Below are 59643 nucleotides of genomic sequence, written 5' to 3'. Positions count from 1 at the left end.
GGGAAAAAAAACAAAAAAAATAGTTTTTTTTAAATTGTAATGCAAAAAAAACCCCCAGAAAACACAATACATAACCAAATTTTTTGGAAAAATATAAATATAGAACATGGCATGCTTTAAAATTGCGCACGCCTATGCAGAGGTGACAAATGACATTAATTTTACTATCCATAGGCGATGCTTTAAAAGCCTTTACAGGTTACCACTTGGGATTTATAGAGGAGGTCTGGTGCTGGAATTACTGCTCATGATCTCACATGCATACGAACAATCAGTGTCTGCATGCCTGCAGGACCGACCCATGCGTTCAACTTGGTGTCTGCCTGAACTGTCAGAAGCAATTCATCCAGACAGCAGAGGAAGGAGATCGACGGGACTCCCAATAAGTGCTGATGTCACAGTCAGGCCCAGGTGACCAGTAACCATAGCAACAGAGAGGCTTCCACTGACCAGCAGGATAAGTATACAAGCAGGTCACCCAGGCGGATGACACGGGTTCACCCGAGGCAAGGGGTCAAAGCACCAACCGGTAGTCACCAGAGCTCCTAATGGTGGAGATGGGCTTTGCTGGTTGTTAGTACCAGGTTGCGGTCCTCAGGATCGCCCCACCAGGAGGGGTCCAGTAGCAGATAGGGATCAAGCAGTTACAACAAAAATTATAATTTTGTTTCTTTGCTTTTGAAACCGAAAGCAAAAAAAAAATAAAAAAATAAAAAAAAGGGGGGCTCCTAGACCACCAGAGCCCCCACTTGTCCAGCAACTCCGGGACGGAATACCTTGGATACGCACGCTGTATTTCCTGCATCTCGAGGCTTATTTTTTCATTTTGGCAATAATACGCTTTTAAAATACATCTAAACCCAAAAACTTGATGACATTTACTTTACTAAACCATTTCATATCAACTAATTCCTGTTTATTTTTCCTAAAACACCATTTTAATTCTTTTTTTTTTTGCATCTCGGAGCTGCTGATCCTATCAAGCCTCTGGAGTTCAGTCTGAAGATTTTTCATGTGATATAGAGAACATTTAGATAATATGTTAATTGTGCCCAAGCAAAAGTCTGAAAAGGTAAAAAAAATAAAAATAAAATTATATTAATAATATATTATATATATATATATATATATATATATATATATATATATATATATATATATATATATATATATATACACACATATACACACACACACATCCTGGTAAGCGAGTTTGCCTGGGCACTCCCATACTGCAGCCTCTTCTACTTTAAATCTCACACTGCAGATATACAGCTAACTTAATGCAAAACTTTGTTCAGCCACTCTTTGACTTGCTCATCAGGATCATCAAAAGGTAAAAGAAAATTGGGTTGCCACCAGAACAGGAATAGAAGGGAAATCTTCCAGTGGGGACACCCTCACATTGGAGGGATTTCCTCTCACTACATGTTTCGGCTATGGGACACGGAGTAGAGAAAAAATTCTCCCCTATGGGACACAGATGGCAAAATAAAACACCTGATGGGGAGTTAGAACTAGTGATGCACCAATATATCGGCCGCCAAAAATAGGGTTATCAGCGTTTTTGCTGATCGAGGAAAAAAAAAAAAAAAAAAAAAAAAAAGTGCAGATAATAGCCTAAAATTCATATTCATTTAAATGCATATTAAAATTAAAAACTCCTTCTCTGGACGTGCCCAGAACTGGACGGCATAGTCCAGGTGCGGCCGGACCAGAGTCTTGTAGAGCGGGAGAATTATCGTTCTATCTCTGGAGTTGATCCCCTTTTTAATGCCAATATTCTGTTTGCTTTGTTAGCAGCAGCTTGGCATTGCTGAGCCTATCATCTACTAGGACCCCCAGGTCCTTTTCCATCCTAGATTCCCCCAGAGGTTCTCCCCCCAGTGTATAGATTGCATTCATATTTTTGCCACCCAAATGCATTATTTTACATTTTTCTACATTAAACCTCATTTGCCATGTAGTTGCCCACCCCATTCATTTGTTCAGATCTTTTTGCAAGATTTCCACATCCTGCGGAGAAGTTATTGCCCTGCTTAGCTTAGTATCGTCTGCAAATACAGAGATTGAACTGTTTATCCCATCCTCCAGGTCGTTTATGAACAAATTAAATAGGATTGGTCCCAGCACAGAACCCTGGGGGACCCCACTACCCACCCCTGACCATTCTGAGTACTCCCCTTTTATCACCACCCTCTGAACTCGCCTTTGTAGCCAGTTTTCAATCCATGTACTCACCCTATGGTCCATGCCAACGGACTTTATTTTGTACAGTAAACGTTTATGGGGAACTGTGTCAAATGCTTTTGCAAAATCCAGATACACCACGTCTACGGGCCTTCCTTTATCTAGATGGCAACTCACCTCCTCATAGAAGGTTAGTAGATTGGTTTGGCAAGAAAATGCTGCTGTCAATCAAATGCAGTGAAGACGAAGGGGGCGGGCCCAAGCCCTGCTGTGTAAGTCTATGGAGTGCACGGACAGCGTTTGTCCCCATAGCAAGCGGCTGGCTATGGTGGACATAAAAAAAAAAAAAAAAAAAAAAAAAAAAAAGGAGGAGGAGCCAGAGCAGGTAAGTTTTTACTTTGTTATTTTAATGATAATAAAAAAAAAAAAACAGGAGTTTAGTAACACTTTAACAGGGACCTGCCGTCTCTCATGTCACGAGGGCTGAGTTGGCGTGAAATGCATCGACTTCTCCTTCAGCCCACAAAGTGTCACCTTTACTACTATGGAGGTCATTACAACAATAAAAACGTATGATTAATTTTCAGAGTGCAGCCGCCCAAGTCTCCTGCATTTATCTAAGGGAGGCAGTGCTATATATCAGCACTGCCCACATCAAAGATGGCCGCACAGGTCAACCAGGGTGGCAGTGTCCAATCAGACAGCTATTCTCCTGATGCACCTACAGGGGTCCCAGAGGAACATAGGTTCCCCTTGCTCCCCGCTCTCTCCCTCTCTGTATGGCATTCTGCTGCTAAACAGCGCCACCTAGGCAGGGAGGGCAAAACTACATCTTCCTACACACAGCGGGAGATTTGTCCATCCGTGCTGTACAGTGCGGATACATTACAGGGGTCTCATACTGGCGGGCCCTCCAGCTGTTGCGGGACTACAAGTCCCATCATGCCTCTGCCTGTGGGAGGAGTCATGCTTGCAACGGTCAGCCTTGCAATGCCTCATGGGACTTGCAGGTTTGCAACAGTAGGAGGGCCGCCAGTTTGAGACCCCTGGGATAGAAGAATCGGTTAGAATATTGCAGCAAAAATACCCCAGGCTTGGGGATTTCTCCCCCCAGTCCCTACATCACTGCAGGACACAGGAGCTGGCAGGAGGAACCACAGTGCTCAGTGGGGGGGGGGGTGATATAAATATTTTAGGGGTGAGTTTGATTCAGAGGCGGCCATTTTTTGGCGACAATCAGGGATGTGGGAGAGACTCGTATTAAAGGATCTCTTGCAGGAGGGCACATTATTTTGCCATTTTTTATTTTAGCGAACGTTGCTTTAAAGCGATGCAATGCTGTAAAATAGAGAAAAAATAAAAATCCGAGCCGACATCCTTCTACTGCACTGGACTGAAAGCGGCACAGAAAGAGTGAAAGTCGAATCTTTCCTCCCGGAAAGGCTGCAATGTGATTAGAGGACCGGGGGGCCACGCTTCTCTGCCTCCTACCTCCAGCGGAGGTTAAGCATTCATTCAGTCTGGACATTGAAGTGCATCTGAAGGACACGCTAGTTGTGTGTTGAACAGATGCCAGGCAGTAAGCCTATCCCCCCACCCTCCACCCCCACCCCCACCACCACCACCCTGCCACTGCAGAGCCATGCCGCACTGGACCATTTAGACAGGAAAAAGGAGAACACCTTTACTATCATACCTCGCACAATCTCCCCTGATAACTGCACAACCAGATAAGGAATATGTAAGTCAAATCTCATTTGTGCAATGAGCAGAGATAGGGAATATCATTTTATTTTATTTTTTTTTTAAGCAGCCAGAGCTCCCCCTGCTGGCCAGAAAACAGAAGGACAGTTCTCAGATGTATTTACACAATTCAGTGCTGAGGAATGCATTTTCATGCTGCAGTTGATTGGCAATAGATGAAAATGACAATCTAACATGACTATTCTGCTTTATAATACACATCTGTTAATAAACAGTTGCTGCCACGGTGCAGTGCAGTAGCTCACTGTATAGTATATATGGTTGCATAAGTAGCTCATGGGGGAAGTGCACAGCAGATGGCGCCACCAACACAGAGACGAGGAGATCGCATACAGATTACAAAGTACTAAAGGAATTCTTAAATCACATTACAGCCTACAGAGGTGAAAGTGATCAACTTAGAGCTGAACTGCAGATGTTGGAGGTGCACCGAAATGGAAAATTCAGGATGCACTTGGCAGAAAAAAAAAAAAAAAAAATGGACCATTGTAAAAAAAATAAATAAATAAATTCCCTTTAACTTTAATTAATGTGGTTGGCGTTTCTGCATTGCAGTCAATAGGGGGCGTTTTTGAATTGCAGTCAATGAGATGTGATTTTTGCACCGAGGTCAAATGGGACGCGATTTTACATTGAGGTCAATAGGGGGCATTTTAGCAATACAGTCAAATGGGACGCAATTTTACATTGAGGTCAAATGGGACGCGATTAAGGATGCACCAATACCATTTTTTTTTTTTTTTTTTTTACAATGAGTACCGATACTTTTTTTTAGTACTCGCCGATACCAATTACCGATACCTACCGTTTTGTTTTAACTGCAGCTGTCAGCAATGGTACAAAGCATTGAAAAAAGTTATTTACAAATGAAATAAATAAATTTTTTTTTTTTAATTTAGACGAAAAAAAAAAAAAAAAAAAGCAGGAAATAATTAAAAAGTGAAGTGCCGCTTAAAAAAAAAAAAAAAAAAAATTAAAAAAGTCAGCAGCTACAAATACTGCAGCTGCTGACTTTTAATAAATCGGACTCTTACCTGTCCCAGGGTCCAGCGATGTGGGGGATCGAAGCCCCGCTCGTCTCCCCCCCTCTGCTCGGCGGCACTAGCATTGTAACTGTGGGCGCCCGGCTGTAGCTTCACAGCCGGGCACCCACTGCGCATGCGCGAGCCGGGCAATCATCTGGGACCTGTGACATGTCCCAGATCATTGGCGAGAGGGAAGGGGGGAGAGACGATCTTCCTTCCGGCACGGCGAGCAAGCGCCAGAAGGAAGTGGGAGCTGGGACCTTCTGGAAAAAAAAAAAAAAAAAAAAAAAAAAAAAAAAGAGGGTATCCGCTCCCCCCCCCCCCCCCCAAAAAAAAAAAAATGACATGCCAAATGTGGCATGTCAGGGGGTCAACTTCTCTTAAAGCGGAAGTTCCATTTTTGGGTGGAAACCTGCTTTAAATGGAGGAGAATAGGGAGTTAATTAAGGCTGATTGGAGTAAATTAAGGGTTATTCAGGGGTTAAACAGAGGAATATTTGTTCATCCCTTTGATCTGCAGATGAAGAAACAGAAATATACAAAAAGAAACAATGTTTCTTTTTATTTTAGTGTTTCAGGGCTGAGCAATGTTGTTAATAAACATTGCCGGCTGCTTTTTTTTTTTTTTTTTTTTTGACAGCTCCAATTACCGGACCTCTTTAACACCGGGGAGGCCCACCGACAGCTCAAAGAGCCGAACCTGAAAGTATTGGTTTCCGGTATCGGTGCATTTGCACGAGCACCGATACTTGTGGAAATACTCGGTATCGGCACCGATACTTGTATTGGTGCAACTGTGGACGCCATTTCACATGGAGGTCCAATGGGACGCCATTTCACATGGAGGTCCAATGGGACGCCATTTCACATGGAGGTCCAATGGGACGCCATTTCACATGGAGGTCCAATGGGACGCCATTTCACATGGAGGTCCAATGGGACGCCATTTCACATGGAGGTCCAATGGGACGCCATTTCACATGGAGGTCCAATGGGACGCCATTTCACATTGGAGGTCAATAGGGGGAGTTTCTGCATTGAAGTCAACGGGATGCGATTTTGCATTGAAGTCAATGGGACACAGCATTTTTTTTTTTTTAATTGGCAAAAGGCACATAGCCCTATTTTCGGCAGCCGTTATATAGGTGCATCTCTAGTTAGACCATCATTTTCATCTACTGCCAACCGACTGCAGCAGGAAAATGCATTCCTCAACACTGCATTGTGTTTACATCCCTTGACCTTCCATTTTTTGGCCAGCAGGGGAAGCTCCAGTTGCTTGAAAAAAAATAAATAATAATAATAATAATAATAATAATAATAATAATAATAATAATAATAAGATACTCCCTATCTTTCCTCAGACACAAATTAAACGCAGCTCTGTATCCATCCATTACTAAATTATTTCTTTTTAATTAATGCAAACAGAGCAAGTACTTGAATCTTACTTGCTACCAGCCTCCTGCAGTTCCTGCACAGCAGAGCTCAGACTGGGGGAGGAAGGAGCAGCTAAAGGAGTCAGTTTTGCTGTGGTGCAAGAAGTATGCAGATAGGAGGACAGAGCAGAGCGACTGAGTGTAGAGTTACTCATTAGTCTGCTGCTTTTCTTTTCAGTGCACAATCACAGTCTGGGGGAGGGGCTCTTTTACATGTGTGGCAGCCTCTGATGCCCATCTGAAAAGCAATCTGTGGTGGATCAATTTTCACAAACGTTTGATTGGGAGTGAGGAGGCAATATGTCGCCTCCTCTCCACCTGATACAACCCTGTTAAATGCTGCCCCATGCAGTTGCATGGCGTCTCTACAGACTTGCACAAGTCGCATTTGGTGGCAGTAACGCCGAATGCAACATGCAGTTTAATTTTTGCCGCTGGCACAATGCAAAGTGGTCACAGCAAGTGTACAGCCCTGAGTGGGTGCATGACGGTTGGCGATTGCCTGGTGTTATACCACCCCCCCCCCCTCCAGTCGTTCATTGGAATGAGCCCCAAGTGTTACTATACTGCAGCACAAGTCTCCTGCCAGACAGGGCTGTGACTTGTAGTAGAGCTGTGTAAATCTGACCAATCAGAATCGCTTTGATCCGTCTCAGAAGCATTGTGGAGAGAAGAGCGGGGGATTTCAAATCCCTGGACCGCTCCACGGGCTGCGTGGGCACCGACAGCTCAGCATCCACAGGAGGGAAGTACAGCGAAGGCCAGGTGGGGGTACGGTGATGGTTCCCCTTTTCATTTATACTGTAAGGGCCAGTCCACACCACGTGCGTTCCAGTGCTTTTTTTCTTCTGCATACAAAATGCATAGAAAGTAGGTTACATGGTTTTCAGAGGCATCGTTCACACCGGTGCTTGCAATTTTACTGTGCTCCGGTTCCAAAAAACAAAATACAAAAACAAAAAACACCTATAAGCATCAAAAACGTGCCAGACCCCAGTTCATTGAAAAAAATAAATAAATAAATGAAAAATAAAAAAAATTGACAAAAAAGCATCTGGAATGCACCTGGAAACGCATGAAAGAAAAGCAACAAAAAACGCACAGAAACAAACAAAAAAAAAAAAAAAAATGCGTCAAAAGCACGCATGCAGAAACGCATCCAGAATGGTATTGGAGGATGTGTTTTGGGTGTGAACTAGTCCTAAGCACCCCTTCACATCGGCGCAATTTGACAGATCAAAATCGGAGCCCATTACCGGTGTTCTGCCGATTTGTGCCCTTCGGCAAATGCCCACGCATACGCAGTACGGAAGGGCACTTCAGCCGATTTCCCGATCAGCTGGTGTGATGTCACCATAGCGCATATCGTAGGAGGTTTTTTCTTTTATGGGATATACCATTTGACGGGCACAATTGAATGTTATGCAAACAGCGGCGGGAGACCCTATTTGTCATATTGTGCCTCGCTGTGGCGGCGCGGGGTTTACAATGTGCTCAAGGTCCGGTTTCATCTGCGTTGCAGGGCGGGTTTTGGTGTGTTGAACGGCGGATTTTGCCTGTGTCTAGGGAGCGGGTTGCAACACACCCACAACCCGCCCTTCAACAGCGAGGTTCAATCTGACATCTACGGTCTCCATCCGCTCTTTGCATCGCTTTCAATTGTGACGTGAAATGGTATTTCCCGTCGAAAAAAGCCTCCTACGACGTGCGCATGACGCTATGGTGACGTCACGCCAGCTGATCGTGAAATCAGCTGGAGCGCCCTTCCATTCTGCGCAGGCACATTGACGGAGGGCACAAATCGATAGAATACCGGCAATAGGAGCATCCCAAAACCGTGCGACTTTGCGGCACCGCACCAATTTCCAACAGTAGTTCCTGCACTACTTTTGGCAACTTTGCAGACAATTTCAATAGACATCTGTGCATGAACCCGCAGAGATGTCTTTCAAGTCGCCCACCCCCCCCGAAGTCGCAGCCCTGTTCAGTGTGAACGAGGGCTTATAGGTGAACACTTTAGGAATAGTTAAGCATAAATTCCACTTCAAAAAAAAAAAAAAAAAAAAGGGAAAGTTCCACTTGTCTGTCCGCCTTTGGCGCAGGTGAGCGGATACCTGGTTTTGGACAGGTACCAGCTCCCACTTCTGGTCAGATCACCGCAGCGATTTGAGTGCAATTTCTGCCCCACCCCCCCACCCTCCTTCCAGGACAAATTACAGGTCCCCAGAAAGCTGCTGGACCATTCACAAAGTGCAGCGCGGCTTGCATATGCGCAGTGGGAAGCTGCAAGCAGCCACAGCCAGCTTCCCAAAATAAAAATGGCGACGCCTGGACCCTGAAGATGGCTGAAAATCCGGCTCAGGTGAGGAGAGCGCTGGATCTTTGGACAGGTAAGTGTCCCATCAAAAAAGTCAGCAGATACAGGATTTGTAGCTGTTGACTACATTTTTTTTTTTAAAGAACTGCTTTGGAGATCTGAATCGCTGAAGAAGATTTTCTCTTAGTCACCCATCCCTATTCAGGATTCCCAATATGCACAGATCAGCATTGGGAGCTCCTATATTCCTAATACCATATAAGAGGCTCTCTTACACCCCTACCCGCCATCTTGGCAGCCAAGTGCGTTCCCGTCTGGGTTGCCAGCTGCGTCTTTGATCCAAATTTAAAACGGCTTCTTACTTGAAAAGGGAATAAAAGAACCCCACCAAGCCCCGAAACGCAGCTGTGTTCAGGCCGCATCAAGGAGGGAATATGTTTGGAAATTAAAGCTCAATAAAGGAAGAAATTCACGTTCAAGTGCCGCACTTAAAACTTCCTATAGCCGTCCAGAAGGTAGAGCTTTTCTCATTCAAAACCGAAGAAATCTGTCGATTTTGTTCCCTCCAGAAACAGGTCTGGAAATTGAGGGACTGGGAAAAAAAAAAATGATGAAATCTGTCTTAGCCGGGTGATTTACATACAAATCATCCTCTGATATTGAGAGCTGACGCTTATTCCTCATCACAAACAGACACTTCATCCGTGAAGCCATCAAAGAAGGAGAAACAGATAAGCCGGAGTGACGAGTGATTTACAGCACAAGTCACATCATTAGATCCTGGGAGTCGCAACAGCTTACAGATTTGCTGCATAAATGCGTCCAAATTGGCGTCTTTCCTCTGTCCTGATGGGAGGAGCTCATCTCAACCTTTATACTGTATAAATGTAATCTGAGCCAAAATGCTTAAAGATACTGTGGCCGCCCCTTGCACCCTGGCCCCGCTCTCTCTCGGGCCGCCCCTTGCACCCTGGCCACGCTCTCTCTCGGGCCGCCCCTTGCACCCTGGCTCTCTCTCGGGCCGCCCCTTGCACCCTGGCTCCTGGCTCTCACTCGGACCGCCCCTTGCACCCTGGCTCTCTCTCGGGCCGCCTCTTGCACCCTGGCCCCCGCTCTCTCTCGGGCCGCCTCTTGCACCCTGGCCCCCGCTCTCTCTCGGGCCGCCTCTTGCACCCTGGACCCCGCTCGCACCCTGGCCCCCGCTCTCTCTCGGGCCGCCTCTTGCACCCTGGCCCCTGGCTCTCTCTCGGGCCGCCTCTTGCACCCTGGCCCTCTCTCGGGCCGCCTCTTGCACCCTGGCCCCTGGCTCTCTCTCGGGCCGCCTCTTGCACCCTGGCCCCTGGCTCTCTCTCGGGCCGCCTCTTGCACCCTGGCCCCTGGCTCTCTCTCGGGCCGCCTCTTGCACCCTGGCCCCTGGCTCTCTCTCGGGCCGCCTCTTGCACCCTGGCCCCTGGCTCTCTCTCGGGCCGCGCCTTGCACCCTGGCCCCTGGCTCTCTCTCGGGCCGCGCCTTGCACCCTGGCCCCTGGCTCTCTCTCGGGCCGCGCCTTGCACCCTGGCCCCGCTCTCTCCCGGCCACGCCTTGCACCCTGGCCCCCGCTCTCTCTCGGGCCGCCTCTTGTACCCTGGCCCCGCTCTCGCTCTGCCTCTTGTATCACGCCCATAGTTTTTGACTATATCTGGTTGTGTGTCTGCTGTCTGACACTTAACATTCACTGAATTTTTTGTCCTTTGGTGATGTCAAGGACCACACTTGAGGCCCCCCCATATAAAAAAAAAAAAAAAAAAAAAGCCAAACGACGACCACTACTGGGCTAGAGGACGTTGGACATCCATTATGTAAGTGCGCACGAACAGACGGCTACACAGGACGCTGCTAGTGGGAGGAGCCACGTGAACACAGGAACGTGGGGGGCCTTCGTCCCAAGAGAGAATCAGCATCTAATAAGTGTGGAGATTAGCTGCTGCGATAAAAATTTGATCTGATTTTTTTCCTCCCCCATTAATAAGTAAAAACTATTTTTAAAAAAACTCTCCTTCCCAAAGCAAGGGCCCTATAAAAACATGCTGACGCCTGACATATAGTGAATGCATTTCATTTTCTTTATCATTAAAACAAGAAAGGCTCCGAGCAGTGGAGACAAAACGTAATTCCTATTCCGTATAATATAAATATTAATAGCAGGACTGCTAAAGAAGGTCCCTTAATATGTAAAAGTGCTTGGCAGCTTCTGGGATGACAAATAAGAACCGGCAGTCAACCGCAGGGCTAATCCAATGTATGAAATTATAGGAGAGGCGAGATGAAGATGACGAGAGCACACTGACCCTGAGCGGCAAACTGTTTCAACCACAAAGTCACGGCATACAGACATGTCTCACCGTACCGTGCAGGTCCATGGATAGTATACTGGAGGCAGGAGTGTGCTCCCCAATGGCACAGAGTCTGAGGCTTTGGTGCCCAACCTGTGAGCACCTGCAACCCTCCACCGCCACAGCTCCAAAGTCTGCGGCCCTCCACCGCCGCAGCTCCAAAGTCTGCGGCCCTCCACCGCCGCAGCTCCAAAGTCTGCCGCCACAGGTCTGTAGGCTTTGACAGGTTTCTGTAATGTTACATTCACAGAATAGTATGTGTGGTCCTTTTGTGAGATCAGGAGTAGCACTTGAGACTCAAGAAACTTGATCACCGCTGGTCTAGGGCATACCGGTCAGTTCTGGATTTTAACAAGAGACACTCACATGTCAGACCTCTCAAGTCTTCCCCTATTGAAACAGACAACCATTGTGAACAGACAGGGAAAAGCCTGTCGGAGAGCCTGACATAATGGGGAAGTGAGTTCCAGAGGATGAGAGAGGCTCTAGGAGGACAGCATAGGAGGAGGTGACAAGTGGGCCAGAGCACAGAAAGTCTTGGGAGAAGCTAAGAGGAGAGCAGAAAGTCACCCAGACCATCCTGACAGGACTGAAAAGTGATGCATTCCAAAAGGAGAGCCCAGTGACCAGTAATGCTTTTGTGATGGGTGACCTTCAAGGAGCCAATCTATTTCAGGTCAGAAGAAGAGACCTGAACACAGAAGGCGAACCCCCCCCTCCCCAAAAAAAAAGGAACAAAGAAGAAGAGGTGGGAATTGAACCCTGTAGGGCAGTAGTGCTTACTAAAAAAAATAAAAATTCAAAGCACACAGTATACATCTCAGGCAGAAAATGCTGGAGTGGAATAAGAGCTTTAAAGAGAACCAGTCACCCAGTAGAGTAACAAAAAAAAATTAAAAATAAATAATAATATCACATTGATCCCAAGAACACAAATATTGCTTCCAATACAACGATCACCCCTTACCCTATACTGCAGTCCTGCTTCACTTCGCAGCACAATCCTGCAAAACTCTTGTCCCAAGAGTCACTGTCCTGCTTCCTTCATCTGACCCAGATCCCAAGCCTGGTGCGGTGCTGCTACTCTGCCAGGTGCCAGATGCACAATTCCATCATTTAGAGCTGAAGAGCCACTCCGTAATATTCTGGGCTAAACACAAGCTTATTCCAAGAATATATTGTTGCCAATTCAATGCGTTTTGGGGGATGAATTTCCAACCCGGCTAGCAAGCAGGAAGTCGCTCATACTGTTGCTGGAACACAGCGCCACCTACTGTATGTGCTATGCCAATGCTGCTAAAGTGCATTACTGCACACACAGCCACCGCACTGCTTAGCAATGGAAACAGGTGAGTGATAAATAATGTAGCGCTGGGTAGTGAACTCATATCAATATAAATTAGTACAGAACAACAAATTATACAAAAATAACACAAATGGAAATGTGAAGAAGTCCAATGAGTGTGAAGGTCTTGAGAAAGGCCATATGAGTCAACCAAAAGATGACTAATCAAAGATGGAATATGCTGGAAATGTCCTGTATGAGAAGCATCAGGGGTGGTAAATCTTCAACCAAAAATGGGGAAGTATATCTACTCTTACCAGAACAGGTGGACCCGAATGTCAGCGACAACGAGTCAAAGGCATAGATGCCGGGATCGGCAGATGGACAGAACTCCAAGGAACCCAGGGCCTCCAGACACAAGGGAGGATCAGGTCACATGGGGTCAAATCAACGGCTCTGCGGTGACCCGAAAATGTTAAACTTGACCCGGAATTAGCATGGCTGACACGAACATCTCATTGAAAAGCCCGCAAAAATCAGATATAATTGGCCACATGACGAGTAGAAATCAATCATGGCCCCAGAACCCTAAAGTCACATGACCCAAATATATTGAAGGGGGGAGTGATTCCCATGAGGGTCTGGCCATATCGGTCCCACGATCAACGGCAACCAATGGTCACACTGCCCGGTCTTCCATCGCCAGGAAACCAATGAGAAAAACCAGGTCCGGACCGGTGATCGTAACCGGATGCCGCTGACCACGTGGCCAGAAGTGGTCATGGCCACCGGAAACAGTCAAGTCACATGTCCAAATAGGTCACATGACGCAAGGGGAGTCAGCTGACAGAGACTGACTATGGGGAATCTTTAACTGGCGCAACCAGTGACATGGGGCTGAGACGGTCACGTGGCACCAACTTTAGCGTCACCGTGGCCGATGCACCCTCATGGTAATGACTTGGCTAGCCCAAATAGACATATCACCAAAATGCCATAAAAAGAATAGGGGGACATGGGTTATTTGGCAGGATGTCGTCAGTCACAATCCCCCTTTGAATCAGAGGGGTGTGCTGGTGACTCCCAGCCAAAAGGCAAAAAACGAGGCCGTCACAACATATCCAGGCGTACCGTGCAGACCCAAGATTAACAATCTGGGTGGGCACCTCCGCATATGGAATCACGTGGTGACCAACAACGTGAATCCATGTGCGGAGATGCCCACCCAGATTGTTAATCTTGGGTCTGCACAGGACACCTGGATATGTTGTGACGGCCTTGTTTTTTGCCTTTTGGCTGGGCGTCGCCGGCACACCCCTCTGATTCAAAGGAGGATTGTGATGACGACATCCTGCCAAGTAACCCATGTCCATCTATTCTTTTTATGGTATTTTGGTGATATGTCTATTTGGGCTAGCCAAGTCATTACCATGATGGTTCAGTGGGGGTGCATCGGCCACGGTGACGCTATGGTTGGCACCATGTGACCGACTCAGCCCCACGTCACTGGTTGTGCCAGTTAAAGATTCCCCATGGCCGGTCACCAGCAGGTCTGTCAGCTTACTCACCTTGCATCATGTGACCTATTTGGACACGTGACTTGACTGTTTCCTGTGGCCAAGACCACTTCCGGCCACGACCACCGGTCCGGACCTGGTCCTTCTCACTGGTTTCCTGGCGATGGAAGACCGGGCAGTGTGGCCATTGGTTGTCGCTGATTACGAGACCGATATGACCAGACCTTCATGGGAATCACTTCCCCCCTTGAATATATTTGAGTCATATGACTTGAGGGTTCCGGGGCCATGACTGGTTTCTACTCATCATGCGGTCGAATATATCCGATTTTCGCGGGCTTTTCAATGAGATGTTCGCCTCGTGTCAGCCACGCTAATTCCAAGTCAAGTTTAACATACATTTCTGGGTAACCGCAGAGCCGGTGACTTGACCCCATGTGACCTGATCCTCCCTTTAATATTGGTTCCCATATTGAGGCTTGGAGCCCATATGGTCAGGTGACGGTTTTTCTCCAATCACTGGCCTCGGAACCATTGGAGGTCCAACTGGTTCTCAATTATTGGTCTTTTTTACTCTTATGTAGTTTATAAATATGAGCAATGTGGGGGGAGCTGTTGTATGCCCCAGTTGAAGTCCTTTGGGACGAAACGCGTCAGTCTTGGCTTTCTGCTTCTCACATTGCCCCTCATTTTTATTCTGTGATCAGTTTTTTATTCTTATTGATGTAAGCTGGTTTTTAGCAAAAAAAAAAAAAATTTTTTGACCCACACCATATGGAGGCATTTTTCCTTTGCATAACTTTCCGGACGAGAGTCCCTTTGTGGTCCAGTCGGTCCTTCCACGCCTGAGGTCCACCCCTGGTGTTCTCTTCATCTGAGGTCCGGTTTGCTGGTGGTCCCTTACACCTTTTGGAGTCGTGTCTGGAGGTCATGGGTTCCTTGGAGTTCTGTCCATCTGCCGATCCCAGCATCTATGCCTTTATGACTCGTCGTCGCTGACATTCGGGTCCACCTGTTCCGGTAAGAGTAGATATACTACCCCATTTTTGGTTGAAGATGTACCACCCCTGATAGTTCTTATACCGGACATTGCCAGAGTAGTACATCTTTGATTAGTCATCTTTTGGTGGTTGACGCATATGGCCTTTCTCAGGACCTTCACACTCATTGGACTTTTTCACATTTCCATTTGTTTTATTTTTGTATAATTGTTTTTCTGTACTACTCACTTATATATTGATATAAAAGAGTTCACTCCCCATCGCTACATTTATTTATCACTCACCTTTTAACATCTTTGTCACATTGTTTATGTAGCCGCTTTTCACTTTTCATTTGAGCTAGCACAATATTTTCCCATTTACACTTAGCAATGGAAACAGTTTGGGCCAGCTTGGCTCAAACAAACTATTTAACCCCTATTTAACTATTCGTTCTCGGCTTGAATGGGTTACTACCGGTTGGCTTTCTAGTGATAACAACCGATGCTGCTAGAAGCCCCTCCTGTGAGGCCCGAGCAGCCAGTCGGCACGTTCGCTGGGATACTTTTAAGTGCAAAAGAGGGACCTGGGGTCTTATAGACCCCTGATCCCTCCATAAAGAGTACCTGTCACTTCCTATTACTGTCACAAGGGAGGTTTACATTCCTTGTGACAGCAATAAAAATGATCAGAATTTTTTTTATTTTTTTAAAAGAGACCGTGTAAAAATAAATTAAGAAAAAATAAATAAATACATTTAAAAAAAAAATTTCCATGCCCGCGCGTACAAGCAAACACATACGTAAGTCGCGCCCACAAACGTAAACGGTGTTCAAACCACACATGTGAGGTATCGCCACGATCGTTAGAGCGAGAGCAATATTTGTAGCACAGGACCTCCTCTGTAACTCTAAACTAGTAACCTGTAGACTAGGGCTGGAACGATTAATAGATATTATCGATAATAATCGATAATGAAAATAGTTGGCAAAGATTTTCATTATCGATTAGTTGGTCCGCACCTTCCTCCCTGCCAGTCAGTTAAAAGTCTCCTGTGTACAAGGCAGCGGTGTATGTGACCAGGCACGTCCGCGCCTCTCCTCCTCGCCGACGTCAGCTCCCCCCTGCTATTCTCAGCCCCGTCCGCTGCTGCCTTGAGGGAAAGAGGCGAGAAGCAGCCGTGAGAGCCGAGCTGCACACTGTGCAGATAAAGTAGCGGCTTATGGCTATACAGAATACTCATCAGTAGTAGTCATCTGTAGTAGTAAAGTACATTAATAATTTCTTTGACAAGTGCCCCAGTATTCCTGGGGTGGGGGAGTGCCCCATCATTGGTGTTTTCCAGGGGGTGGGTGGAATAGTGCCCCATCATTGGTGTTTTCCAGGGGGTGGGTGGAATAGTGCCCCATCATTGGTTTTCACGGGGGGTGGGTGGAATAGTGCGCCATCATTGGTTTTCATGGGGGGGGGGGGGGTGTGGAATAGTGCCCCATCATTGGTTTTCATGGGGGGTGGGTGGAATAGTGCGCCATCATTGGTTTTCACGGGGGGTGGGTGGAATAGTGCCCCATCACTGGTTTTCATGGGGGGGTGGGTGGAATAGTGCCCCATCACTGGTTTTCATGGGGGGTGGGTGGAATAGTGCGCCATCATTGGTTTTCACGGGGGGGGTGTGGAATAGTGCCCCATCATTGGTTTTCATGGGGGGTGGGTGGAATAGTGCGCCATCATTGGTTTTCACGGGGGGTGGGTGGAATAGTGCCCCATCATTGGTTTTCATGGGGGGTGGGTGGAATAGTGCGCCATCACTGGTTTTCATGGGGGGGGGGTGGAATAGTGCCCCATCATTGGTTTTCATGGGGGGTGGGTGGAATAGTGCGCCATCACTGGTTTTCATGGGGGGGGGGGTGGAATAGTGCCCCATCATTGGTTTTCATGGGGGGGTGGAATAGTGCCCCATCATTGGTTTTCATGGGGGGGGGTGGAATAGTGCCCCATCACTGGTTTTCATGGGGGGGGGTGGAATAGTGCCCCATCACTGGTTTTCATGGGGGGGGGGTGGGTGGAATAGTGCCCCATCACTGGTTTTCATGGGGGGTGGGTGGAATAGTGCCCCATCATTGGTTTTCATGGGGGGTGGGTGGAATAGTGCCCCATCACTGGTTTTCATGGGGGGGGGGGTGGAATAGTGCCCCATCATTGGTTTTCATGGGGGGGGTGGAATAGTGCCCCATCATTGGTTTTCATGGGGGGGGGTGGAATAGTGCCCCATCATTGGTTTTCATGGGGGGTGGGTGGAATAGTGCGCCATCACTGGTTTTCATGGGGGGGGGGGTGGAATAGTGCCCCATCATTGGTTTTCATGGGGGGGTGGAATAGTGCCCCATCATTGGTTTTCATGGGGGGGGTGGAATAGTGCCCCATCACTGGTTTTCATGGGGGGTGGGTGGAATAGTGCCCCATCACTGGTTTTCATGGGGGGGGGGGGGTGGAATAGTGCCCCATCATTGGTTTTCATGGGGGGGGGTGGAATAGTGCGCCATCACTGGTTTTCATGGGGGGGTGGAATAGTGCGCCATCACTGGTTTTCATGGGGGGGTGGAATAGTGCCCCATCACTGGTTTTCATGGGGGGGGGTGGAATAGTGCCCCATCACTGGTTTTCATGGGGGGGTGGAATAGTGCGCCATCACTGGTTTTCATGGGGGGGTGGAATAGTGCGCCATCACTGGTTTTCATGGGGGGGGTGGAATAGTGCCCCATCACTGGTTTTCATGGGGGGGGGTGGAATAGTGCTCCATCACTGGTTTTCATGGGGGGGTGGAATAGTGCCCCATCATTGGTTTTCATGGGGGGGGGGGGCTATCAGTTTAGAACCAGCCATAAATGATGCCTCTAGAATTATTGCTCTCACGCCGACGTTCACAAGGATACCTCACATGTGTTAAGCAATTGAAGTTTACATTCTCGCCCCCTATGTTGTGCTGTTTATATGGGGTGTGTACGAGGGTGACGATGTGCTAGTTGCAAACACAAATGTTTTTTTTACCTTATGCATTCTCCAGTGCGGTTTGGGGGGGCGGAGCTGCAGAGTGTGTGTGTGTAACGCGCCCACACATGTGCCCTCTCAGCTCATGGCTTCATAAGGGGCATTGATAAGGAGCAGATGGCACCGATGGTAGACAAGTTGTTAAAGGGGATTGTAAAGGTTCAGATTTTATTTTTGTTTTTTTAAATAACAAACATGTCACACTTATCTCCTGTGTGCAAGGGATTTGCACAGAGCGGCCCCGATCCTCCTCTTCTGAGGTCCCTCAGTGGCGCTCCTGGCCCCTCCTCTTCTCAAGTGCCCCCCACAGAGAGCCGCTTTCAATTTGGGGGCACTCGTGCGGGCGCACTCCCGAGTCCTGCTGCGTCCATTGACACAGAAAGCAGGACTTGGCCCCGCCCCCCGTCACTGGATTTGATTGACAGCAGCGGGAGCCAATGGCTAGGCTGCTCACTCTATCCAATGAGGACCTGAGACAGTGGCTGGAGCTGCTGGGCTTGTGCGCGTCACTGGAACGATCGGGTTCAGGTAAGTAAAAGGGGGGCTCTGGGGGGGAGGGGGGGGGGGGGCTGCTGCACTACAGAAGAGTGTTCACCTTAATTCAAAGAATACATTAAGGTGGAAATCCTCGAGGACTTACAACCCCTTTTAAGCTCAACTCTAGGAACTGCAGGTATTATCTGCTTATTTAGTCTAGGGGAGAGCAAAAGCACTTTAACTTACCTGATCCTATGTGCGCGCCCGCTGCTCGCCCACGGAGCCGATGCGAGTGCCCGGTGGTCACGATCACCGCAGGGCTCCCACGATCGCTGCCGAAACACGGAAAACCGTACTCTGTGTGTGTAGACACAAAGTTTCCGGTTCTCCGAAGGGAGAAAAGACAGATCGTCTGTTCATACAATGTAAAAACAGCGATCTGTCATCTCCCCTAGACAGACCCCTCCCCCCTTCAGTTAGAACACAGACTAGGGAACACACTTAACCCCTTGATTGCCCCCCTAGTGTGAACCCTTTTCAAGCCAGTGACATTTATACAGTAATCAATGCATTTTTATAACACTGATCGCTGTATAAATGACAATGGTCTCAAAAAAAAGTGTCAAAAGAGTCCGATGTGTCCGCCATAATGTCGCAGTCCCGATAAAAATCGCAGATCGCCGCCATTACTAGTAAAAAAAAAAAAAAAAAATCAGTATAAATTAATTAAATATAAAATACATTAATAAAGTAATAATAAAAATGACATAAATCTATCCCCTATTTTGTAGACACTATAATTTTTGCGCAAACCAATCAATATACACTTATTGCGTTTTTTTTACCAAAAATATGTAGAAGAATACATATCGGCCTTAACTGAGAAAATTTTTTTTTTAATATATTTTTGGGGGATATTTATTATAGCAAAAAGTAAAAATTAATGCGTTTTTTTTTTTTCAAAATTGTTGCTCTTTTTTTTTTTTGTTTATAGTGCAAAAAATAAAAACCGCAGAGGTGATCAAATACCACCAAAAAAAAGCTCTATTTGTGGGGAAAAAAAAAAAGGACGTCAACTTTGTTTGGGTGCAGCGTCTCACGACCGCGCAATTGTCAGTTAAAGCGACGCAGTGCCGAATCGCAAAAAAATGTTCTGGTCAGGAAGGGGGTAAAATCTTCCGGGGGGGAAGCGGTTAAAGCCATCACGTCCAATGCTGGGCTATGAACCCTTGCTTGATGACGTCAGGGCCTTATGGCCCGTACACACGATCCGACAGATAGTCTGACCTTTTTTTTTTTTTTCGCTTAATATAGTCGCAAGTAGGAATTGAATAGGTTACTAAAGTCACGAAAATTCTCAGACAGTAAAAAAAACAAAAAAAAATCGGAAGTGATGTCATGTATTGTAATGTTTTTTTCTCGTTTGGCTCAACATCAAGCTGCAGGTAAAAACATCCTTGTCGGGTGGCTGATTAGCATTGGGGGCAAGGAAGTCAGCAGCATATTTATTGTGTTTATTTGTATTATAATCCTTGTACTGATTTTTTGAACTGTACTTTGTTCTATGCAGTATCATATCTACTTCTCAATAAACATCCCCTGAGGAAGCCTCAAAAGACGAAACATGTCGGGATATGTCACTCCATGTTACTGTTGAGTGAAGAATTGTTCCACCAGTTGGTTGGATGTGTTTCTATATCCGTGTAGTATATGTATAGCCAAATACTTTTTAACCACTTGCTGCCCGCCCACCGTCATATGACGGCAGGACGGTGCAGCTGTTATCCTGGGCCGCCTTTATATGACGGCGCTGCCTTCCAGGATCCCTAGGGGGTGCCCGCTGCGTCACTCGGGTCCCGGTGCGCATGCGCGGCAACCGCGATGTCCACCGGGCACCCGCGATTGCCCGGTAACCGAGCAGGACCGTGGATCTGTGTATGTAAACACACAGATACACATCCTGTCAGATGGGAGGAGATCTTGTACAGAGGAACACCAATCGGTCTCCTCCCCTTGTGAATCCCCCCCCCCCCCCCCACAGTTAGAATCACTCCTTAGGAACACATTTAACCCCTACAGCGCCCCATCCTGGTTAACCCCTTCATTGCCAGTCACATTTATACAGTAATCAATGCATTTTTATAGCACTGATCACTGTATAAATGACAATGGTCCCAAAAATGTGTCAAAATTGTCCGATGTGTCTGCCGCAATATCGCAGTCACGATAAAAAAAAAAAAAAAAAAAAATCATCACAGATTGCCGCCATTACTAGTAAAAAAAAAAAAATAATAATAATATTAAAAATGCTATAAATCTATTCCCTTATTTTGTAGATGTTATAACTTTTGCGCAAACCAATATACGCTTATTGCGATATTTTTTACCAAAAATATGTAGAAGAATACATATCGGCCTAAAATGAGGAAAAAATTTGTTGAAAAAAAGAAAAAAATTTGGATATTTATTATAGCAAAAAGTAAAAAAAGTGTTTTTTTTTTTAAACTTGTCACTCGTTTTGTTTATAGTGCAAGAAGTAAAAATCCCAGAGGTGATCAAATACCACCAAAATAAAGCTCTATTTGTGGGAAAAAAATGATAAAAATTTCATCTGGGTACAGTGTAGTATGACCGCTCAATTGTTATTCAAAGTGCGACAGCGCTGAAAGCTGAAAATTGGCCTGGGCAGGAAGGGGGTGAAGGTGCCCGATATTGAAGGGGTTAAACTGTGTTCTGTGTAATAAACTTTGTTACATATTTTTTTTTTTTTTTACATTTTGGTTTATTACTAGTAACTTTTTTTTGCTCGGCGCCTTTAAAATCCCAGCAGAACCCCTCCCCCTCTCCACATAGGTGTTGTAATGGGGTTTGTATTGTATTTTTTCGGAGGACATCTGTACTGACTACACAAACATCGTATGATCCGGTATGGTACGAGGAGAATTTTCATGCTTGTCCGATCGAATAATAAATCGGATGAACTGTCCTGATCGGCTCTTGGAAGCTCTGTACTAACCATCCAATTATCATACGATCGCGAGGAAAGCGGAATTTTTCGTCCGATTTTCGGATCGTGTGTGCGGGGGCCGCAAGACTGGAGTGTGGGGCAGAAGATTTGTCCTAGGGCTGGGGAAAAAAAAAAAAAAAAAAAAATCGATTTGAATCTTGAATCGAGTTGAGAGGTCAAATCGATTCAAATTTTCAGCAAATCGATTTTTTTTTTTTTCTTCGGATCGGCCCTCTACTTTTCTGGGAAAGGCCAATTACTGCCTGTGCTGGCCCAGCTCCTCTTATTGAAAGTCATAACCCCCTCCCCTTCTGATGGTGCCCTATTACTGTCCGTGCTGGCCCAGCTCCTCCCTCCTTACATCTCATAGCCCTCACCTCTACTGGAATGGTCCAATTACTGCCTGTGCTGGCCCAGCTCCTCCCTCCTTGCATCTCATAGCCCTCTACTCTTGCAGGAGTGCCCAAATACTGTCTGTGCTGGCCCAGCTGCTTCTTCTTTACATGCCATAGCCCTCTCCTTTTCTGCAAAGGTCCAATAACTGCCTGTGCTGGCCCAGCTCCTCCCTCTTTACAAAGCATAGCCCTCTCCTCTTCTGGAAGGGTCCAGACAGTGCTGGCCCAGCTTCCCAGTCTTTACATCTTATAGCCCTCTCCTCTTCTGGAAGTGCCCTATTACTGTCCGTGCTGACCCAGCTCCTCCCTCCTTACACATCATAGCCCTCCCCTTTTCTGGAAAGGTCCAATTACTATCTGTGCTGGCCCAGCTCCCCCGTCTTTACATTGTATAGCCCTCCCCTCTTCTTTAAGTGCCTTATTACTATCAGTGCTGGCCCAGCTCCTCCCTCTTTGCATGTCATAGCCCTCTCCTATACTGGAATGGTCCAATTACTGCCTGTGCTGGCCCAGCTCCTCTTAATGCAAGTCAGAGCCCTCTCCTCTTCTGGAAGTGCCCTATTACTGCCTGTGCTGGCCCAGCTCCTCCCTCCTTGCATGTCATAGCCCTCTACTCTTCCAGGAGTGCCCTAATACTGTCTATGCTGGCCCAGCTGCTTCCTCTTTACCTGCTATAGCCCTCTCGTCATCTGCAAGGGTCCAGTAACTGCCTGTGCTGGCCCAGCTCCTCTTATAGCAAGTCACAGCCCTCTCCTCTACTAATGGTGCCCCATTACTGTCTGTGCTGGCCCAGCTCCTCTTATAGCAAGTCACAGCACTCTCCTCTTCTAATGGTGCCCCATTACTGTCTGTGCTGGCCCAGCTCCTCTGCCAGCCTGAGGTAATGTGGATAAGATGGGGGGAGGTCACTGAGTCCAGCTGAGTTGTCAGAGTTCTGCACTGACAGAAGCAGTTACCATGGTGACAGAGTTCTGGAAGTGTAAGAAGAATTCTTTCCTCAGCACCGACCACCCCCCTCCTCCCTCACCGGCCCCGGCCGAAGCCGGCTCTCACCTTCACGGCATAGTCTATGACCCGCTTGACACCGACCAGAGCCCTCAGCGCCATCTTTCCTGCACCTGGGAGAGACCGACTGGAGCCGGCGACCAATCGGCGTCTTCGACGAGGCTTCCGGCCAATCAGCTTCTCTGCAATCCTCCCAGCCAATCAGCCGCTGTCCAATCACGATCCTGAGCTCCAGTAGCCAGCCGCGTGCCAGTCTACGTAATAGCCAATCGCTGTCTCGATGATACGCTTGGTTCAACGTGAGGGGCGGAGCGATAGGGGACCCGGGCAGCCATGATGGAAATGGGCAAGACAATGGCAAGGTCCTTTGAGGTCAGGGGTAGTCTAGTGTAAAGAATGACAGGTTGCTTCATTCTTTCTGTACAAAGGTGCTGCTGGGAATTCTTAGCACAAATATATATATATATTTTTTTTTTTATGAAGGCATTGATGGGTTCTTATCATTATGTTTAAAGAGGAGCTCCAGAATAAGCAAATATTATCTTAATACTGGAGTCATGTATACACAGCTCCCAAATGTCCCTGATTTCGAGGGACTGTCCCTCTTTCCTCCTCCTTTGTCCCTCATTTTGGTCTGATCTATATAGTTGTATATCAAATGCCCTTTTTATCTTTCAAAAAGTGTTTCCCAGAGCTAAACTTTTCATCCAATTTCTAAATCACTGCATTTGTACATTTTAAAAGCCAATATGAAGGAATAGTAGTGGTAAAAAAGCCCTTAGATTTAATTAACGTTTTTTGGGTTAATTCTCCTTTAAGGGGGTGTGGCAGGGGGCGTGTCCAATGCCTACATACATTTGCTAGTAGGTGTCCCTCATTCCCATCTCAAAATGTTGGGAGATAGGGAGGTATATGTATATTCTTCATATAATCCTGACGAGCTTTGTGCATTCTTTCCAGATCTGTGCAGTCACCCAGTGTGAGACTTTTCCATACCTCCCAACTTTTTTGAGTTGGGAATGAGGGATACCTATTAGCAAAAGTATGAAGGCATAGGACACACCCCCTTAAAGGAGAATTAAACGAAAAAAAATCTTAGTTAAAGTGGAGTTCCAGGCAAAAATGGAAGTTCTTAGAAAATGTAAGCACACCCCACCTCGTTTTTGGATTTTTTTTTTTCCATACCTAATTCTTATATTTTCTTTGGGAATTCCATCCCACGGCGCCGCAGCGAGGTACGTCACTTCCGGTGTTTTTTTTTGCCCTCCCCCCCCCCCCCCCTCGCCTTCACTTGTTTGTGTCCCAGAGGACGACGGAACCATTCAGAAAGAGTCGCGCATGCGCAGTAGGAAACAGGCTGTGAAGCTGCAATGACTTCACTTCCTGTTTCCCTTAGTAAGGATTCCGACGCCTGCACCCGGAGCCGATGGTCGGGTCGCCTTCAAGTGCCGACATTACGGGCTCCCTGGACAAGTACGTGTCCTTATATTAAAAGTCATCAGCTCAACAACCCTAAACATACAGCCAGAGCTACAATGGAATGGTTTAGATCAAAGCATATTCATGTGTTGGAATGGCCCAGTCACAGTCCAGACCTAAATCCAATCGAGAATCTGTGGCAACACTTGAAGAACTTGGTGGAGATTTTTTTTAATGTAGGTAGGGCCAAGGGGTGGGCAGAAGTGTCAGCTGCCTTGGCGCCTTATTGAACGGGGGACAGGATCTGCAACCTGTGCTACTGAAATAGTTCACAGATCAGAGCGGGGTGAGGAGGGAACATTTGGGTCTTTTCCATACCTACCAGCTTTCTGGGAGGTGAATTAGGGACACCTTTTAGCAAAAGTATGCAGGCATAGGACACACCCCCTGCCACGCCCCCTTGAAGAAGAATTGTACAAAAAAAAAAAAAAAGATTGGTTAAACCCACAAGTGCTTTTTTTACCACTACTTTTCTATTGTATTGGCTTTTGAAATTTACAAAAGCAGTCATTTAGAAATTGGATGAAAGGTTTAGCACTGGGAAACATTTTTTGAAAGATAAAAAGTGCATTTTATATACAACTATAGAGATCAGACCAAAATGAGGACATATGAGGAGGAAAGAGGGACAGAAGGACTTTGTTCCAAATCAGGGACAGTCCCTCGAAATCAGGGAAAGTTTGGAGCTATGGGGAGTTGCCCTTGTCCCGGCACTCAATGTGTGGAATGTTGGCATTATAGGGGCAGGGAATTTGCTAGAAATTGTGGAAGTTTGAGATTAAATGGCGGGGCTGGTGGTGTTGGGTGGTGGAGCTTTAAGGAAAAGTGGGGTGAGAGATGGTGCTGTAGGGAAGGAAGGTGTTGGAATGTGGATTGTATAAAGAGGGAGCACATTGGATGGGGGAGATTGGGCAGGAGTGGGTAGGGGGTTGGGGGGATAGATGAGAAGTGGCATATGTTGGTTGGGGAAATGTAGCTGGTGGCTGGATATTGGTATAGGTGATGGAACTTTGGTGGGATAAATGGGAGGGGAGAGAAAAAGAGCTTTATACGTGGCATGTAATGAATGGTGGGGGGGGGGGGGTTGGAGCTGATGGGTGGAAGGGGGGAGGGAGATTTGGTATAGGGAATTGTGCTCTAAATAGATGGGGGGGGGGGGGTGAGAAGTGGCATGTATTAAATGGGGGATGGAGCTTATTTGTGGAGAGGGTGGGGGGCAGTGAATGGACCTCCAATTGGATGGATGGGAAGGCTGAGAAGTGGCATGTATGGGATGGACGGATTGAGCTGCTGGCTTTTGGGGGAGGGTTATTGAAGTAGGGGATGAAGTTTTGGTAAGATGGATGGGGTAATGGAATAAGGGATAAAGCTTTAGTAGAATGGAAAGAGGGAATGGGTGGGTTATTGGGATAGTGGAAAAAAGCTGTAGTTGCATGAATGGGAAGGGGTTGGGGGGTATTGAGATAGAAGATGGAGCTCCAATAGGATGAATAGAGCACAGGGGTATTGGTATTAGGATAAAACATCCATCCCATAATACACTCCTCATAAGGCACAGACAGACACAACAATGGGACACAGCCACACCCCAAACAATCCTAGCAAAGAGTCCAACAGCATGAGACAACACACAATATATACATATATACAACATTCCAGTGTGGCTGTATAGCGAGTCCGACTAGCACAGATCAGACTGGGGTTCTCGGTCACCTTGTGCCCCTAATGGACACAGGGTGATTTACACATAGGAGGGGCCGGGGGAGCTGGACACTGAGTTTCCAGAGCTCTCCAAGGTAAGCTGGGTTCCACAAGCCCAAAGTGACTCCCATCACAGATAGGGATAAAGCTCTAGTGAATGGATAAGAAGCGGTATTGGGAGAGAGGATGAAGCTCTAGTTGGATGCATAGGGGCCGGATGTGGCCCTTAGCTTGCTTTTATTATAGCCCTTGTGGCACTATTTCACCAACTGATACCAATGATGGGGCACCATTCCCCCTGCTGACACCATCAAAGGGGCACTATTCTTCCATTGATACCAACATTCGGGGCACTATTTCCCCCATTAAAACAAATAATGGGGCAATGATGTTCGGACATTTTCTACTCCCATTGGCCAAAGTCTGCCCCCCCCCAAAGCCTTAAGGAGAGTAAACTAGCCCTTTTCTTAGAAACTTTGGAGACCCCTGGTCTAGTGGATGGATAAGTGGGGTATTCAGATAGGAGATGAAACTCTAGTGGGATGGATTGGGAGAAGGAGAAAAGGGATAAAGCTTTAGCGGATGGATGAGGAGGGTATCGCGACAGGAGATGGAGCTCTAGTGGGATGAATTGGGAGAAGGGGTATCGGAATAAAGCCTTAGCGGATAATTGAGGAAGGTATCGGGACAGGAGATGGAGCTCTAGTGGGATGAATTGGGAGAAGGGGTATAGGAATAAAGCCTAAGCGGATAATTGAGGAAGGTATCGGGACAGGAGATGGAGCTCTAGTGGGATGAATTGGGAGAAGGGGTATAGTGAAAGGAATAAAGTTCCAGTGGAATAAATGAGTGAGGGAGCTGTAGAAGAAGTGGGAAGGTCAGAAAAGAAGGAAAAGTAGACAAGAGTCTGGTCATGGTGGAACATCCAAAGTGTCGTTTTGTGCAATAATGCCGAAATCCTGAACAATCCCCTGATGTGATCATTCAACTCCTCCAGATCCTTTATATGGAGAAAAACATCACCATGGTAAGAAGATTGTGGTCCAGCCAGGGGCCCCAGTTGACACATTGGAGTACGGCCAGATGTGTAATCACCCACTGCTTCCAATGAGACATCTATTGGCTACATCCAGCCAAAAGGTAAAACTGGAAGCAAATTTTCGACACAAGTTGTAAAAATTACAATGAAAAGTTTCAGGAAAGCCTTTGAAAGATTTGTTCCTTATGTATGTGACCAAACAATAATTTTTAAATGCTGATTGATATTTAAAGAGGACCCGACCTGTGGAATCTGGCAAGCAGAGGGGAAAGGACTAGTCACCAATATTGCCTGTAGGTTCTCTGCAGCCAAACTTTTCCCCATTACTGGCTTACCTTTGCACCTGTGTGGAGGTAGACATCTTGGTAGAAGCAGGGCTTTTCTTCCTCATAGTAGAGGGGATTGGGGATCCAATGACTGGTGGGGTCATTGGACAGATCCAGAGAATAAATGAAGCAGAAGCAGGGAGATCCTTGCACTGCAGATCCTCAGGTACAGCTTCCTCTCCAGCAAGGAGAACAGTGAGCAGTAAAGAGGGGTCTTCACCTAATGGGATACTTTGTTTGTCATTAAAAGTTGGTGGGCCCACGGCTTCTTACATATTCTTGGTAAGGAGACCAACTGGGAGTTTCGGGCATTAAACCTACCTTTGTGCTCCCTAGCGCTTCCAGTTTTGTTCCTCTATAAGAAAATGAATGAAAAACTCAAACAGGGATGATGGGAAGCCCTCATAATGGACACAGCAAGTGTACACACTTAGGAATTCAGAGAAAAGAGGTAGCGGGGGCTTACCGTGTAGCATTGGCTTTAAAGGAACAGATGACACAATTTCTTGCTTTTAGCATTTTATTTTATATAAAGCAGTTACAACAAACAATCAACTTACATATAGAATTTGGGGAGCCATGCTTCCCTAAATAGGCGTGCTGCATTTTTCCAACAGGGAACGGCTTTGGCAAGGAAGTCCCAGTAGAGGGCGCTGTCCTAACCTTGCCGCTATGCAGAGTGTCTTCGAGTGTACAAAGGGCCTTGATTAGTCTACGTGGTGGCTGCATTAGTTTTCTTTTTAAGGCCTTTTTCTTCTTTTTTTTTACCAGACACTTCCTAGGCAAGGGTGACAACCCTAAGCTGTTGGACTACAAACAACCCCCCTCCCCTCCCCCACCTCATCATCGTCTCCATTATATGATGCGGAGGGGTCATGTAGTTTACATAGGATCACGAGAAAAGCTGAAACATTTTCATCATTGGTAATAACAGGAAGGTAGAAGGACACTAGATTTCTATCAGGTATTTGCCTGTACCTGATAGATATAAAGTTAAATGTGGAGCGCTAGAAATGAGGCTCCCTAAATCTAAAAATATTTACTTTTTTCTAAATTTCAATTTTATTTATTTATTATAATTTTAGGTTCAGGAACTCCCTAAACCTAAAAAAATATTAATTTTCTTCTTTTTTTTAATTATTTTTTAAATATTACTAATTTTAGGTTTTGCATGTCTCACTTCTAGCCCAGCCCACTTATCTTTATATTTATTTGGTGTTAGGATTTTTTTGTGGACTCATCCTTGTCTGTTCAGCTGCTTAGTATTTATAATTTTGCAATTTAATTTTAAGTTTTTTGGCTGCGCCATGACACATTATCATTTTGACATTTTCCTCTACCCGCAGAAAAAAGAAAACCAATGCAGCCACCTCATCTAAGGACTGATAAGCTGCAATGCATTAACCACTTATCGCAAACCGCCATAGCTGTACGTCGACACACTGACGTAGAATACCGGGGTTATGGCAGCAGATAGCCCCCCATCCCACCGCGCTCGGGTCGTCTCCGCCGCTTACCAGCAAAGAAGATCCGATGCTGTCCCCTCAGTAGCATGGAGCCGAGTGAGGGAATGCTGGCCCCCACTCGGCTTCATAACATTGGATGACGGAAGCAACGTCAAACGTCACTTCCGCCCCCAATGGTCTTGAAGGGGAATTTTATTATTTTTTTTTTTTTTTAAAGACATTTATTCATTTATTAATTTTTTTTATTATTGCATTTAAGTGTAAATGTGAGATCTGAGGTCTTTTTGATGCCGGATCTCACGTTAAAGAGGTCCTGTCATGCTTTTTTTTCTATTACAAGGGATATTTACATTGCTTGCAATAGGAATAAAAGTGACCCAAACCATTTTTTTTTTAAAAGGACGGTGTAAAAATAAAAAATAAAAAAGTAAAATAAATGAAAAAAAAATGTTTTAAAGCGCCCCGTCCCGCCGAGCTTGTGTGCAAAAGCGAACGCATACACAAGTCGCGCCTGCATATGAAAACGGTGTTCAAACAACACATGTGCGGTTAAAACAGCACCAATGGAGATTTTTAAGTGCAAAAGTTTGTCGCCATTCCACGCAGTTTTGAAGCATGACATGTTGGGTATCAATTTACTCGGCATAACATTATCTTTCACAATATAGAAAAAACATTGGGCTGACTTTACCGTTGTTTATTTTTTTTTAATTCAAAAAATGTATTTTTTTTTTAAAAATAGCTCTTGTAATGCCCCGTACACACGGTCGGATTTTCCGACGGAAAATGTGTGATAGGACCTTGTTATCGGAAATTCCGACCGTGTGTGGGCTCCATCACACATTTTCCATCAGGATTTCCGACACACAAAGTTTGAGAGCTTGCTATAAAATTTTCCGACAACAAAATCCGTTGTCGGAATTTCCGATCGTGTGTACACAAATCCGACGCACAAAGTGCCACGCATGCTCAGAATAAATTAAGAGACGAAAGCTATTGGCTCCTGCCCCGTTTATAGTCCCGGCGTACGTGTTTTACGTCACCGCGTTTAGAACAATCGGATTTTCCGACAACTTTGTGTGACCGTGTGTATGCAAGACAAGTTTGAGCCAACATCCGTCAGAAAAAATCCTAGGATTTTGTTATCGGAATGTCCGATTAATGTCCGACCGTGTGTACAGGGCATAAGACCGATGCGCAAATACGGTGTGACAAAGTATTGCAACGACCACCATTTTATTCTCTAGTGTGTCTGAAGAAAAAATATATATAATGTTTGGGGGTTCTAAGTAAATTTTCTAGCAAAATAAACTGATTTTAACTTGTAAACAACAAATCTCAAAAAGAATCTCGGTACGTAAGTGGTTAAATATTTTTTCTTAGGTTTAGATTCACTAATAACTTATACTAGATACGAGATGGTAACATTTTTTTTTTCCCATTTTTGTTATACAATTTATATAAGTGGGCAGTAGGAGGCGACAAAAACCCTTCTCCCTCCCAATACTGTAGATGTTGAAAGGCAAAGTTCCCAAAGTCAGCTCCGGCCGTTGACAACGTTTCCTTCTCACAGAGATTCATACCCGGTCTGCGGTGTAGATTTGTGCGCCAGGATGTGCGAAGTTGCTGTAAAGAGAAAAGATTGCATTAGACGTGCAAACTGAATGTCTTATGATTTAAAAAAAAAAAAAAACTTTCAGGGATTTTTTTGGATTTCCAAATCTATTTTTGGTGTCCCCAACGTATAAAATTCACTGGTATTGATTGGTTTGTGGTCTGCGGGGGATCACATACCGGTAACTAGCAGCAACAATGAAGATCATGTTTTCTGCTATTAGTTGGCAACTAAATATCACGTGCTTACCCCTTGACCAGCTTGACACAATGGTGTTGATTTACTAAAACTGGAGAGTGCAAAATCTGGTGCAGTTCTACGTAGTAACCAAGCAGCTTCCAGTTTTTACAGTATTGTCAAAGCTTAATTGAACAAGTAGTCAGTGCTACTACAGTGATAACCACAATCCTCTGGGGTCCTGCTTGGGTTCTGTGTAAGTGGCTTCACCTCTCACCACAAGGGGCCACTCACTTGTCAGCGCCACCATTCACAGAACACCCTGTATTTTTTTTTTTTCTTCCAGTGAATACAAGGCATTCCCTGAATGGACAAGGTAGAAAGGAAGCAGTGGTGATATGATCTCCACCATGTCCAGTCAAAAAAAATGCCTTATATTCATTGAAAAAGAAAAATACAAGGCATTCTATGAATGGCGGTGGTGCTATGCGCACGACCCCCTGTGGTCAATGTGCAGAGGAAAAGTAGACCTGCACAGAACCAAAATTGCAGCTATAACTGTAGTAGAGCCAACTACTACCATGATTTTCAGCTTCCCCAGCAGCTCATCAGGTATGAGATATGCATATTTACATTGTGCCAAGCTGGACCAAGGCATGTAGATAATACAAATAATTCATGGAGTTCGGCTTTAAAATGTTTTGACACCCAGGACTGTTTAGTATATAACAAAATTATTTACAGTGATAATAATGGTCAGTGAAGTGCCCTCTCTACTAGTGGTCAGTGAAGTGCTACCTTAGATTTGTGGTCAGTGGAGAAGGGATCCCTTAGGTTGATGGCCAGTGGAGAAGGGCTCCCTTAAGTTGAAGGCCAGTGGAGAAGAGCTCCCTTAGGTTGGTGGCCAGTGTAGAAGGGCTCCCTTAGGTTGGTGGCCAGTGTAGAAGAGCTCCCTTAGGTTGGTGGCCAGTGGAGAAGGGCTCCCTTAGGTTGGTGGCCAGTGGAGAAGGGCTCCCTTAGTTTGATGGCCAGTGGAGAAGGGCTCCCTTAGTTTGATGGCCAGTGGAGAAGGGCTCCCTTAGGTTGATGGCCAGTGGAGAAGGGCTCCCTTAGGTTGATGGCCAGTGGAGAAGGGCTCCCTTAGGTTGGTGGCCAGTGGAGAAGGGCTCCCTTAGGTTGGTGGCCAGTGGAGAAGGGCTCCCTTAGTTTGATGGCCAGTGGAGAAGGGCTCCCTTAGGTTGATGGCCAGTGGAGAAGGGCTCCCTTAGGTTGATGGCCAGTGGAGAAGGGCTCCCTTAGGTTGGTGGCCAGTGGAGAAGGGCTCCCTTAGTTTGATGGCCAGTGGAGAAGGGCTCCCTTAGGTTGGTGGTCGGTGGAAGAAGGGCCACCTTCCATTGGTGGTCATAGGAAAATGGGCCCTCTTACAGTGGTAGTGAATGGAAGAAGGACCCTATAACACTGGTAATCAGTGGGAATAATGCTCTTTACATCGGAGTTCATTGTCATTGAACAGCTCCATTGGAGCCTTTGGAATGGCGGTCAGTGGAGAAGAGTCCCTTTAGATTGATGGCCAGGTCAGTGGAAAAAGAGCCCCCCTTAGATTAGTGGTTAGTGGAAAAGGCCCCACTTAGATTGATGATTAATGGGAGAGTGACTATCTAGCACTATTCAATGTGAGAGGAGAAGGGTCCTATTACACTGGTGATTATTGGGAAGAATGTTCTTTGCATTGATGATTATTGAAGAGCTCCCTGGTCAGTGGAGAAGGGTTCTCTTAGATTGATGGTTAGTTGGAGAAGACCCTCCCCTTAGATTGGTGGTCAGTGGAAAAGGGCCCCTTTAGATTAGTGATCAGTGGAAAAGAGCCCCTTTAGATTGGCGATAAGTGGAAAAGGGCCCCTTTAGATTGGGGGTCAGTGGGAGAATGACCATCGAACACTCTTGAATAGAAGGGAAGAGCTGGTTACACTAGTTATCAGTGGGATGAAGGCTCCTTACATTGGTGGTGATTGGGAAGAATTCCCTCTTACAGATAGCTCAAAAGATCATTGGTGTAAGTGATTACTTCAGATGATCTCAGAGATGTTGAAATTGCTCCTCCCCCAAGGAACCCTAGTATAACCCCTAGTATACATTTGTCTAAAGCTATCACTCCACTTTGGTAACACACAGTAACTTCTCACTGCTGTCTGATTCCCTGTTCACTGAAATCTGATTTAACAAGCCTCGTTCATTGTAAATAGTTTTGTTTATATTCAGCTTATCTGCAGTCTGTACTAATTAACAATGCAATCAGCAGACTGCAGATGAGTTCAATCCAATTACCTTAACCAATGTCAAACCGTGTGTTAACGCCCATTTTTTTCCCAGTAGGGTAAATCTGAGACATTGCTGACAACCAACCTGCAACAACCAAGAAAACGCCCGAGGTCCAGCAGAGGAAGAATGACCACTCAAAGTTGTAGGAACTGGTGAGGACGTTATGAGCCGTTTCAGATGTGTATACCGTCAATCCGATGAGAAGAAGCATCGCTGTAATAAATAAGTGACAAAGTTGCACTGCTGTTACATGGGGGCAGAAAACACATTAAGAAATGATTTTATGAAAAATAGATTACAGGATCATTACGTAGTGGATGTATATGGATTATTTTTGGAGAATATGGATAATGTTTCGTGTCATGTTAACCACTTAAAGACCAGGCCTTTTTCTGACAAGTAAAAATCAGTATATATATATATATATATATATATATATATATATATATATATATATATATATATATATTTTATTTTTTTATTTTATTTTATTTTTTTTTTTAGCAGAGACCCTAGGGAATAAAATGGCAGTCATTGCAATATTTTATGTCACATTATATTTGCGCAGCAGCCTTTTAAAAACATTTAAAAAAAAAAAAATACATTTTAATGAATGAAAAAAAACACAATAGTTACCCATTTTTTATATATATATTGAGAAAGATGATGTTATACCGAATAGATAGATACCTAACATGTCACGCTTTAAAATTGCGCATGCTTGTGGAATGGAGACAAACAACGTTACTTAAAAATCTCCAAAGTCAACGCTTTAAAAATGTTTACAGGTTACCCGTTTAGAGTTACAGAGAAGGTCATGTGCTAGAATTGTTGCTCTCACTGTAACGATTGTATAATACCTCACATGTGTGGTCTGAACACCGTTTACATGTGTGGGCGTGACTTACGTATGAGTTTGCTTCTGCGTGGGGGATGGGGTGCTTTAAAAAAAAAAAAAGTCTTATTTATTTATTTTTTTACACTGTCCCTTTATTTTAATTTTTTTTTATCACTTTTATTCCTTATTACAATTAATGTAAACATCACTTGTAATAGAGATAAGCATGAAAGGTCCGCTTTATTGAGAGCTCTGGGGTCAAAAAAAATCTCAGAGCTTTAATTCTTTAATTTACCCTTAAAAGCAAAAGAAAAAAAATGTTTTTGACACTTTGACGTTAAAAAAAAAAAAAAAAATGTCCTTAAGCCCGAGAATCGAAAGTGACTTTGGAGGTCGCTCCGGTCCTCCAAGGGCAAAGAGCCGAGTGGAGGCTATCTTGCCCTCACTCGACTTCCTGCCTAGCCATCTACCACATCGGATCGAATCTGGACTTACCGACGGCTCCGGTAAGCTCGGAAACAACTGGGAACACCTCTCCTATCCCTATAAAAGTGATCTCGCCGCTGGGATCACTTTTATCTAAAAAGCCGGGAGGAAGAGGAGGACTTCCTTACCTCTCAAGGTCCCCTTTATCCAGATAGCATTCCTGCGGGCCCGCCAAACACACAGGAAGAAGAGGAGGAGGATTGTGTCAGCATGGACGTGGAGGATAACACTCAGCAGCAGTCTTCAAGGGATGGTTTTCAGTCCCCAGAAACCCAAGGAGTTGTACGTGGCTGTAAGGGGGTTGTTACGGATCATGTGATCCTTAGTGACCCAGAATCGAATGCCTCTGCAAACTTACGCTGCATGGCCTCCCTGGTTCTGCAAAGCCTGTGAAAGGACCCTAGGATTTGTGGTATCAAGAAGAGGGATCATTACTGGCTGACAACCCTTCTTGATCCACGTTACAAGGGTAAGGTTGCAGAACTCATTCTGCCTTCGCAGAGGGAGCAGAGGATGAAACATCTTTAGTAGGCCTTGAAGAAAGGTTGGTGCAATGCATTTCCAGATCCTGGGAGGTTACAATTTCCTGGTGCTGGACAACGTGTTGCTGAGGCTTCGTTCAGTCAGAGAAAGAGCGGTGGAGAAGGTGGCCGGCTGACCGATGCTTTTAAGCAATTTTTCAGTTCTCAGTGCCAAGGTCTGATCGGTTTAAGCATTGCCAGCGTCTGCATTACATGGTGCAGGAATATATAGGGGCAAGAGCAGACTTGGAGACCTTTCCAACAGAGCATCCACTGGGTTACTGGGTCTTGAGGATGGACCACTGTCCAGAACTTGCTCAATATGCAATTGAGATACTGGCCTGTCCTGCATCCAGCGTTCTTTCTGAACACACATTCAGTGCTGCTGGAGAGTTTGTAACGGATCATAGAGTGCGCCTGTCCACAGACTCCGTTGATAGGCTCACATTAATAAAAATGAATCAGTCTTGGATCAGCAGCTATCAAGCACCTGATGCTGATTTAACTGATTGAATTTTCTATGGATGTGGGGATCCCTTGAAGACTGCCTAAGCTGACTATCCTATTCCTCCTCAATCTTGATGATGCTAGCTTCCAACAATATTTTTGGTTTAGGGCACCACCACCACCATCCAAGGCCCAGTTTATCTGCCCCTGTTTAACAGGGGCATGTAATTACAATTTTTGAAATAATATTTCAACGTAGGGCCCGTTCCTGCGCCCAACAAGAGTATCTGTGAGGTCTTACAGTGTTCTGGTACCACCACCACCACCGGCCCAATTTTTCTGCTCCTGCTTAACAGGGGCATGTAATTACAATTTGTGATATAATATTTCACAGCAGGGCCCGTTCCTGCGCTCACCAAGAGTAACTGTGAGGGTTTACAGTGTTGTGGTACCACCAACACCTAAGGCTCAATTTTCTGCAGAGTATATAGGGCAGGTCGTATAGTATATATACTGCTGTTCAGAGTATATAGTGCCTGGGGGACCCCCATGACATTTTTTTTTTAATTTGGGTGCGGGGTTCCCCTTAATATCCATACCAGACCCAAAAGGCCCAGTAATGGACTGGGGGGGGGGAACCCATGCCGTTTTTTTTCAATGATTTTCATCTATATTGCCGGGACCCGACAATACATTACATCCGCGAGTAGTTTTAAGTGACATTTTTTCCTTTAGAAATGTCATTTTGCTGTGGTATTGTTCTAAACATGGAAAAAATGTGCTACTTTACAAGCATCACTTTAAGCATTATTAAAATCACTGCTCCCAAAAAAACGTCAGTTTTTAAAACTTTTTTTTGCATTGATCCATCTCCCCTGGGGCAGGACCCGGGTCCCCAAACACTTTTTATGGCAATAACTTGCATATAATCCTTTAAAATTAGCACTTTTGATTTTTCACGTTCGTTCCCCATAGACTTTAACAGTGTTCGCACAAATTTTTTGCCTGTTCGCATGTTCTACTGTGAACCGAACCAGGGGGTGTTCGGCTAATCCCTACCCTTCAGTTGTTGCTTGGGGGCAGGCCCTTACCTGATAAGACTTCCAGAGCACCAGCTGCAAGGGAGGCTGTGAACCGGCCTATGTGATAATTGAAAAATGTAAGGCAGGAAAACACCATCCCAAACAGGAGCAGAGCGGTGGAAAAGATGAGAAGGGTGCGGGTGGCATCGATGTACCCTGTAAGGGAAACACAAATATCAGTGATGGGGAATTGAGTAAATATGGCACAAAAGAAAATACTGAAAGTAAGCTTTTAAAATGCATGATTTTTAGTACAATTTTTTTTTAAGATGGCTGTATGGAAAGCTGAAAGACCTAAATACACATCTTACCTATCCCACTGATTTTAATGCATGCGTTATTGGTACATCGTTGCCAGATGCCTTCATGGAAAAGATCTGATCCAAAATTCACCAGCCAATAGTCACTGAGGATGCCAGTGAGCCCCAGAATGAAGCTCAGAGAGGCGCAAGTGAGCCCAAGAAGGTTGCCACACAACATCTTCCTTGGGTTGGTCCAGAAGGCCAGCTATGAACCGCTGTGGGAAGAGATGTAGATGTTAGTGGTGTGACTTCTCAAAAAAGAGGATATCACGGGTTACAGCACAAAAAGTATAATACATAGGTCAGTAAGGATCTTATGCATAAGGGACAGACAGACACCCACTGGTGGTTGAGAAGATTCTGTCTTGTCAATGTGCAAGAGTTGGGTAGGTCAACTTGACCAATACTTGGGTCCAAGACTTCTGAGCTGTTTCGCCCTTATATCTGCTTCTGCTGTTGGCCAAGCATCCTTAGCTTGACTGCCAGTCCCACAAGGTTCCACCCTTCTATCTTAGTATCCCTGGTAGAACATTTAACGGTAGTGGCTCAGGCTGTTCTTTGGTCCCATTATCTCATACGGCTGCCACCAGCTTTCCAAATTCTTTTGCACAAATTGACATAATTTGCTGCTCCCTTCTTCGGAGCCCAGTTCAGATTTTCACTGGCTTCAATGTGATGTCTAGGTTTGAATTTTGGAGGTTTGCTAACTTTCAAAGCATTCAACTGAACCACGACTGATTGAGCTTTTCAGAAGTTTACTTTTCTGTGATCCTTACCCGCTTCATCTGTAAATAGGTGGAGATTTCTTCCTATTATTATCTAGTAATAGTTGGTCGTTTTCAGTGGGACTTGTTCTGTGATGGTGAAGACATTTCCAAGCATATCCAAAACAGATTCTTCAGTTCTAGTGGCTCAAATAAACAATGAAATGCCTTAAATAATATAAAACAATTGGCTCAGATTGTACTTTGACTCCATTATCTCATCAGATCAGACTTCCAGGAGCTTCTCAAACCATTCTGCACAATTTGGCATCATTTGCTGCTCTATAATATTAACTTTTTTGGAGCCTGACTTCAATGGGACTTTTTGTTCAGAAATTAGAATTTTGGAGGTTTGCAAACTTTTAAAAAGTTCAACTGAACTACATGTCACGGTCAGGGGTCAGGCTTGGAGACCAGTAGCTATAGGAGCAGTGAGGCTCCCACCGACCCATGGGATAGGTATAGAGCAGCTCACCCTTGCAGATGAAGTAAGCTCACCTTCAAATACAGGGTCTAAGCACTAACCAGTATTCAGCAGAGCTCCTGATGGTGGAGAGGAGTTTTGTTGTTTGTTAGTATCAGGTTGCGGTCTTCAGGATCACCTCACCAGGAAGTGAGCAAGCCAGATTCCAGTAGCAGATATAGCAAGTAAGGATTAAGCAGAAGCATAATCAGTAAACAAACCAAAGGTCAGTAACAAGTGGTTGTAGGTTGGGATCAAGCAGAAGCATAGTCAAAGAACAAACCGAAGGTCAGTAACAAGTGGTAATGAAGATAAGAACAGCTGTAGGTACGCAAGCGATCAAGATATTGGCTGGAGAGAGCACAATAATCTGGCAAACAGGAAGTGCAGAGACATGGCCTAAATCAGGAAGTTCATGGGAAGAGCAAAGAGCTCAAGGTTCACAAGAAACAAAAGACAAGGCAAGATTGTCCTAAGAGATCAGACAGATAGGCCGCTGTCCAGCATCTCAAGTTGCACCACGAGTAGAGTTACAGTCAGACTCCACAGAGGTCACAGGTTCAGATTTGGACACTGACTCTATGACTGATCAATATTTTCAGAAGTTTGCTTTTCTCTGATGCTTGGGTGGAAATGTTTTACAATTATTATCTATTAGTAGTTAGCCACATCAAGCTGGATTTATTCTTACTGTTGGAAGACACTTTGTAGCTTCTCCAAGCCACTTCTTCAGTTCTAGCTCCTTGGATATCTGCAAAATTTTTCAACATTACAGAACAAGTCCAGTTGAAATTGGCCAACTACTATTAGACATACCATGACCTGGATCAATTAGACTCTTTACAGACTTGACTTTATGCATCTTTAGATACATTGAGAGCTGGGCTTCTTCTTGATATTCTTTGGAAGTAAAAGTGTTGCTTGGAGAAGATACAAAATGCCTTCAACGTTACAGAACAAGTCCAGTTGGATGTGGCTAGCCATTAATAGATATACCATGAACTGGATAATTAGGAACCTTCATAGACACTTGAGTTTATGCCTCTTCAGGTCCATTGAGAGCTATGATATCTTCTTGACATTCATTGGAACTGAAGGGGTTGCTTGGAGAAGATGCGAAACGCCATCAGCATTACAGAACAAGTCCAGTTGGATGTAGCCAACCACTAATAGACATACCACGACCTGGATAAATGGGAACCCTAACAGACATTTTAGTTTATGTCTCTTCAGGTCCATTGAGAGCTGAGATATCTTCTTGACATTCATTCAAACTAAAGATGTTGCTTGGAGAAGATAACAAGTCCAGTTGGAGGTAGCCAACTACTACTAGATATAGTAGTGGTTGGCTACATCCAGCTGCACTTGGATAAATGCGAACCTTAACAGACACCCTTGATTTGTTATTATTCCCCCTGATATGGTGGAGCTGGCAGTGGTTGCCCTCATTGCCCTTCTAATCCTCTGTTCTTCATCTTCTTTTTTTTTATTTTTTTTTTAAGAGGAATGCTGTCATATCTAGGAAAAAAGAAGTTCCCACAGATGACCTAAATGGCAGATGGTGTATCTGTGTATGGAGGAAGGTTGCCCCATCAGGATAACCTGGCAATAGAGTGGTGAAGTACTGAACAAGTTTAATAGGAGTTCTAGTTGAATAAAGGGGTTGCTGTAGTGTGGTTGCTCTCTAGGACACACAATGAGTGAGTCTATGAAGAATTGATAGTCCACTCATTTCAGTGGTTTGTACATAAGTTCCTCTTCATCACCATTCTTTGCAAAAAGCTGTTAGAACCTTGTTCAGCTAAATTGTCTAGCAGCTGCTTTCTAACCACTATAGCAAGCTCCTAACCACTTTTTACTAAGAATTAGAGCTGACCTTCAGCATTCCCTTCAGTCTTGTATAGTTGTACAGACTCTTCTCTACTGAAATTTCTTATGCCGCGTACACATGAGCGGAATTTCTGACAGAAAGAGTCCGATGGGAGCTTTTCATCATATATTCCGACCGTGTGAATGCCCCATCGGACTTTTTCTGTTGAAAATTCAGACGGACTTAGATAAAGAACATGTTCTATATTTTTCCGATGGAGCATATTACTATCGAAAAAAACACTCGTCTGTATGCTGTTCCGACGCACCAAAAATGACGCATGCTCTGAAGCAAGTACGAGACGGAAGCTATTGGCCGCTGGCTATTGAACTTCCTTTTTCTAGTCCTGTCGTACGTGTTGTACGCCACCGCGTTCTGGACGGAATTTGGTGTGACCGTGTGTATGCAAGACAGCTTGAGCGGAATTCCGTCGGAACTCCGTCGTAAAAACCTTCCGAGTTTATTCTGACGGCAAAACCGGTCGTGTGTACAGGGCATTAGTCTGATTTGACTGCACGCTGTGCATTAGAAACTTGGAAACAGGGATTTTTATTGTGTTGGTTGTGTTTATTATTTCCTTGGCTAAAGTGATACTAAAAAGTCAAATTTTTTTTTGTTTAAAAAAAAACAACAAACATGTTATACTTACCTGCTCTATGTAGTGGTTTTGCACTGAGCAGCCCCAATCCTCCTGTTCTCGGGTCCCTCTACGGCTCTCCTGGCCCCTCCCTCCTGCTGAGTGCCCCCACAGCAAGCAGCTTGCTAGGGGGGCACCCAAGCTGAGCCGCTGCTCTGTGGTGTCCATTCAGACACGGAGCCGTGGCCCAGCCCTGCCCCCTTTCCCTCCTCATTGGCTCAGTCAATTTGATTGACAGCAGCAGGAGCCAATGGCACACCGCTGCTGTCTCAGCCAATGAGGAGAGGGAGTCCCAGAAAGCCAAGCCTCTTGTGCAACATCGCTGGATCGAGATGGGCTCAGGTAAGGATTAGGGGGCTGAGGAGGGCTGCTGCACACAGAAGGTTTTTTTTATCTTCATGCATAGAATGCATCCATCGTAGCTATACTTCGATCCCTTTAAGCGGGATAGCAGGTGCACACACGCCCGCTGCATGGTCGCGATGACCGCCGGCCACGAGCGATCACGGGCACAAGAGGCAGAACAGGGATGTGTGTGTGTGTGTGTGTGTGTATGTAAACACGCTCATCCCAGTTCTGTGAGGAGAGGAGAGACAGATCGTGAGTTCCTACGAGCTGGGAACCACGATCTGTCATCTCCTATAGTCAGTCCCCTCCCCCCACAGTTAGAACACACACATAGGGAACACAGTTAACCCCTTGATCGCCCCCTAGTGTTAAACCCTTCCCTGCCAGTGTCATTTATACCGTAATCAGTGCATTTTTATAGCACTGATCGCTGTATAATCGTCAATCGACCCAAAAATGTGTCAAAAGTGTCCGATGTGTCCACCATAATGTCGTAGTCTCGATAAAAATCGCAGGTCGCCGCCATTACTAGTAAAATTTTGTAGACTTTTGCGCAAACCAATCAATATACGCTTTTTTCCAATTTTTATTACCAAAAATATGTAAAAGAATACATATCGGCCTAAACTGAGGAAAAAAAATAGCTTTTAAAAAAAAAAAAAAATGTGAATATTTATTATAGCAAAAAGTACAAAATATTGTGTTTTTTTTTTAAATTGTCGCTCTTTTTTTGTTTATAGCGCAAAAAATAAAAACCGCAGAGGTGATGAAATACCACCAAAAGAAATCTCTATTTGTGGGGAAAAAAAAAAAGAACGTCAATTTTGTTTAGGTGCAACATCGCACGACCGCGTAATTGTCAGTTAAAGCGACGCAGTGCCAAATCGCAAAAAATGGCCCCGTCATTGAGCAGCCAAATCTTCGGGGGCTGAAGTTGGGCACAAGGGAGCACTAGGGACACGCTAAGGGCCCTTTCACACTGGGGCGGGGGCGGCGTCGGCGGTAAAGCGCCGCCATTGTAAGCGGCGCATTACCGTCGGTAAAACCCCCGCTAGTGGCCGAGAAAGGGTTAAAAACCACCGGAAAGCGCCTCTGCAGAGGCGCTTTGCCGACGGTATAGCCGCACTGTCCCATTGATTTCAATGGGCAGGAGTGGTGAAGGAGCGGTGTATACACCGCTCCTTCACCGCTCCGAAGATGCTGCTAGCAGGACTTTTTTTCCCGTCCTGCTAGCGCACCGCTCCAGTGTGAAAGCCCTCGGGAGCTCTCACACTGGAGACACAGCAGCGGCTGTTTCGGGTCGATTTGCAGGCGCTATTATTAGCGCAATAGCGCCTGCAAACCGCCCCAATGTGAAAGGGCCCTAAGGCTGGGTTCACACTGTGCGATTTTGATCTGATTTTCAATCCGATTTTGTAGTGCAGCTGCAGTGCAATTTGGATACATTTTTTTAATCCCTGCTGGCTAGTCATCAGTAGTTAAGGAGCCAGCACCTGCCAGAGTCTTAATAACGATTAGTTAGTCCTGCTGTCAGTGGCGGATTCCCGCTGACAGCAGAGGGTAAGCAAAAGAACTGGCATTAAAAAAAAAAAAAAAAGGGGGGGGGGGGGGCCTGGGCCCTCCCCAATCCATAACAGGCCCCACTGCTTGCACCAGGGCTGAGTGCTGTTAAGAAGAGAACTAAGGAAGGGTGCTGTGATGTTTTCAGAAAGCTGTGTACAGCACCATGCGGGTCCCTCCCACCAGCCACGATCTGCCTGCATTGCCTAGAGAAGCACACAGATCCAGTGATGACATCACTAGATCTAAAAATGGATATGTAATGAAAATGGAAAGGTTTTATTTAAAAATTCTATTAACATGTTGATTGGGGGGGGGGGGGGTGGGACCAGGGAATTTAAAATATAAGCAGATTAAACTTCAGCTTTAAGGAGACTATTACACTAGGGCGGGGGGCGTCAGCGGTAAAGCGCCGCCATTTTTAGCGGCCCTTTACCGTCGTCTTAGCGGCTCTTTACGGTCGCTAGCGGGGCACTTTTAACCCCCTCTAGCGCCCGAAAAATGGTTAAAAGTGCCCGCAAAGCACCACTGCCGAAGTGCTTTGGCAGCGCTAGCCATGGATTTCAATGGCAGGGGCGTTTTAGGAGCGGTGTATTCCCACCCCGCCCCAAAGATGCTGTTTGCTGGACTTTTTTTCCCCGTCCTGCAAGCGCACCGCTCCAATGAAAAAGCCCTCGGGGTTTTCACACCAGGGTGGCAGAGGAGGCGTTTTTCAGGCGCTATTTTTAGCCCTTTAGCTCCTGGAAAACGCCTCCAGTGTGAAAGTCGCCTAAAGAGTAACCAATTCGTTCAGATCCCTCCTGTACAGTATATCCAAGGCCTGATAAAAGGGGGGCTCTCACACCTCCCAACTTTTTGAGATGGGAATGAAAGACACCTACTAGCAAAAGTTTGTAGACATAGGACACGCTCCCACCACGACCCCTTAAAGGAGAATTAACCCCCCAAAAAAAAGATGAGTTAAACTCACAAGTGCTTTTTTTACCACTACTATTCCTTTATATTGGCTTTTCAAATGTACAAATGCAGCAATTTAGGATTTGGATAAAAGATTTAGCACTGGGAAACACTTTTTGAAAGGTAAATAGTGTATTTTATATACAACTATATAGATCAGACCAAAATGAGGGACAAATGAGGGGGAAAGAGGGACAGAGGGACATTGCTCCAAATCAGGGACAGTTGGGAGCTCTGGGCTCTTGTAGAACTCCTGTCAGTTCTTGATGGACCCTTTTTTGTGACAGATTTTTTACTGCATTTGCACCAATTTCCACTGCTTAGCGTTTTCCTCCTTATACTTTGTATAAACCATCAAGAGAACCAGTCACTTTATTTTTATAGGGAAAAAAACTGAGTAAATTCAGGGACTAGGAATTTCGGGGTACTATCTATAAGCCCTTGCTGTATAAAACGTGTATTTCGTGAATCCTTTTTTTTTTTAATTTCTGTGACACTGCAGAGTTAACTTTTAGACTGATGAGCTGGATTGTGTTCTTGTAAACAAGTAACCACATTCAAATTGCAAAGAAAGCTGCAAACCACAGAAGTGTTAATGGAAATAGTCAGAGTGCGAGATATTGGTGACAACTCGATTTGAGTCACGCTAGAGTAGAGCTGCAAGGGAAGGGGTCAGGGGTGGGGGGGGCTGAATGGTTACATGTCGGGAACTCTGTATGTGAGATCTCTAGTTTCCTGGGTCTGCGCATGTGTTGTGTCAATTATGAGAGGTTCCCACCATCCATGCACTGAGGTCCTTGGTCTGTACACCTGCTGAGCCCATTATGAGGGGTTCCCACCATCCCTTCACTGAGGTCCTTGGTCTGTACACCTGCTGTGCCCATTATGAGGGGTTCCCACCATCCCTTCACTGAGGTCCTTGGTCTGTACACCTGCTGAGCCCATTATGAGGGGTTCCCACCATCCCTTCACTGAGGTCCTTGGTCTGTACACCTGCTGTGCCCATTATGAGGGGTTCCCACCAACCCTGCACTGAGGTCCTTGGTCTGTACACCTGTTGTGCCCATTATGAGGGGTTCCCACCAACCCTTCACTGAGGTCCTTGGTCTGTACACCTGCTGTGCCCATTACGAGGTGTTCCCACCATCCCTGCACTGAGGTCCTTGGTCTGTACACCCGCTGTGTCCATTATGAGGGGTTCCCACCATCCCTACACTGAGGTCCTTGGTCTGTACACCCGCTGTGCCCATTATGAGGGGTTCCCACCAACCCTGCACTGAGGTCCTTGGTCTGTACACCTGCTGTGCCCATTATGAGGTGTTCCCACCAACCCTGCACTGAGGTCTTTGGTCTGTACACCTGCTGTTCCCATTATGAGGGGTTCCCACTAACCCTGCACTGACTAACTGGGTCTGCACACCTGATGTGCCCATTATGAGGGGTTCCCACCAACTCTGCACTGAGGCCTTTGGTCTGTACACCTGCTGTGCCCATTACGAGGTGTTCCCACCATCCCTGCACTGAGGTCCTTGGTCTGTACACCCGCTGTGTTCATTATGAGGGGTTCCCACCATCCCTACACTGAGGTCCTTGGTCTGTACACCTGCTGTGCCCATTATGAGGGGTTCCCACCAACCCTGCACTGACTAACTGGGTCTGCACACCTGATGTGCCCATTATGAGAACCTCCCAACATCTTTGCTCAAAAATTCCTCGGTGTGCACCCCTGCTGTGACCAATATGAAGGGTTCCCACCACCCCTGTATAGAGTTCCTGGCTCTGTATACCAGCCATGCCTATTATGAGGAGCTTCCACCATCCCTGCACTGAGTTCCCTGGTCTGTACACCTACTGTATCTATTATGAGAGGTTCCCACCACCCCTGTGCTGGTTTCCCAGGTATTAACTCACTTCTTAAGTGCTGCTAAGTCAACAATATACAATATACAGTGCCTTGAAAAAGTATTCATACCCCTTTAAATTTTCCACATATTGTCATATTGCAAGCATAAACATAAATGTGTTTTATTGGGATTTTATGGGATAGACCAACACAAAGTGACACATAATTGTGAAGTGGAAGGGAAATGATAAATGGTTTTCAAAGTTTTTTACAAATAAATATGTGAAAAGTGTGGGGTGCATTTGTATTCAGCCCCCTTTACTCCGATACCCCTAACTAATATCTAGTGGAACCAATTTCCTTCAGAAGTCACCTAATTAGTAAATAGAGTCCACCTGTGTGTAATTTAATATCAGTATAAATACAGCTGCTCTGTGAAGCCCTCAGAGGTTTGTTAGAGAACCTTAGTGAACAAGCAGCATCAAGAAGTCCAAGGAACACACCAGACAGGTCAGGGATAAAGTTGTGGAGAAGTTTAAAGCGGGGTTAGGTTATAAAAAAAAGACTTGCAGCTGTAATTACAGAGAAAGGTGGTTCTACAAAGTATTGACTCAGGGGGGCTGAATACAAATGCCCCCCGCACTTTTCACATATTTATTTGTAAAAAATGTGAAAACCATTTATAATTTTCCTTCCACTTCACAAATATTTTCCACTTTGTGTTGGTCTTTTACATACAATCTCAATACAATATATTTAAGTTTTTGGTTGTAACATGACGAAATGTGGAAGATTTCAAGGGGTATGAATAGTTTTTCGAGGCACTGTGCCTATTACAAAGGGTTCCCACCATCCCTGGGCTGAGTTATGGGGCCTAAACTCCTGTTATTCCCATTATGAGGGGTTCCTAAAAACCCTGCACTGAGTTCCCCAGTCTGTACACCCACAGAAGCCCATTATGAGGGTTTCCCACCATCCCTGCTAATTTCCCACCTCTGATCAACTGCTGCGCCCATTATCAGGAGTTCCCGGGTCTGTGCAGTGCTCATTGTGAGAGGTTCCCACCGTTCCTGTGCTGAGTTCCCAGGTCTACACCCCTGTTTTCCCAGCATGAAAGGGTCTTATGAGGGTCTTGAGTTTTGGCTGTCTAGTTACATCCCGTGCCATCTCAATATCTAATGACATTCTCTATATTGGCTGTAAAGCTGTCCCGCTATAACACTATCACAGGTGCTATAAAAGTTGCAACAAGAGTTGAAAAAGTAAAAGTCAATAAAGATTTAGACCATGTAAAAAAACGGGCAACCCCCCCCATACCTCCCAACTTTCTGAGATTGGAATGAGGGACACCTATTAGCAAAAGTATGTAGGCATAGGACACACCCCCTGCCACACCTTACTAAAAGGAGAATGATACCAAAAAATTATTATTATTATTATTCACGATTTATATAGCGCAATGGGACTAAACTTGAACTGTTGGCCGAACGATCCAATTTCTTATTGCTTTCCACCCGCCAATGAAGGAATGGAATTAAACTGGAACTGTTGGCCAACCAATTCAATTACTTATTGCATTCCACCAGCCAACGAAAGCTGATGCTGGATTGGCTACTATCAGACGCAACTAAATATTTGTCAAGCTCACTCAAGGCATCTACCAGATACAAAAGTTTAGTGTATCAACTACTCCTTCAGTAGACCATGTTCCTGGAAAGCATGGTGGTCTGAATTGAGAAGAAATGGAACTAAAACTGGAACTGTTGGCCAACCAGTTCAATTCCTTATTGGGACTATTTGTTTATTGACTGGTGGAATACATTGAGAAATGGGATCAGTTGGCCAACAGTTCCAGTTTAGTCCCAGTCCTTCATTGGCTGGTGGAATGCGTTAAGAAATTGAATCGGTTGGCCAACAGTTCCAGTTTAGTTCCATTCCTTCGTAGTTCAGACCTTGCTATTCAGGAAAGAGTCTCCACCTTAAGCCAATGAAAGCAGCTCTGGTTTATTTTATAACATATAAAGGTGTATATATATATATATACAGGGCTTTTTTTCAGCAGGAACTAGAGGGAACTCAGTTCCACCACCTCTGGCTCAGGTCGTCTGCTCCCTGCTCACCACTATCACTTGGTAACATTGAAGTCCAGCTTCTGCTTTTACAAGTGATAGCTCATCTCCCAGTAGCTCCCACAGGTCAGATCTCCTGCACAGATCCCACTGAGTGCCGGACAGGGACAAGGGAGATACAGAACAGGTGCCCAGAGTTCAGTGCAGTCATGGGCAGGAGAGGGTGTGTGGTAGGCTGCAGCCTCTGTGGTCTCCATTTTTTCCCTGGTGACCAGTTGTTGATGCTCCTACTGCATGATCTCCCTTGCAAGTGACTGTAGTATATTATAGTATGTTGGAAGGTACTACAGCCGGATAGGTGTTTCAGCTTAATATTGCAACAAAGGTAGGACATATGACAGATGGTGGAGCTTTTAAGGAGGGGGAGAAGATGAGGGTAGTGGAGGGAGGGGGTTGTATGCAGAGGGAAGAGCTTCTATTTGATGCCATTTGGCAGGTATGTGTGTGTGGCGGGCATGGTTGAGTTCCTGCACCTTTTCTCTGAAAAAAAAAAGCCCTGTATATATACACATACATACATATATACACACACACACATACATACATACATACATACATACATACACTGTGTGTATATATTTATTTAAAAACGTTGTACTATAATTATATATACTGTATATATTTATATATAAATAAAATATATGCAGGTACCTTGTATGCCGAGAGCTGCGTCTTCCTGTCTACTTCCTGAGTGGTCTGCTGCAAGCTCTCGCCTGGTTCAGGGTCTCATGGTGGGGGGGGGTGGCTGTACAATGACTTCATCGCCTGTGGTTAGCACTCTTCGCACCTCATTCAAAGACGTTTTGACTAGGTGGCCAAGAAAAATCATATCATCACACATTTTGTACGCAAAGCAGAAGTCAAGCCTGGAATGGTGGGAACATATGACATAGATGGAACCTAAAGTAACAGTTCACTTGTGAAAAGCAGCACTGTAGTGTCATCATGAAAGTAGATCTCAACCCTAACTGGATGACAGTTCTTTTGCTAAAGTATTTTTTTTTTTTTTCTTTTTAATAAATATGGTTTTCATAATTTTTTTTGCATCTCGGTGCTGCTGATCTTTTCCAGCCTCTTTCAGCCTTTTCCTGTCCTACATGGAATTGAGTGTTGGGATCACATCATTGCTCTGGACAGGATTCCCGATGGTGGACCATGCCTGCACAATATGTGTTGGAATGGTCACTTGTAGCCTTGTGGGTCCCACTGCAACAAGAAGGTCCTTGAGGCAGCAGGTTACTCAGTTCATTTCAGGAGAAGGGGAACCCAGGTACCCCACACCACAGCAGTAGCAACCCATTGGCAGGCCAACTACCCCATTCCAAACCAGAGACCACCCTGTACAGCCACCCAATCGTTTTCACACATTCTTGGTACATTTGCGCCCCTTCCCCCGTGTTTCCTGGCCTTCACTCTCCCTCTTGCAGAACCATGACCGGCATGACAGGTTTCACCGATTAGAGGGGATGGAGACCAGTGAATGCCCATTTACTGATCTCCCCTACCTAGTAAGAACCTGGAAGCAAACGAAACAGAAAGAGAAAGGCGCACCGACTTAGTGCATTAACACAATATGATTTATTGAAAAGATAAAAGAGCAATAATACTCAAACGTGATTGATATCAACATATGTCACAACGAGTGCCCGCTGCTACATGAAAGTCTATTAACGTCAATCGGTCCTGCCAGAAGACCAGGATGTGTCTAAACGGCTGTGAGTATTATTGCTCTTTTATCTTTTCAATAAAGCATATTGTGGTAATGCACTAGGTCGGTGCGCCCTTCTCTTTCGATTTCGTTAGTTTCCAGTTTGAGAATGCCCAATATCCTGAGAAAGCAGCAAGACCACCAGCTTTAGGAGGTCTTTATACTGTTCATACCTCTGGGTTACCACTGTGAGCGCAGGAGAATATTTGCATGTTGAGAACCTGGAAGCAACCTGTACTACATCACTTCCAGGTTCGGCTGTTGCTTTTTGCAGCCACTGTGGTCAGGGAAGAAGCTAATATAGCGTGATCTGTGCTCCATTAGCATCAGTAGGGGGCAGATGAGACATCAAGCCTCCAATACAGCACTTTGCAGTCTCTATGCTGTTGCACTTAGGCATTCTCCCACTTTGCCCCAAAAGAGGGAAGCCAATGCGTATGATACTCCTGTACCTTATGGTCCACTTTCTTTCTATTATAAAGATTCTCACTTAGTTGGGAATAGACCAAATCCCTGAAAGGGGCAACCACGTGAACCAAACTTTAAGATTTAATTGATGGTGGTTACCTCCTCTGCTTTTGCATCCAGAAATCCCTCCTGTGACACAGCACATACATTATCTGTGGCGAAATGGCCACTGAAATCTCATGAGAGCTCAGAGTCAGGATGCAAAACAGACCTCTCCAAGATGGTGGCTGGAGCCCACAGCAGAGGACAGCACATTAATCCTATGCCGGTGTTCTGCCGAAAACTCCAACTCGCCTAAATCTCCAACCACGTCACTTCCGGTTTCTCTTCAGTAGCAACAACTGTAATTTCGACAATTTGGCTGTATTCACAGAACACCGGCAGCGTATAGACTACGGTACACGAGATAATGAGTGGACATTGTTAGTCCACCCGCTAGTAACTAACATGGCCACCTCCAAGGTGGCAACAACTTTTTCCTTACCCGGGGTTCTGTTAAAACAGCCAACTCGTCATGTACCATAGTCTATATGCTGCCTGTGTTTTGTGAAGAAAGCCAAGTCGTTGAAATTACAATTATTGCTGCTGGGGAGAAACTGGAAGTGATGTGGTTGGAGAATTAGGCAAGTTGGAGTTTTCGGCAGAATACCAGACTTCAGTTAGAAAAGTTCCTATACAAATAAACTGAGGACATGTGGGGACATCTATTGGCACTTGGAAGAATTGCTGCAGAATTCTCCAAAGGACATACACTTTGCTACATACACACATCATAAAATGGCCAACAAGGTGTACCTGGGACCCTCCCATTCAAATATGCACCTGCAATGCCAACTCTAGGGTGCTGCCACAGAAATAAGTAATAAACAAGCAAACAGTACAAAAAAAAAAAAACATATTAAAGATATAAAAGCATAACCTGCCATCATGGTATCAGGACACTTACATGAGCAAACAGTATCGCACTGCAATATTTACGCCACACATATGATGTGCCTTCGCCGACTCCAATGGGATGAATAGCGTGCACAGGTATTGGTATTGAGATAGGGATTAAGCTCTAGTAAATGGAAAAGGAGAGGTATTGGGATAGAGGATGAAGCTCTAGTAGGATGCATAGGGAGCAGGGGTATTTGGATAGGGATAATGGTCTAGTGGATGGATGAGGGGGGTATTGGGATAAGAGACGAAGCTCTAGTGGGATAAATTGGGAGAAGGGGTATAGGTCTAGTGGATGGATGAGGGGGGTATTGAGATAAGAGATGAAGCTCTAGTTGGATGAATTGGGAGAAGGGATATAGGTCTAGTGGATGGATGAGGGGGGTATTGGGATAAGAGACGAAGCTCTAGTGGGATGAATTGGGAGAAGGGATATAGGTCTAGTGGATGGATGAGGGGGGTATTGGGATAAGAGATGAAGCTCTAGTGGGATGAATTGGGAGAAGGGATATAGGTCTAGTGGATGGATTAGGGGGGTATTGGGATAGATGACATTCTAATGGGATGAATTGATAGAAGGGGTATTGCGACAGGGATAAAGGTCTAGTGGATGGATGAGGAGGTATTGGTATAGAACAGGGATATGCAATTAGCGGACCTCCAGCTGTTGCAGAACTACAAGTCCCATGAGGCATAGCAAGACAGCCACAAGCATGACACCCAGAGGCAGAGGCATGATGGGACTTGTAGTTTTGCAACAGCTGGAGGTCCGCTAATTGCATATCCCTGGTATAGAAGATGAAGCTCCTGTGGGATGAATTGGGAGAAGGGATATAGTGATAGAAATAACGTTCTAGTTGGATAGAAGAGTGAGGGAACGGTAAAATTGGGAAGGTCGAAGAAGAAAGAAAAGTAGATACAAGTCTGGTCATGGTGGCGAGTCCTAAGTTAAATGTTGTCTTGTGCAATAATTTAACAAAAATTGTGAAATCCTGAACAATCCCCTCATGTGATCATTTAACTCCAGATCCTTTATATGGTGAAAAACATTGCCATGGGAGGAAGATTTCGGTCTAGCCATGGGTCTCAGTTGACCCATTGGAGTATGGCCAGATGTGTAATCATCTGCTGCACTCAACGAGACATCTGCTTGATAAATTTAGCGGAAAGGGGATATTTGAAGGAAATTTTCTATTGGAACAATCTTTCAATATTGCAAACAAATCTTATAAATGTCGACACAAGTGTGTACAATCTTCTGATTAAATTGTAGCCAGCTGCTGTTGTAAGAATTACAATTAAATGTTTTGGGAAAGCCTTTGAAAGATGCACAGATCAACAAAATAAATGAAGCAGAAGCAGGGAGATCCTTGTACTACAGAGCCTCAGGTACAGCTTCCCCTCCAGCAAGGAGAACCGTGAGCAGCACAGAGGTGTCTTCACCAAACGTGATATTTTGATTGTTAAAGGTTGGTGGGCCCACAGCTTTTTACATGTTCTTGGCAAGGAGATCAAGCCATACTTTGAGAGTTAAAACTCACTTTTGTGTGCCCTAGCTCCTCCCATCATATTCCCTATATATTAAAAAAAAATTGATATAATATATATATACACACACATACATATTATATATTTGCCCACTGAAAAACAGGTACAGGAATTACAGTTAACTGTGATTCCTGTACCTGTGTCTGGCATCTGACAATAAAGGTTTTCTATCAAGCATTCGTTTGGCTCCAGTGTGCGACCACTTCGTTTTCTTCTTCACAACGAGCAATTTATTCTAAATCACTCAGGTGTGAATGGGGGGTTAGAGGTGGAATCTATCCAAAAATGTTTTTCGATAAAGTAGGGGGTAGTGAAGACTCCACCAGGTAATTATTATTTTTTTTGTTGCTGTGTCCCCTTAGGTATTATTCCTGTACCTGCAGAAAATGTCCTTAACCTGAAAAAAGAAAACAAATGCAGCTATTTCATCTAAGGACTGATAAGCTGCCATGTATCGAATCTTTTTGGGGGTTTAGATACACCAATAACTTATAACTAGATAAGAGACCATTTATGGTATACATTACATATAAGTGAGCAGGAGGCGACAGACATCCTTCTCCCTCCCAGTACTGTAGATGCTGAAAGGTAAAGTTGCCAGAGTTAGCTCCAGCAGTTGAGGTCATCTTCTTGTGCAGATTCATAACCAGTGTATGGTGTCACTTTGTAAGCCAGGCAGTGCGAAACTGCTGCGCAGAAAAAAAAGATTGTATTAGACGTGTAAACTGAATGTCTAAGCATTTACCAAAAATCACAACCACCACAAAAAAAACAAAAAAACAAAATAAAACTCAGGAGGTTCTTGTTTTGGTTTTCGCATACATTTTATTGTTCCAGGCCTATAAAATGTACTGCCATTGATTGGTTTGTGGTCTGTGGGGGATCACATACCAGTAATTAGCAACGGAGATCATGTTTTTCTGATTATATATATATATATATATATATATACAAATATACATTCATATAAGCAATGCCTCCCCTTCTTGTGTGCATTCAGACAGGCAACCATAGAAAGCAGAATGGCCACCTGCCAAAACCCCCAGTACCTTCCTTCTTCTCAGTCCTGGTCTGGAAGCACGACCAGACCAGGACTGTGCAGACTGCAGACAAGTTCCATCCAAATAAAACATTGTTTAAGTGCCCAGTAAGCAAGTGGTTAATGTAATTCTGCTGTATATGAACTGGTCATGTATGAACATAGATAATAGGGCCGAATGGCCCCATGTGATGTTGCTTCTAAACATATTTTTTCTGCTTACAGAAAAAATATGTTTAGAAGTAATTTAAAAGTCTCCTGAAGAAGCCATCTTTTGGCGAAACACGTTGAGCAAAAATTGCTGTACTGTACGTGAAAAGAAAAAGTTTTAATGTATCTAATAAAATTTAATATGGATTTTAAAGTATGATGTAGTATATTGTATTTGTCTGGCACCTTAACAGTCCCTGTGTTTTATGTGTATTCTACAGTGAGTGTACGTTGTCACCTTAGTAGGAAACTATTTTATGAATAATAGATTACAGGGTCATTAAGTAATGGACGCATATGGATTATTTTTGGAGAAGGATTTTTTTTACAGTCACTAAGTATTTGCTTTGAATGAAGTTACACTTTACGCTTCTTTATTATACTGTTTCAGGACCCCACAAATCTGGGTTGCTTCTACAGAAAGAGTGGTCACAGCTCCCATAGTGATTTTCTGCCCTGCTCTCCATTATCCTATCTGCTTTTCTATTATCATGCTGCCCAGTTAATGCACCCTTCAGCTGTTCCTCGGGGGCGGGCTCTTACCTGATACGATTTCCAGAATACAAGCTGCAAGGGAGGCTGTAGATTGTCTTACGTGAGATTTGAAAAATGTAAGGCAGGAAAACGCCATCCCCAACAGGAGCACAGCAATGGACAAGATGACCATGACGTGGATGACATAAATTTACTCAATGTAAGGGAAGCACAAATATCAGTGACGGGAAATTGAGTATATATGACACAGACGTATTGCAAGTGAATAAAAACCACGGAAAAGAAAATACTGCAACTAAGCTTTTAAAATCCTTGATTTTTGGTAATTTAACCGGCAATTTCAAGATGGTGATGTATGTATAGCGGATAGACCTAAACACACATCTTACCTCTCCAAGTGATTATACTGCATACGTTATTGGAACATCGTCGCCAGATGCCTTCTTGGAAGAAGTCCGACCTACAATTCACCACCCAACAGTTGCAGAGGAGCTCCAGACTGAAGCTCAGACAGCTGCAGGTGAACCCAATAAGTTTGCCACACATCTTCCATGTGAAGGTCCAGAAAGGCAGCTATGAACTACTGTAGGAAGGGATGTAGGTGTAAGTGATGTGATCTCTCAAAAAGAAGGATATCACGGGTTACAGGACTAAAGCCTCGTACTAACGATCCGATTGTTGGCAAACAGAGCATCAGACTTTTGTCCGAAGGGTGTGTGCTGTGAACTTGTCTTGCATACTAACGGCACACAATTGTCGACCAACAAACATGAACGTAGTGACATACTACGTGGAATTTCAGCTCTTGAGCGCCACCCTTTGGGCACCTTCTGCTAATGTGGTGTTTGGCGAGCATTGATTCCGAGCATGCGTGTTTGTACTTTGGACTTTTGTGTGACGGACTTATGTACACACGATACGAAAATCTGACAATAGACCGATGTCCGCCGAAAATTTACTAGCCTGCCATCGAACATTTGTTGGCGGAAAGTTGGACAACAATTGTCTGAAGGAGCGTACTAACGGTCGGATTTTAGGCAAACAGTCTGTCATCACACAATTTCCTACCGAAAATCCAATCGTGTGTACGAGGCTTTAGTTTAAGGCAAGGGTCTTCAAACTATGGCCCTCCAGTTGCTCAAGAACTGCAATTCCCATCATGCGTAGCCATGTCTGTGAATGTCAGAGTTTTACAATGCCTCATGGGATGTGTAGTTCCGCAACAGCTGGAGGGCCGTAGTTTGAGGATCCCTGGTTTAAGGTATGGCTCCCCCTCTGCACAACTAGATATTTGCCAAGCTCACTCAAGACATCTACCCAAATTTAGTGTATAAACTACTCCTTCGGTAGACCCTTTCCTGAATGGCATGGTGTTCTGAATTAAGAAAAAATTTAAGTAAACGGGAACTGTTGGCCCACCAATCCAATTTCTTATTGGAACCATTTCTTTGTTGACTGGCGGAATGTATTTAGAAATTAAATTAGTTGGCCAACACTTCCAGATTTGTTCAATTAATTCTTAATTCAGACCTTGCTATTGAGGAAAGAGTTTCCTGAAGCCAATGAAAGTTGACACTCGACTGGCTGCTATTAGAAGCAGCTCTAGTTTATGATAAATTATTTATGCAGCGCTACTCCCATAAGAGCCGCAGGAACTAATGTGCAGGTCTTCCCAACTTCAGCCCCACAACCAGGCACACAACAGTAGCATTCTCTCTTTTCTCCAAAGACCAGTCTAGGGGATGTTTTTTTTTATTTTTTTTTTTTTTTTGGAGAACTTGAATAGAGTTGAAGAAAGTAGTGGTATACACCTCAGGAAAGAACTATGTACAACTGAGGACTTGGTTTTCATTCAGGATGATGCTGTCCGGGCTTGCAACAGACTTCAGCTTAAATAGCAGTAGAGCCATGTCCCTTTAGGTAGTAAAGTGTCTGGACCTGCTAGGCGAGAAGCCTAAGGCCTATCCCGGGGACACCTGGCTGATAGGCTGCCTGAGGCCTATCCAAGAGCAGGAGAAGCAGCGCAGGGTTGGGACTGCAGGATTGGAGTCCAACTGAGTTGTGAAGGTTCAGATGCACGGGGAACCAGTTGTGGTCAGAGGTAGAGGGGAAGCTGTCACCACTAAGGGACTATCCACCTTATTACTGGAGACCACTGTGAGTAAGCTGAAGTAAGTACCTGAGCAGTCTTCTCATCAGCCGGAGACGGTGAAGAAGTGGGAAAGCATCAGCAAGTGCCAAGCCAGGGACCCAGCAGGATAGCAGGGGGGACACTTGGGGAGTATACAGTGGGATAGGTGTGGAAGAGCTCAGAGGATCCAGTGACTGTGATCTGGAAGTCTAGTGAGAGACTGGGAGCTCAACGAGTGAAGATCTTCAGTGGGATAAGTAAAGGAATGTTCTGTGTTACCAAGAGTTATGTACAACTACCGTGACTGTTGCAAGATTGGTTGCCAGAGGAGACAGCGGTCCTACCTATACAGAAGCGTTATCCAGCTGGAGGCCCACCGCTGCCATTGTGCCGACGTATATCGATGTGCAGCGGTCGGCAAGTGGTTAAAAGAGCAAGCTCTCCAGCAGAATGTATCAGTTACACAGATGAAACAAACTATTTTAACTCTGGCAGGGGTGCCTAAAACTATTAGCATTTCTTTATTCATGTAAAACCTTTATCCCAAAAGGAAAAAAAAAAAGTTTGATGTTAGTCTAGTAGGAGCTGGAGTTTGGCTTGAGTTTGCTGATGTATCTAAATATGTTAGTCCATCTAACACTCCCCTCCCCCCCAGACTGACAATACTGCTGTCTTCAATGCTTCCTGTGCTCATTCATCCAGAGCAGTGTCTCACTAATACCGGAGGTGTGTTACTGGCCAGTTTACCAGGTAAGAATAAAATATATTAGATTTACAGCCACCACATCTAATGATGCTATATATATATATATATATCATTTTGGGGTTATTACCAGGTTTTAAAAGTATAACTAAAAGGCAAAAACTTTAAGTTTTGGATAGAGTGTAAAGTGATTAGAACCCTTGTCAGGGTTTTATTGCCATCTTTTCCCCTGTTAGAAAAGGGGTTATTCTCCTTATTTGTCCTGTTTACCATAATCATTGAAAGTAAAGAAAATCCCACATTTTGGGTGGTCCCCAGAAAAGTAAGAGGGTAAATCTTCCAGTGGGGACACTAGTTCTTGTGACCTGGGGATCCCTCAAGAAATGTCCCTAGTTTGCAGAGATTTCCTCTCACTTCCTGTTTGGCTATGGGAAAGCAAATCTCCAAAATGGGAAACAGATGGCAAAAAGAAATCTGACAGGGGTTTTTAAGGGATTAACCCTCCCTTGCTCTATCCAAAATGGAGTAAAAATAAGACATATGGGCCTTTTCGCCTTGGGTGCTAAAGAACCTTGTCCCTGCAGTCAATGTGGAGAAAGTTAACGTTATAGGGGCAGGAAAGGCGTTGGGAAAGTGGAAGGCCGAGATTGAATGGCAGGGCTATTGGCGTTGGGGGTGAAGTCGTAGGGAGACGTGTGATGAGGAATGGTTCTGTAGAGAAGGAAGGTAGTGAACTAAATGGGGAGAAGGGTTGAGAAGTGACATGTAATGGAGCCGATGGGTGGAGAAGAAATTTGTTGGGATAGGGAATTGAGCGCTAATGGATTTTTTTTTTGGGGGGGGGGGGGGTTAGCTGATGGGTGGAATTGGACCCCCAGTTGCATGGATGAGAGGGGCCGAGTAGTGGCATTGGATGGAGGGATTGGCTGGTGGCAAAGGTATTGAGATAGGGGATGAAGTTGCAGCAAGATGGATTAGGTATTGGAAGAAATACAGCTTTACCATGGTTTGAAAACTGAAAGGGGGGTGGTGTATTGGGTTAGGGGAAAAAAAAAAAAAAAAAAAAAAAAAAAAAAGAGCTGCAGTTACACAAAAGGAAAGGGGTGGGGTATTGAGATAGAAGATGGGGCTCCAATGGAATGAAGTGTAGGGAAATGGAGTTAGTGGACCTCCAGCTGTTGCAGAACTAAAAGTCCAATGGGGCATAGCAAGACGGACAGCCACAAGCATGACACCCAGGAGGTGTGATGGGACTTGTAGTTTTGCAACAGCTGGAGGTCTGCTAATTGCATAGCCCGGCTCTAGTGAATGGATCAGGAGAGCCATTGGGATAGAAGATGAAACTCTAGTGGGATGCATAGGAAGCAGGGGTATTAGGATAGGGATAAGGTCTAGTGGATGGATGAAAGGGTGGTGGTGGGGGGGGGGGGGTATTGGGATAGTAGATGGATCTCTAGTGGGATGAATTGGGAGAAGGTTTATAGTGATAGGGATAAAGTTCTCGTGTGATAGATGAGTGGGGAAGCTGTAGGAGAAATGGGAAAAAAAAAAAAAAAAAAAAAAAAAAAAAAAAAAAAAAAAAAAAATCAGAGAAGGAAAAGTAGATAGAAGTTTGGTCATGGTGGAAACTCCAAAGCTAACTGTTTTGTGCAATAGTTTAACAAAACTTATGAAATCCTGAACAAGCCCCTGATGTGATCATTCAGCTCCTGCAGATTCCTCTTTTTTTCCTCTGTATAAAGTAAGAATTTTTATGGCAGTAAGATGGTCTAGCCAGAGGCTGCAGTTGACTCATTTGAGTATGGCCAGATGTGTAATCATCCTCTGCTCCCAATGGGACATTTTGTTGAGAACATTTAGCAGAAAGGCGATATTGTCAAGCGGAACAATCTTTCCAATATTGCAATCAAATCTTCTAAAATGTGGACACAAGTGTGCACAATCTTCTGATTTAATTGTAGCCAGTTGCAGCTGACAGAAATATAATTAAAAGCCTTTGGGGCCAGGATCATACAATGGTATGAGTGCATGACATGAGAGTGTGCCCTCAAAGGAGCCGATCCTTTGTCCGGTGTGGTTTCCAAAAGGATCTGGAGTGTTTTTTGGGTCCAGTTCAGGTGCAAATTCAGGCAAAAATGCGGATCTGAACAGAAAAATGCACTGGACCCCAGGCTGGAAACCACACATATGTGAACCTGGCCTGAAGAGGCATTCTCTGGGTATGTGACCAAAGAATTGGTCATATTGGTGACTGAGATTTAAAAAGAGTACCCAACCTGGAAATCTGGCAGGCAGAAGGCGAAAGTCACCCATATTGCCTGTAGGTTATCTTACCCCCCCCCCCCCCCTCCCCTTTGTTAGTTTGCCCTGCACCTGTGTGGAGATGGCCACCTTGGTAAAGGCAGGACTTTGCTTTATCATGTCAGAGCTGCCCCCCCCGATCACTGATGACTGGTGGGGTAATAATGAAGAAGCAGCAGGAGAGGTGGAGGAAGCACAAATCCACAGAATGCATGAAGCAGGGAGATCCTTGCACTACAAATCCTCAGGTACAGCTTCCTCTCCAGCAAGGAGAACAGTGAGCAGTAGAGGCGTTTTTAACCAAACGTGATACTTTGGTTGTTATAAGTTGGTGGGCCCATGGGTTCTTGCATATTCTTGGCAAGGAGATCAAGCTACTCAACCGGGAGCTTTGGGCATTAAACTCACCCTGTGTGCCCTAGCTTTTCCCGTCATATTCCTTATATGATGGGAAGAGCTAGGGCACACATCCCTGCTTGATTTTTTTTTTTTTTTTTAAATCAAACACAAGCAGGGATGTTGGGAGGCGGTCATAATGCATACAGCAAATGTGCACACTCAGAAATTCAGAGCAAGGAGGAAGCAGGGCAATTACCGTGTGCATGTGGCTTTAAAGCAACAGGAGACAATTTCTTGCTTTTAGCATTTAGTTTATTTAGCAGAGCAAGAGGAGGAAGCAGGGCAATTACCGTGTGCATGTGGCTTTTAAAGCAACAGGAGACAATTTCTTTGCTTTTAGCATTTTAGTTTTATTTAGAGCAGTTACAACAATTCACCTTCAAGCAATGAGGCCTCTTATAGCAGTACAACATAATGCAGGTCTTGCAAAAGGCACAAGCCCCTAAAACAGGCGTGCTGCACCAACAGGAACTTGCTATGGTAAGGGCGCTGTCCTACCTAGACCTTGGAGA

The 59643-nt window shown here is 45.0% G+C and overlaps 1 protein-coding gene across 1 annotated transcript; it reads right to left on the bottom strand.

Annotated features, from left to right (window-relative positions):
- Nucleotides 1-27868: 27868 nt before the first annotated feature.
- LOC141110471 (protein NKG7-like) lies at nt 27869-48070 on the bottom strand. The gene is made up of 5 exons (XM_073601826.1): nt 47842-48070; nt 36629-36834; nt 36327-36473; nt 33028-33156; nt 27869-30458 (listed from the first exon to the last, which is right to left on the bottom strand). The coding sequence occupies exons 2-5, from the start codon at nt 36795-36797 to the stop codon at nt 30400-30402; spliced, it is 504 nt and encodes a 167-aa protein (XP_073457927.1). The 5' UTR covers nt 36798-36834; nt 47842-48070; the 3' UTR covers nt 27869-30399.
- Nucleotides 48071-59643: the final 11573 nt, after the last annotated feature.

Source organism: Aquarana catesbeiana, linkage group LG10 (assembly GCF_042186555.1).
Source record: "Aquarana catesbeiana isolate 2022-GZ linkage group LG10, ASM4218655v1, whole genome shotgun sequence".
NCBI classification, from domain to species: Eukaryota; Metazoa; Chordata; class Amphibia; order Anura; family Ranidae; genus Aquarana; species Aquarana catesbeiana.
The sequence above is the reverse complement of the archived record's forward strand: the minus strand, read 5'-3'. Positions and strand labels throughout refer to the sequence as shown.

What these genes read in the sequence shown, in the direction of transcription:
- LOC141110471 (XM_073601826.1), bottom strand. Translation starts at nt 36,797, where the DNA reads ATGTTGTGTGGCAACCTTCTTGGGCTCACTTGCGCCTCTCTGAGCTTC. An exon ending in CATTAAAATCAGTGGGATAG is followed by an intron (nt 36,474 to 36,628) that starts GTAAGATGTGTA and finishes TTTCCCTTACAG; the next exon opens with GGTACATCGATGCCACCCGC. An exon ending in CGTTTTCTTGGTTGTTGCAG is followed by an intron (nt 30,459 to 33,027) that starts GTTGGTTGTCAG and finishes TTCTCTTTACAG; the next exon opens with CAACTTCGCACATCCTGGCG.